The following is a 72,089-nucleotide window of genomic DNA, read 5'->3' on the forward strand; positions in this document are numbered from 1 at the left end:
CAGTAATACACTGTTATAAACTAAAAAAAAGAATTCAAAACAGGCAAATGGATATGAAATCTGGATATACTATTCCAGGAACAACTCAGAGTAGTCTATAACGGGAAATATCCAAAGAAAAGCATAAAGTTCACTCTAACATCACAGTATAACCGAATCACAGCATAAGGAAATTAGAAGGAAATCAAGAAAGAAGCAGCAAAAACCACAAGTGGTCCAGAGGGGAAGAAATGAGAGAGAAGAGAAAATCCACAATTCAGCACACACACTATTCTGCCATAACAAAATATATGCTCAATCATTCTCCCCTCAGCTTCCAAGTGGCACACCTCATCCGTGTGCTCCTGCGTAAGCCTTCATGCCTCGTGGTCCCCTCAGAATCATTTCCTAATATGGCTTCATGGGCTTTGGTTGTGTGGGCCTGCTCAATATGGGTCGTGACATTGCCCCCTGTAAAAGTTGGACATCGTCCCCAACCCCAAGGTCAAGAGTACAGCTGCTGCATATCAAACAAATACTCCCATGTAGGTTCATCTAGCCCCTCCCAGCGAATCAACTTTAGCGATGCTTGGTCTGCTGACATACACTGCAACGTCGAACAAAAGCTTGGACATCTTGTCTCATTCTAGGCCTATGAATCAAAGTAGCAAGGTGCTTAAAAGTTCTCACTTCTCCTACATGACCCCCCACAACCAATGCATGATACTCCAGCAACAATCTATGACTTAGATCAGAACGATCTAACAAAATTATTAATCATCCCTTCCAGAACATTAGGGAATCTTTGACATAAAACCCACTGATACCATTAGGGCCCTCTTCACAATGCACAATCTGCTCCTATATATATGTTGAAGCACGAGCAGCTTGACATATATCATTGATCGGGGCAGATCGAATTTGCATCAAACTCATACAAGATACCCTGGACAGCATAGCAACGACTATACTAGTTTTTCCAGGTTTGTATTCTATAGAGAAATTATACCCTATCGGTTTTGGGAGGTATTGTTCTTGTTCAGCCGTTTGTATAACTTGACCCTGCAAGTACTTCAGACTTTCTTGGACAGTACAAATTATAAAATGGTTACTAAACAAAAATAATGTCAGAATTTAGCTACAGCTTGGGTGATCGCATACAGCTCTCGGACATAAGCTGATTGAGCTTGCATCTGGTTGGAAATCTGCTTTGAAAAGTATGCAATAGGATGACCCTCTTGGCTTAGAGCAACACCAATTCCATACCCTGAGGCATATCAGTCTCCAGGATGAAAGTTTTGGCAAAATTAGGTAGTGCTAGAGTTAGTGCTTTAATCAAGGACAACTTAAGTTGGTTGAATGGCCCTTGAGCCTCTTCAATCCAATGAAAAGAATCTTTTTTGCAATAATTGAGTCAAAGGTCGTGCAATACTAGAATATTGCTTGATAAATCACCCATAATATATGGTCCTTTGGTCTTTTAATATCAAATCTCCTTAATACATATACTCTCTCTGTTTTTATTTGTAAGAAAAACTAATACTTTTTACTTATTTTTTTATATAAGCAAAATCACATATTTCAATAAGTATTTATTACATATTTTTTAAATCGCCCCTCATAATTTACATTAATGAAAAATAATCAATGTATGCTTATGTTGATTAACATAGGACATTTTAGCCTAATTTCTTTATTTTCAAACATAATTATTATAGTTAATCAACTTTCTTAAACTGTATGATATAATTTTTTTTTATATATAGAAACGAAGAGAGTACCTTGGAAGGCACAAATGAGTGGCTAGGCCGCATTTAACCATCTCTACTCCATTTAAACACCTTCCTGTTAACCCTAAGTACTTCCCTTTATATAAATTGCATAACCAAATTAATATAGCAACTAAAATAAATTTTTAACAGATTAACTTATCTGCCATATGTTATCGCAGTTACATTGAGATCAAATTTTGTATGTTATGTCTGTGTTTAGTTAGTAGTATCATATAATTAAACAGGTGATATGCATGCCAATTTTAGGTTTGACATTAATTATAAATTGTGGGTGGATTAAGGGCTATAGTAGGATAAGCAAAATGAAACAATTAACCAAAGGATACAAAAAAAAATATTACCAAAATGACAAGAAAGCTTTGAGAGAAAGTAAGAAGCACCCGCATCTGGAGTCATGGGACCATTACTTTCTCCTCAAAAAGCTAGCTTAATGGGGCATGTAGTGCACCTATTTATATACCGAGGACCCTCTCTAAGTCCTTTTGATATAGGACATAACAACTTCCCTAGCCAATCGGTGATGCCCCTATCATGGGTGGTCTGTCGGAAGGGTCATGATAGGTGTCTGTCGGAAGGGTCCACTGACTGGGTAAACTCAAGTCTAACTCTAATACTTTTTTATCATATGGTTATTACTCTCTCCTTAAAAAGCTAGATTAGTGGGTATGCAACCCACCCACTTATATATTCAAGAATCTCCCTAAGTTTTTTTGATATGGGACATAAAAGGGTCTTATAGATGCCTCCGACATAGCAAACACTAAATTGGAATTGTGCAAAGATTTATAATTATTAATTCGTCACTCCATGACATTTTGAAACAGCCAAAAACAAAGTCTGCTTAATTATGACCATAATCATGGGTTGTAATTATGGAAAGAGAAGAGAGAACGTGAAACATACAGATTTCTTAGTTACAATCCTAAAAGTTGTGTTCATGGACAAGCCTGCCCCACCTCTCGTGACTGCTCCATTAATTAGAGACGCCTTTTGTTGTTATCATTATTATCATTTGGTTACTCGAGGTATCCCCATAATCAACAGTCGTGAAACTAATCCCCTGATAAATCTGAACATCATACACAACTCTAGAAATCAAACCTTGGAATGATGCTTAAGGGGCCAAAACCGTTACCATCGTGCCACATTCACTTGGTGACACGTCTTGTTTTTTAAAAAAATTCCTATTTCACTTTCATATCTTTTTTTTAAAAAAATCATTCATTATTTTTTGAAGGAAAAATTATGGCTGAGGACCAAAATGACAAGTTATTAATAGATAAAAATCTTAAATTTCTAAAATTAGGACTATAGTCTTTCACTGAAAAAGAAAAAGTGTAATAATTATATAATTCGCATGAGAAAAATAATTTACCTTGTTTAGTAATTACATAAAGAAAAATTTAATACTAAAACATAAAGTGAACTTAAAGAGACGAGGAATGCTAAAATTGACATGAAAATTCCCCCTTTGATTAAGAAATTCCATTTATCTTAGTATAAATTTATTTTATTTGACTTCTAAATGAGTAAGCTGTTGAACACACTTAGAATTTAATTGACTATTAAATTTGGAAATTCCACAATTAATTTTTTTTGTTTGATTTTTTTTATTGATTTGAGGGCATTTTTGTGAATTCACTTTTTTTTTAAGCTAAAAAAGACCAAGGTGCTACAGAATAATTTCATACTTTCGAGGTCCTTAGGCATAATTAACTTTCCATAGCGGTCCTTGAACATAATTCTGCCTTCTCTGAACTTGGAAAATAATGTGGGGACTAGCAAACTCACCACTGGTTTTTTGCAGGCAGCTATGAAATGGTCCAGTGTGAACTCTTGTAAGAGCCTGCTGGAAAGGTCCAGTGTCCTGTATCGATCATCATTTAGACATGAATTTATATCAATGAAGATTACAGACAGTCACACACACTTGGATTTTATTATATATACATTTGCTAGTTTATTCTTTTAGATTTTACTCACTTCATTCCAAATTATAATTTGAAATAAAATTATTCATACCAATAAAATACAATAATGACAGTTCATTTATTTTTTCAAAACAAAACTATAAAATTTTAAAAATGCCTCTATACAATTAATCATTATGCTAAAATATTATTTCAATTCTCTCTCTACTTGAAGGATAATACTGAAAAAATATCATTAATAAAATCTTAGTTTTCTCAAATTTTTTTTTATATTTCAAGATAAAAAATTTATCCAGCATTGTTTTATAATTTGACACGGAAAAAGTTAGGTATTTATTTGTATAAACGATAAACCTGCAAGTGAAGAAGTAACTCCTAATATGACATCACCACCAGCGCAAAAAGCAGTTTCATTACCATGTATTAAAAAAAAAAAATTAATAAACACTTTGTATGTGACCGAGGCAGATATTTGACCTCATATTAAGAACTAGTTTAAATCCCGTGCAACCGGTTTGAAGATATAGTGTTATATAATATAGATTGCATCATCTTTTAAATTACGTTTAAATCAATGATATTAAGCATGTCCAAAAATAGAAAAATTTATGATGATCAAATGAATTACAATCAATGTAATTGTATAAATTTGAAAAATTATTTGTTTATACATTTATTGATTGAAAAATAAATTCCAAATAACTTACAATCAAAAGAGAAGATAACTATAAAATATGATTCATAAAATTTACTTCAAAATAATTTCAAAGAAGATATTTTAAATATATTAATAGGTAATAACATTAGGCTAAAGTTTATCAACCAATTGAAGACAATCTTTTTGAACCACAAATTTTACACTTTCTCTTTAAAATAAAGTAGCTTCATTTCTAATCTTTTTTCTGTCTTGCATCAAGAATAAATTTGGCAGATCAAAGAGTTGAAAGGAAAAATAACTTCCACATGGCCTCACATCATTATAGAAATGAGTAAATTGCAAAGATACATCCAAATTCAGATCAGCATATGGATGAGCCTGGTATAGCACTTGTCTAACCATTATTCCTAAAAGTGTTTCCCTGAAAAGCATATAATACACACACGCACATACACACACATACAAAATGGTAGTTAATACAGACCAACATGGAGAAAACCATATCAATTAATGCTTCCGTGAAAGTTGTGATTTACAATTCGAATATAAAAACTGTGTGTGTGTGTGTGTGTGTGGGGACATCTCTCTTAATTGATATTGATATATATTCACATGTGTTAACATCTGTCCCAGTTCTAACAAAAACAAGTAGGATGCTTTCTAGAATATTCCAATAATGTAACGCTACCATACAAATTCCATAATATGGGGGCCTACTCTCAATAGAAGCGTAAAGCACTTGAAGAACTTTTGAAATGTTATTCTGGTTGTAATATCTAAGACAGTTCACTGTTGACAGCGAGTCTACAATAATACATGAGAAAATATCAAAAGGATGATAACTCTGTTACTAAAAGCATTTATATAGTGACAAAGATAGCAAAGAATAGAAGACAAATAACCAAAGCATAGATTTTATTTTAGACTGCCAAGAAAAAGGACTATAAATATCACACATCATAATTGAATAAAAGCATAGATCCAGTGAAACAAATGATAGAGATGAAAAGAAACAGTAAAAAGATGCTAAACATACAACAGTAAGTGGTCGCAAGCAACCATGAAGAGTTGCCCATAAAGATCCATTCCAAATAATTTAGCCCTTCTAAGTGATGTTCCACTTGCAATGCTTAACCCACTCATATTAATTTTTCACTTTGGACAATACCATGGACCGTTCTAGTATAAACATTTTCATCACTCCAACACACCTAGAGTGATATGCAGACGGACATCCATCACTCCACTACACCTACAGTGATACACAGACAGACATCCATCACCCCAATACACCCAATTATTACACCTGCAAGTACATTTCCAAAGTTAAGTGAACCTTGTATATATGGTTAACCATACATGAAGCGCAATACCAAACTTTGAGATGGTGAGTCCATCAAGACATGTATCTTCAAATATTACAATTAGATTATGGAAAGGAATTCTCTTCCCTTCAAAAACGTCAGTCAATACATTAATCTTGAGAAACATGTCATAATTACCCATGATCAGTAAAGGGAAGACTGGCAGCTCCAAAGGCTTCTCCAGCGCACCAAGTAATATAAGTTAACATTTTAGACTTCAACATACCAATCAAAGGCAATAGAGTATGGGCTACAGAGACTAAATCAATGATTCCATCAAAAGATCCTAACACATTCTAAACAGAGATGAACATGTTAGTGACAATAGAAGAGTCTAAAATGTTGTGCTTTTCTCTGTCTACATAATCCCCTAGGAAAACTATAACAATTAATTAAATGAAGAATTGTTGAATTTTCCTGCCCCTATGACAACAAATTGACAGTCAGTTGTCCTGCAGAAATAAATGCAACAGTGGTGGCAGTTGTTCTTACGAGTTTTAAAATTTCATTAAACATATCGTTATGTAAATTTTACAGAAAAGTTTATGCAACATAAAACTTTGTAAGGAGGATTTTTCTACTTGATATGCCACTTCCTTAGTACTCTTACTACTATGCACAATATTTCCTGAGTCATTAATGCTATCCAGTAAATCATACTTCTTGAAAGACATCTCTTGAAGAAATCATTGAAGAGAAAGATGGAACGCAGACAATATCACTTAGTGCAGATAAATGTTTTAGAGTAGGAGCATGAGATGATAGATTAATCCAAACTCTGGACTTTTATAAAGGGATCTAACATAGCATTGATGGTGGGATTACACTTGACTAGGAAAGATGTATTATGAGATGTGGTTGTAAATAATCCGGCTGAAGCATTAATATGATAATTTAATTTGGTGGAAGATTTTTGAAGACCATCTGCTGCCACACACAGTATGAGGTAGAGAAAAGTAGAATTGGGAATATAATATAGGTCTTGAATGCATAGAGGATTTCCACATTCCAAAAACACAACAATGAGAATATTTGGGTTTGCAAATTAAATGGAAGAAGGAGTAGATGGGAAGAATGAAAAATTAATTATGATTACTCCATTAATGGCATATCATGGGAATGTAGCTTAGGATTTATTAGTAAAGTTATTACAAACAAGGGCTTCGAGTCCAGGGATAGATTCATAAATGATAATGATGACTTGTCAATTGAACTGAAAAGGTGATAGCTGCTACAATTAATACTCCATGTTGAATGTGTGGAGAATTTCCAATTCTCAATACCATTATATTAATAAGTATATTGGCGTACTCAAATGAATTGGATGGGGCAGCAGTTGGGCACAATGGAATATTAATGATGGTTTGTCCACTAATTGGAGGTTATTTGTAATGGAATTCAGTTGGAACACATAATTGAGTTGAAGAATTCAAGTGCAGAAGAAAAATATATATATATATATATTCCCCCTACAGACTTAACTACATCTTCATTATAGAATACGATTGGATGGCATTATAAGTAGAGATTAATTATTCATTAATGGGAGATTATTTTTTGAATAAAATCAAGGTATATTACTAATTCAAAACTATCTTCAAGTGGAATCCTCGTGTTGATTATTTATTCATTAATGAGATATTGAGGGGATTGTTTTGAAATTTATGAGTTACTGCACTGATATATTTGTAGAAAACAATGGAAAATGGCTTTGAAACTTGACCCTATGCAATTGAAGAGTCGGTTATATATAAGAATTCAGGGGAGGCAATTAAATCAGAGTATATAAAAAATGAAAGTCATTTTAACTCTAGCTACTAGTTACAGATACTAAATTTTTCCATAATTTTCAACTGAAAACTTTGTACAATCATTGAGAAAGCAAAATCTCTAATGCATCTAAAGCATGAGATTAAAAAGAACCAATTAAAAGCAAGAACAACAAAATAAAAGAGAAAATACGAGAGATAGCGCACCTCAGCCAAGAATGTTCTTTATATCATTGGTTGAAGGGGATGTGTTCCCTCCCAACAGTGCCAACAAATATGCAGCAATCACCTTCATCTCTGGCTATTGGTTATTATCAGTAGGCCTTACCAGACACCAAAACTGAAATGCAGTGAATGAAATTAAATTTGAAACGGCATAGCCCTGCATATCCAAAATAGCAAGGAATATTATAAGAAAGTAAAATAATAATAATAATAATCGAAACCCACGTCGGTTTGCAGTAGAGAAAGAAATCCAATGATACCCGAGTTGTGCAAAGAAGAATTGTGAGAGACAGGGCAAGGGCTGGGCTTGCGGCTGCTTTCTCCAAGTTTCCAAGCCTAGAATGATGGTTGTTTGTCTTCCTCTGTTCCACCTTCCCTCTCCTAACTATATGTTGATCAAATCAAGCCTAGAATGATGGCTCACTTTGTTGCTTGCTAGGGTTCTGCCGCACGAAGAAGAAGAAAGACCTCTCTGCTCCCTTTCACGAATCAATGAGGATGGAATGGGAGAATTGGAATAAGCAATGGGAAGAGCAGGGGGCGTAAATGAAATTGCAGAAACGATTGTATTTAATGCTCTCGTTTGAAATGAAAAACGGCATCATGATTGAAATGGGAAAGCAAAGATGTAACACTTGGGTGCAAGAATAAATACAGTGACCCAATGGTAGAAGAAAATTAAAATTTAACCAAAGTATAATTACTAATGAGATGGCATCGATTCTAACCAATCAGTGGCTTCTTACTAAATTTGTTATAAGATTTGTTAATTGTTAATATATATTGATTTAACAGAGAAAAAATTTAGATACATGACTGAATAAATTGGATTTTTTTTGGGAAAATTACATTAAAATTTTATAAAAAATTAATTATTATAAAGTTTATTAATAACTGAATCAATGTGTGATTTGACAAAACTGTAAAATAACAGAATGAGTTGATGAGATTAAGAATATAAAACAATCTGTTAAGGAAAAAGACGGATATTCTCATTATGCGTGAATTCTAACCATTTCATGATTAAGGATATTTGGCTTGTGGGGCCTATTTAACTCGCTTCACACATTCATTTCCTGCGAAAAGCACCTAGAGGAGAGGACGCAAAGCCATGCTTCATAGATATTAGAAATTGAGAACCACTAATGAATTTGGGATTTAATTATTTGACAAAAACAATCGAAACTTAATGACACGATGGAATTGGGCAAATAGCTTGTGTGTCTTTGTGTGTGTGATCAAAGGTAACAAAATGGAAGCAAAAGATTAAAATCAGAAGAAGGGAATACCTGGTTTGTTTCTTTGACAAAGGTTAAACTCAGCCATGGTAATTGGTAAAGGAAATTACACACTAATTCTGAATTAAGAAAGAGATCGAAACTATAGAAGTCCACCAAAGCGGGGAATGCTTGACGTTAATTTGTGTGCGCCTGTGTGTGTGTAGAAGTCCACCAAGGAAGGAGAACACCTATTCGTCTAGCGTGCATCACGTGACCATGCAACACATAGTTAACTTTATTTATTTATTCTTTTTCAAATAAACATAGCTAACTTGATCACTTTCAGTAGCAGTCAGAGTTTCGTCAGATAGTTGAATTTTAATAGATCATAATATGTAACGAAGCTGTCCATTTGACAAACCAACCAACGTAATTCTTTCACCTGTAAATTTTAAAAAAATGCATGTGATTGTGAATATGTTGGGATACACGCATAGAATAAGCGGAATTAAAAATAATTAAAATTATAAAAAAGTAAGAAAAAATAATAAAAGTTTAATATATAAAATTTAATGTGGGAAAACCTAAATGTGAGGGATAAAAAACTCACAGACAATGAGTAAAACATTTTACTGTAGAAAATTAAAATTACAATATTTGTCTCTACTATGAAAATAGAGAAACAAGATACATATATAGAGTTTTTTATCAATTAAAAATACTATCTCAACTAATAAATATAATATCATAAAATATTTTATTATATCTCATCAGCTAGAGATATGAGATACAATAGATTTTAAATCAAGATAATATATAAAAGTAATCATAAAAGATTATATAGATTTGAGTCATAATTATTTCAACTGAATGTATGTGATGATATAGGAAAAATTACAATCAAGGATCACTGGACAAAATTAATTGCTCTATAAGACCAAATAATTATGATATTACTTTGTAGGATCAAAGGACATAAATGTAATTAAAATTCATTGTAAAAATATAAAACTACCCCTTATATATATATATATATATATATTTGTTGTGATGAGAAAATTGATTATTGTTGAAATAAAAAAAGATTTCTTTTTTTTTTCAAATGTGGAAACTTGTCCATTAAATTGCAAACACTTTCTCTCTACCACCAAGTTCATATTTTGAAGTTGTTAATGAAAGAATTAATTATTGTTAAAATAAAAATATGACTTTTTTTCCCTCAATGAAAATTTGTTCACAAAATCACAACACTTGTTCTTCTTTACTACCAAGTTAATTTTTTATAGTTATTAATAAGATAGTTTATTGGTGTTAAAATAAAAATAGGACTTGTTTTTCTTTAATGGAGACTTATAAAAGAATATATCTATATATATAAGGGGTAATTTTTTCTTTTTATAAAAAAATTAATTACATTTAGATCCTTTGGTTTTGCAAAATAATATCATGATTATTTGGTCTTTTGGAGTAATAAATTTTGTCCAGTGGTTTTTGATTGTAATTTTTCCTCTGATATATTTGTGAATCCAAAATGTGGTTGTACAAATGTGTGGTTTCTAAAATCTCGAAGATGACAATTCGAAATTGGTCTTAAAAATGTGGTTTTGAATATATCTTATTATATAATTGTGAATTCCAAATACTTTAATTAATTATTGATCATTTAACCAATACTTTAATTGGTTTGATTTTCATTACCTTAGCTTTTCACATAAAAACTAGGTTAGGAAGTCCCCATTCAAAAGAAAAGAAAATGAATGAGTCAACTTCAATTAGAGAAACAAGTTGATATTTCGTTTCATATAATTAGATGATTGCTTTAGCCAACAGTTCCAACCTAACAATTCAGCTCTCCACGTGATGAGGTAGTTGACGGCCTAATTTAACCCTATATTTTAGGGACTGTTCGTATATAGTTTCATCTTTCAAGATTTCAGAATCCCTCTCAGCTATCACTATCTGTAATTTCTTGCAAATATGGCTGGACATGGTCTTCCGCGGCTCGCTCTTGAGACACCAAAGTACACGGCACACACATACGATAATTCTCCATCCAAAAGACCTTTGCTTATTATAAGTACGTAGTTCTTGCTGCTAATAGCATTTGAACAGGGACTATACGTAATGCTTCTTTTCTTTTTTTTTTTTTTTGTCACGCTCTTAAAACTGGGTGTGGCCATAAAGGGACATTCAAAGTAACTCAAATCCCTTAAGTCTTGAGAAATTTCTACTTGTAAACCATGAACATACCTGACATAAGATTAAGCACTTTCCAATATACTCCCTCCATTTAAAAATATAAGGTATTTTTAATTGAATCTCACCCCTCAATAAAACAGTTACCTACTTTTCAATTAACCATATCTTTTCATATTTACCCCTATTAAATAACCTATAATAAGTATAAAGTTATTATCAATAAGGGCACTTTTGGAAAAAAGGCAATGATTACACCTTAAAAGACTAAAAATGTCTTACATTTTTAAACATTTAACTCCTCCAAAATTGCCTTATATTTTTTGAATGGAGAGAGTATATCAAACAAACAAACAGTTTAATACTTTTGTAAAAATTTGGGCAAAACTTTCCATGTAAACAAGACATTCCAAAAATTCAACAACAACAATTTCAACACCAAAAATAATAGGGAGCTTTGCTCATATCAACAGACAAACAAACAATATATAATCAAGGCAAGAATCCAAACTAAAGTTTATGTGGAGCATCCACAACAAAATTTACAAAATATAAAGTATAATATATATAAGTTCAAGTTTTACAATAAATAGAAATAAAGCTTAAACTTCAGTTTGGAAATATAACCCTCAATAATGATCATCTGAAGGTCTAGGGCCATCTACACCAACTGAGATAAAAAATAGTTTCAAGTGAATAACATCCCAATTATTTAAGTTAAAAGAATAGTGAGGAATATAATCAAGTAAACATGTACCAAATAATAAAAAAATAGTTTGATATAACAAATACTTTGCTTCGAAGTCAAAGAAATCTTGCATAACATTTTGTCCATATGAACAACAGCATTTTATCTATCATTGTTCATTTTCAAATCATACAATAGTAAGTAATTGACATTCAAACCAAATCATTAGACTAAATAAAAGGAGAATGTGGTAACATTTATAAATTAAAACCATTAGAAAAATAAGCACAAGTCAATTGAAACTCATTTTTTTATTAGGGACTTAACAAAATAGATAACAAATGTGAACATACAGTCCATGAGGGTAAATAACCAAATGTGGCTTATGCTATAAAGATAAACATAAACACACAATCCACAAAAATAATACTAACCAAATGTGGCTTGAAGCCACAAAACAAATATGGACATATAGTCCATAAGGGTAACTAACCAAACATAGCCTAAGCCATTAAAACAAATGCAGATACGAGACTTATGGATAAGAAGTATGAGTGTGATGCTTATAAATATCAAACTAGCTAGTCATTAATGCCAAGGACTAATAGAATTGTCATTAGCAACTAGTATTCTATATATAATCCCTTCAAAATTAGTTTCTAACATGCGAGAAAATAATTGTTATCAAAATAAATTTTTTTTCCTATCATTAAACTCACATAACTCATTTCAAGTATCAGTCTTTATAAATATAAAAATTCATGACCATCGCGTCATAAACTTTACCAATTTTCACTAGTCTTTATCCAATAAAGGTTTACTAAAACTTGTAAAAGCATTTTCTCAATCTTATAAATATATGTTATGACTTCAAGAGCTAAAGTAATTTAATTAACATAAATCATGAATACTAGAGAAATATATATTAATAATTGTGAATTGTTAAAAATAATATTTTAATAAAAAAATTTGCTAATAAATTAATTGAGACATTATCTACTTATCTGGCAAGCTCCCAAAATATATCTTACCCCTCACTTGCCCTCTTGTAATGATATGTGATCTTTAAATTCCTAGGATCAAAATAATATCATAATCACTTTTTTTTATACATTTTATATCCCAAAATCTTTAATCCAACATAATTTAGACAAGCACAACAGATAAATCCTAACTTCAACCTCTCCCAAACATTGCATCAAACATTCCATAGATATTAAAAAAGACTAATATATAAATAACAATTTGGTACTTGAATTACTGTCAAAATACCTTTTCTGAAAATCTCTAATTCCAATCTCAACTTCCATTATAGAAAATAATCGTCTTCAATAATATCTTACTTATCTGACAATGCTGTCATTACATATATTTTGCCAATATAAATCAAATTTCTCCAAGTAGACATTTTAATAAACTATTTGCAAGTTAAATAAAATACTTTCCATCATTAATAGCAAGGTTGTCAAACTTGTAAATTTAAATAAACTCATAATAAAAATGTAAACTTAGACTGTAAACTCATAAGGTTTTATTTTTATGAATAAATAGCTGTTAAAGGTATATAATTGAATAATTAAAATATAAAATATAACAATATAAAATTTGATGTAAATATATTTTAAATATAAATAATTAAAATTAAATTCATTTACATTGATAGATTATAATACTAAATGTAGAAATTTCAAAATAGGGAAATTTATTTGTGGTACTGCTTGTTTTCTTTTTTATTAATATTAGTTTTTTTTTAGTTTTATTTTTCTTTGAACCATGTCATACTGCTTCTATAAACCAAGTTCTACATAATATATACTTAACTCACTTAACTTGGTAAAAATTTAATAAGTTTAATAAGTTTAACTGAGTTTGCATCTGGTATAAGTTTATGAGTGAGTTAACACGGTTTTATAAATTAGAAATATAAAAAGGGTAAATTCAAAGAGTCAACTTTTAAGTTCATGATTTTATAGGCTAGAAATGTTAAAATAATAAACTCAAAGAATCAACTTGAGAATTTAACAATAATGATTAATAGAACCATAATTAACTTAAATAATTTAGAGTGTTCCCAAGCACCATCATCACTTATATCTAAAATTTCCCATTTGATTTGAGCCACTCATAATTACCCTACTGGAAAATGATTTCTTCTTATAAGTCTTTTAACAAACAACGCCTTGTGTGCATTAATTTCAAAACCAATCTATTGAGGTCCTTAATCTCTAAGTCTTTTGCCTAGGAATTTCCAAACATGAATATTTAAATTTGTCATGATTTCCAAACAGAATTCCCTATCAAGATTCAATTTAAGTTCAAAGAAAACCAATTCTAAACTTATCTTCATCACCCTACAGTGACAAAAATTCTTAAGCGTAATTGCCTGTCAAACATGGTCTCTTAAAACTTCAATTCTAGCTTGCTTGGACCCCATCCATACACCTAAACAATACAATGGTACCGAAAAAATAATAACCCAATAAGATTTTCTTTTCTAACTATCCAAACAGCACACACACACACGGAACAGTAAACCCACAGCAGATCGCACTTGGGAAAAAGAACGAGAAACAAGCTCCAACACCAACACGCAAATAACATGATCACAAAAGGAAGACGACGACTTTGGCCACGCAATGTAGCAGGAAAAGAAGAATCTGGCATTGAGGAGGTGTTGCGCTATTCGCAAGTGCACAAGTCATGATAAGTAATAAAATGTGAGTAAAGTATTATTTTTACGAAGATTTATTTAAAACAAGTGAGTAAGTAAAAGGCTTAGCAAATTCAGTTATATAATGACATTAAATTTTAGATTGAATAAAAAATTTTTCAATGAATATTTTATTTAAATAAACTTTATAATAAGTAGAAATTGATAGTTTAGAGGAACTCATACTAGAAATTTTCTTGAGATCCAAAGTTCAAATTTTTCTGAACAAAAGTTTTGTTTTAAATTATAGGAAAATCTTGTGCCTCTTCTTGTAATTTTTTGTGCCTTTTCTTGTAATTTCCTTGTGCTCCTTTTTGTAAGTTTTCCCAATCCTTCTTGTGATCAGAAACCATTTCTTCTGTGCGAAGAAAACAGAGCATCTCACTTCCTTTTCTTCACCGCCAACATACACTCTTCTAGACATTCATAGTCGGTCCATCTCTAGCTCTTCTCAATGTCTGTAGCTCGCTGTCATGGGTTGTTGATTTTGGCTGCTGTTGCTTCGTCCACTGCCATCGTTCTCATCTGCGTTCGCCAGCCACTGTGAGTTGGATTGCTGACATTTTTCACTGTCATCGTGCTGTTCTGTGTCAACGAGAGTCTGTCACTCGGGTTGCTGTCTTCGCTGTCACCTTCTTCCTCTCCTCTATCTTCGTTCGTCTATCATAGTGGAGAGAGGAGGATACAGTTCTGTCGTTCTTCTCTGTTACAGGGACGTTGGTGGTGAGTGCAAGTTCAGACTTCATCCTTCCTTTATCTTTTTCTGCTGAACGTCCGCGTGTGATGAAGCTTTAATTTTTATTTTCTCTTCCTGTCAATAATTTCTGGCTCCGTCTCCTCCTCTTTGGACAGCTGAGTTGAAGCACTAACACTTCTTCGCATGGTCTGTGATTTCTGTGCATGGCAGCTATTATTGCACTTTGATAGAGGTAAAACACTGATTCTTCCTTCTACTCCTTCAATTCCAATAGTAATGTGAATCCTTCTTTTTCCCTTCACTGGCCGAGGTTGATGCTCTGTTCTTCAATGTTTCTATTATGAGACTTCTAGGAAGACTTAGGTGTTGTTTTAGTTAATATTGGACACTGTCTTTTCTTGTTTTGCGAAGCTGGAACTTTAGTGAAGAAACTAAATGTAAAAATTTTTGACTTTTGCATGGATGCTGACCATATAATTTAGTTAATTGTAAATGTTCTTATAATGCTTGTAGAAATAATTGAAAGAAGAAATTGGTGGAACTAGGATTGTTAAATGTAATAGCAGAGCTTGGAGGAATTATTTAGGTAAATTGAAGAAATATATGTCTTTATATAAAGAGTAACTTGATTTACCTATTGGGATTGCACAAAACTTTGAGGGAAATTATTAAACTAAAGAGTAATTAAGCTTTTGTTAAATATGGGATAAGGATTCTGTCAATGGCTGAAACGGAGTGCTGCCAATTGTTCTTGAACTACTTGCTAGAAATTGTTTGTCGCTTCAATAAGAGTTTAGAGGATTAATGAGAAATTTAAAGAATTATTGAAGAGCTTAAATATTAATTTAGATTAATTATTATAGGAAAAGAAAAAAAATCCTAATGACATGAGGATTGTTCAGTTATGTGTTAGATTGATTTGAGACATCATTGATGTAAGCAAGGAAATTAAGAGAGCGTGAATATAAGGTTTTTCAAAACTTTTAGATGAGTGGGTAGCATTTCAAATCCATTTTTGATAAATGTCTATAAAATCTCTTTATTTAAATTTTACTATTATTTCCTGATAAATTGGACAAATATTCATGTTAATCTTATTTTTATAATTATTTTTAGACAAGAGTGGAACATATATTCAACACTAATATTATTTCTCATGAGTAGATTAATTATTTAATTCTACATTAATATAAGATTTTATTGTAATGATTCATGGATGGTGGAAATGATAAATTATTTGGATAATGGAAAAATGATGGTTGGATAGTACTTAATGGTGAAGATTCTTAAATTAATTTTCTTACTCCACACATGTTGGATTTTAATGAGAGGGACTAAGTTCAGAATGCTGGACGCTAACAAGAGTTCCATTAGCCCTTAGCACGCTAAGGTACGCTTAGCTAGCAAGGTGTTATAGAAGGTGCTAGCTTTGTGTGAAAGCCAACACACATGGATCAAAGGAATGCTATTCATGAGCACTGTATTCATACTTGTTTTCGTGGGTTTCATACATGTGCTTGATTCATTGCTTTTGTCACGCTTGTTTCATGACTCCTAGCCATGTTTAACTGGTTACTTATTCTTGTAAATTGTGTGTCCACACTTGTTATTCGTTCTGATTAAGTCCTCCAAAATCTAAACTAAAATTTACATTTCTTTAGTAATTCTCTAAAAGTACTTTATCAAACTACATTATTATTGTAAATTTTTATATTTTATGAGTAGTAAAAAATTTTAATACATATATGTGATTCTACCAGTATTATTTAATTTCACGATCACACTATTAGAAAAAAATTAATATTTATTACTAATTAAGGATAACTCATTATTTCATTAAGTCATTTGAAGTTAAATTTATTATTTATTATCCTTATATTTTCTTCATTATAATTTTGATTGGAAAGCTACTCACTGGTAATTTCTTTGGTCTCAGATATTGTAGCTGACCTTGCATCTCTAGTTGACCATTGAGGAACTTCTTGTTTTTTGAAAAAGGAAGCACATGGTGAATATTCTTTTTAGTGAAACCTTATACTATATTTTGTAAATTATAAGTTAGTGCTCCATGTATACCATGGTTAGGCCCTAGTCTTATTTTATTATTATGTAAATTGTTGGAATGGAGCTAGTCTACTTACTGGTTGGGCTAATAGGTTTTGTAGTTTGTGAAAATTTCAGGAGGTATAAATTATAGGAGAGACTCTACCAAAATTTTTACAAAATATTTAAACTTTACGAACTTTATTATCAATATATAACTTACATATATCGGTATTTTCGCTTAAACTCTAGTCAATCAAGGCTTGTGAAATATGAATTTACCTCATATTCTATGACGACCATACCCTTAGTATCGAGGTGTGACAAGTGCTAACCTAGAGTTTTAAAAATATTAAAATTAATTATTTATCTTTCTTGCATTTCATAACACTAAAATTTCCTTCTTTTATAAATGTTTTTAATAAAAATAAGTGTTAATCTAGAGTTTCAAAAATACTTGAATAAGTTCTCTTAAACCATAAACAAGTATTTGGTTAAATTAATTGCTCAATCTCTTTTTATACGATCAATAAAACTTAATTTTAAGTACCAACTGTAATGTGGCTATACAAGGTTATAAGTATATCTTTATTTTACTAACAAAACCATCTATTTAACATGGTTCTTGCACTATTTTACCCAACTTCTATACTCAACTTAGCCTTTTCAAACATCAATCAAGTGAACTCAACATTTAAATGGTGGTCAAATACTTAGAAGCATTAAGAGAAGAGTAAAATAAATACATACAAATCATTAATCACAAAAAGAGAGGAAAAGATTGGTGTACACACAAATTATTTGGACCTATATTAATATAAGAGAAGAAAGGGAAGATGAATAGAAAAGCAAAAAAAAAAAAAAGAATTTCAAATGTCTTCAAAACTCCAGTTCCTTGCACCAAGCTCATCCAATGCCCAAATTCTAACATGCAAAGCTCCAAATGGTGGATTAAAGTCTAAAGAATGTGTTATGGGTCAAGTAAGCAGCATATATACATCATACCCACTTATTTCTAGCTAAGCAAAATGCAATGTTTTACTAACAACAGCGAAAGTTGCAAACAAAGTTACGACTTTGGTCAATTTTTCACACTTCTCTCACTTGGCAAAAATAATCATCTTCGGACTTGATTTTTCTCATCCAAAAGTATCACCATGGGTCTTGAAATATTTTCACCAAACCTTAAATTAAAATAATATAAATTAAGGCCAAAAATATTAAATTAAAGCCAAGTGTGCAAATCTAAAATAACATATACATTTTTCTAATTCAAACAATCAAAATATAAATAATTATGCTAAAATATATTATAATTTGAGAAAAATATCATGAAATGACATGAAATTCAAGCGGTTAACAAGAGGAAAAGGAACTAAAGCTTAGAACTTCCACACACTTGGAGCAATGTCACAAACGACGAAGAAGCAAACGAACCTCAATGCCCAGCACAAAAATCCAGTGTCATTGAGCTAAGCTGCTCCACACACACTCTCTGGCAATGAACGGGAAGACAGAGAATGACAAAAGAAGAGGACGAAGGGAGGGAAGAAGACGGATGAGAATTTGACTCTCTCTCTCTCTCTCTCTCTCTGAACTCATAATCGCAAGTGGAAAAAATGGAGATAGGAGCTAGGGAGGAGGAAAGATCTAGTAAGCTGTTTTTTTTTTTTTAAGTGCATAAATGTAATTTCACAAGTCTAAGAAAATAAAATACACCTCCTTCCATCCAAAGGGTTCAACTCAACCTATGGGTCAACACCAAAGGTAATTTCCACTTAGCCAAATTACATCTTATTTAATCCATTTCAAAATTGAAAGCAAATTATAATTCAAATATGATATCATTAATTTTAATATTGTTATCAATTTCAGGGTCATTAAACTCCTTAACCTTAACATAAATCCCAAATATATATGCTATTTCTCATAAACATAGCTCTAATGCAATAGATTTTAATGTGCCGCTATCTGTACATTTAAAGTAAAGATCTGAGTTGCTGGTGTGTTTCAGATAGGGGAAAAAGAATCGTTTGTATTACTATTGCACAATCTCTAGTCTAAGAATACTTTTGAGTCCAACTAATTAACACATTTGAGTTAACCTCTCATTTGTGAACATAAAACTCTATTTGATATGTGAGACCTTTTTGCTTCTTCCTACATGGAAGTCATGTCGATGTGACAATCCCTACTTGACATCTTATAATTATAAGAATACGAAATCTTAATATGTTAATGACTACATAGATATGCACACATTATATTCATGAATACATATGTATACATACACATTAACAATAAACTATAAGGCTGTACTTCTCATTCCTTTAACTATAGAAATTGTGCTTGTAAGTGTGTACATGTCCTTCGAGGACATGCATATTTGCAGATTATAAGGAAAAGAAGCACTGATCACAGGTGGGACTAGAAGAATAGGAGCATGCATGGCATGGCTCTTCAGCAGACAGGGGGCTAAGGTGGTAATTGCAGACATTCGAGACCAACAAGAGCAAGCTGTATGCAGTGATATTGGATCCAAATATGCTTCCTACGTTCACTGTGATGTTACAAAAGAATCCGACGTTGAAACGGCCGTAAACACTGCTACTTCTAAGCATGAAAAGCTTGACTTAATGGTGAACAATGTTGCCACAATAGGTGAACCTAAACCAAGCATTCTCGACGATGAAACCAACGAATTCGAACGTGTTCTTAGGGTGAACCTAACAGGTTACTTCTTGGGCACCAAGGATGCTGGTAAAATTATGATTCCTGAGAGAAAGGGAAGCATAATAATGGCTGGTAGCGTTTCTTCCCATGTAGGAGGGGATGCAACACATGCGTTATATGTGGCTTGGTGGGTCTCACCAAGAATGTGGCCGCTGAACTTGGCAAATTTCGAATCCGAGTGAACTGTGTCTCCCCATATTTCGTTGCAAATGCTGCTGCAAAAGATATTTCTTCAAATTAAATGATGAAGGATGCTCGACTGTTTATTCTAATCTTGAAGGGGTTTATCTGCAGGGGGAAGATGTGGCTCAAGCTGCGCTATATGTGGCTAGTGATGAATCCAAGTACATCAGTGGACATGATCTTGCATTGGATGGAGGCTTTACTTCTATTAATCCAAGTTTTGGTTTGTTTTCTTTTCTAGATCAAAGTAGGATTGCTTGTTTAAACCCACAAAAAAAAAAAAGTAGGATTGCTTGAGTTCGTCGATGTGTTAGTATGTGAGTGTGAAACTGTGTTTCAATTTGGATATAATATATTTTACTGATGAAATGTGAGGGTGGACGGAAATTGGAAACGTGTCGGAATTATCCTCACTCGTGTGTTCTTCTGATGTAAGTTGGATCAGTGTTTGAAAATTCTCAATGCAACGTCACCTCAGACCTTATATGTGGCTATTGCTTGTTAATTAGCATCTTGTCCTTTTGTCGGTCCAAATCATAATGCCTGTGTCTATTACTCTTTTGGTTATATATATATAGATATATATTTTTATAAATATATACTCTTTTTTTTTAAATATAAAAATTTTTAATTAAATTTCACTCTTTAATAAAATAGTTATTTATCTTTAAATTAATTCTATCTTTTCTATTTACCCTCATTTACATTCTAAAATAAATATAAAGTTATTTATTCAATAGGGACACTTAAAAAAAAAAGATAATAATTATATCTTAAAAAATTAAAATTTTTTTATATTTTTTAACATTCAATTTCTAAAAAATGACTGAGATATTTGAACGAATGGAGTATAACTTTTTACTCATTTTATATTGTGTTTAATAAATTTAATTTTATTTAAAAAGAAAATAATATAAGAAATACAGTAAACAAAGAGTTGGCAATAACTTTATCCATTCTTGTTTTAAATTAGAATACCTGCCCCTGCTTCCCCCCATACCCCCCCCCCTCTTTCCCCCTCTATTAGCGTTTCTGAGACCATGTCAAATACAAGCCCGATGAGCTCCAAAAATTCGACTGTGTTTAAAAGATTTCTGCTACTACCAAAAACAAAAAGATTCCTGCTCACTGCCCTGCCCTGCTGCCGGCGGCCACTCACGTTTAAACTTTAAACCTTACTTTTTGTGAGGTGTAATGTTTCATCATCTAAATCCAATTCTTCAACAGTAAAAAACCAATGAGTTTGATCTCATGGAAAGGACTAATTCTTTACAATATAATGAATTAAGATTTGTATTTTCATTAAAAACGGTATTCACATTTAATGTTCGACTATCTAAAACAAGATTAATTGCCTCCAATAAAAAAATGTATATTAAGTCTTGGGATACATACATACATATCCATGCTCGTCATCTTTGCATAAACTTGAAGAATGCAACTTATAATTTTTATGTGACTGAGCTCAGATCAATTATTGCTGTTGCCAAAACCAAAAGGTTTTATTATGGAAATTGCATCTTGATTGATTTATTATTATATTATACTACAAATACAATTAAATAAGCATGTTGTTCGCGTTGATACAAAGTTCTTTGGAAGCCACAAGCATTGCAATGGGGTTCAATCTAGAGTTTGCTGGGGATGTTTGATCTATCAGGAAATTGCAGACACTCCCAATTCTCATCCTCAACTTTTTCGAAGTATTGATTTACCATTTCCTCGCTAACCTGCTCCAGCTTCGGAGGATCCCACTGATCACAAGACAAAGACACAAACGAACGCAACAAACATTTCTAATTATGCCGACGTGCAGGTCAATGCCACTTTCATTTTTTTTTTTAAAAAAGTTAAGCTTAGTTGTGTCATGTCTTATTATTACTATGATCATCATCGGTCATCATCATAGTAGAGATCAGTAAATAAAAAAATTTAGCTGAGTGGCGCTTTAGAGATTCAGAGCCGTACGTACGCCAATCTTTTAATCGAGTCTCAATAAATGTATGTGTATGATTTCAATTTCTCTTTTGCATAAGTTTGAAATAATTCAGCGTTAGAGAGGGGAGTACTATCTCTTACCACAGGCTTGTTGTCTTTATCGAATAGCTTTGCTCTTGAACCCTGTCAAGTGTATGCACGAAGGGTCATGGACAATGACACATCAAGTTCGAGCTTGCTAAGGATTTCTCAAATAAAACTAGCCTCAATATAAATAAAATACATATAATTAAGATAATGATAGTTTTTACTATGACGAATGAAGAGGAAAGTTTTGCTTCATGATTGGACTTTGTTATAAACTAATTTGTTTAACCGATCAACAATAGAAAATATTCATCATATTAATAACATATTCATCAGTTAATTTATGTATAATATAAAAACTCCAATAAATTATACTATTCATGAGCAATAATCTAGGCAAGTCATTTTTCAAATTCTATACAATACAAGGGACTTAAATTAGTTGAGTTGTACTTGTTATAGTACCAATTACCTCGTAGAAATCATTGCTGACAGTTCTTCGCAAGATATGGCACATAATATTGTAATCTCGTAGAAGACATTGTTCAATGGTTTGTGATCGGCCTTCTCTCACCTAAATCACATTCGAATTGGTTATGATTCCGTAGTCTCAATCATTTGAGATTCCAAATTACTGACAATTTGGCATATTATTTTTCATACTCACAGATCTAAGCCATATCTTGAGGCTTGTCGGACAGGATGTACGCATGTAAGTCATAGCATCGGTGATCCACTTCTCTGCTCCGTTGATTTCTATTTCTTTTCCCTATCAAATTTCAATGCGTAAGATGTCATCCAAATAAGCTATTGTCAGGTTTAAATCCTTTGAAGTTGAGATTTGTGAAGTTTGCCTTTTTTTTTTAAATAAAGAGAATATTTTATTTTTTATAAAAAATAAAATAGAAAGAATTGCTAAAAAAGAAAAACTTCACATATCTGAACTTCAGATGATTTAAATCCATTCTTGTCTAAGTAATAACCAGGACAAACGAAAAATTTTTGTCACATCAAATTAAAAAGATGGCACCTACCAAGGACAAAATAATTTCCTCAACAGTGCCTTTCGAGAAGAATTTGTTGATTTTGTCTAGTCTGTTTAGTTTGTCAAAATTTGACTTAGTCATGAAATACAATTAAAGAAAAATACTTAAATACAGCTTCTACATGTAGCTGTATGTATAATGATCTACTAAGAAAAGAATGCGTGCATATGAATTCACAGGATTATTACCTCTTCAAGGGGCTGTCTTCCATAAGATAAGCTGTTTCAGTAAATTTATCGATTAATGCGGTAACTGTTGATATATCTGATGTTGTCACATTTTGCAGGGCATTTTCCAGAAAATTCAGTTTCTGTGTTGCACAGAGAGCAAAAGTGAGGTGAATTTTTCTAACTAATATGTCATAGTTCCCGGCCAGTATATTTAATTAACATGAAGCTGTGGAGGAGAATAATTAATTAATATAGAGGGTGGGGATGGATTAATACATGTACCTTGGAAGGGACAAAATGAGTAGCAAGGCCACATTTAACCATTTCTGCTCCATTCAAGCGCCTTCCTGTTAACCCTAAGTACTCCCCTTTATATAAATTGCATAAGTAAACCAAAGTAGTAACAGCTAGCTAAAATAAACTGTTAACAGATAAACTTATTTTCATCTGGTTGTTTTTCCAGTTCAGAAACAATCTGCCATGACCAATTTTGTTCAGTTAACAGTATATAGACAAGTGATATGCAAGCTAATCTTAAGTTTGACATTAATTTATCAATTAGAGTAAAATGTATGTGGAACAAAATGCAACAGTTAACCAAAGGATAGAGTAAAATATTACCAAAATGATTAGGAAGCCTGGAGAGAAAGTAAGAAGCGCCAACGTCTGGAAAGAGTCCTATAGATATCTCTGGCATAGCAAAGAACTATATAACAAAGGATGACACTATAAGTACTTAACCTTATATAATTAATATATACATTTATCTGATAAAATCAAAATAAATAAATTTTAATATGTTAATAATATTAATAACAAAAATTTATTATTACTAAACAGACAAATAAAGTTGTGAGGATAAGTATGAGTTGTAATGATGAAAAGAGGAGAGAAGATGAAACATACAGATTTTTCAGTGACAATCCGAAAAGTTGTGTTCATGGATAAGCCTGCCCCACCTCCCATGACCACTCCGTTGATGATAGACACCTTTAGATATATTCAAACATTTCCTATTTCACTTTCATATCTTAAAAAAAAAAGTCATTCATTCTTTGAAAGGAGAATCATGCATAAAGGCCCAAATAACAAGTTTTTTTTATAGATAAGGACCTTAAATTTTTTAATTCAATGTCTTTAAAAAAATGTTTAATATCTAAAATGCCCATACAAGATAAATTATATATATATATATATATATATATAAAGAAGCCTGTGAAACAAATAGTTTACCCCGATTAGTAATCACGCATTGAAAATTTGGTAGTCGTATGTAAGACACAGAAAATTTAATAGTCATACATCAGAAATAAAATGCTCTAAAAATTCCTATATGTGACTATGCAATTTTGTTTGTCTTAATACTGAATTCCTTGGAGATGACTACTTTAGATAACCTTTGGATTATGAATTTAGATTTGAATTTTAGATTTGAAGTCTTGTGTTTAACTCTCATATTTGAAATTCATGTATTTAAAATCTTTTTTTTTTGTGTAATTTAAAAATGATGAGTTTATTTGAGTCCTAAATGCATTAATAGTGAAAACACAAAAAAAAATATTTGAAATGATTAAAATTTTAAATAACTAAGATGTAAAGAGAATTTGAAATTATAAAAGAATTATAATTTAAAAATTCATAATTTTTTATGTATTCAAGAGAGAGATTTGATTCAAATCAAAATCCTCATTAATCTAAACACACCACAAATTCTTTTCTGTTGTCTTAATTTCATTATCTCAAGGTCTTTAAACATTAGATTAACTTCCCATATTGGTTCTTAAATATAATTCTTCCTTCTTTGAAATTGGAAAATAATGTGGGGACTAGATAGCTTACCACAGGTTTTTTGCAGGTAGCCATTAAATGGTCCAGTGTAAGTTGTTTCTTGTAAAAGCTCGCTGGGTAGGTCCAGTGTCCTATTACCAATCAGCATTTGCACATGAATATCATTGAAGATTATAAACACACACACACACTTGGGCGTATGTACATTATTTGTTTATTTATTTCAACACAAAACCTGAGAGTGAAGAAGTAACTGCTGATATGACATCACCGCCGGCACAGAAAACTGTTCCGTTACCCTGTGTTGAAATAGAAACGCTTTACATGTAACAATTTCTATAGGGAGATAGATATTTGGCTCAATATTAATAATTTCATTGGAAAAAACCATATGACTGGAAAAGTTGGATTAACAATTTCTATAGGGAGATAGATATTTGGCTCAATATTAATAATTTCATTGGAAAAAACCATATGACTGGAAAAGTTGGATTTTTTGATGCAGCAGAATAGAGTTGAATAGAGGCTGAGAGTTACGAACCCTACTTCTACCTTTAAAATCACCAATTTCACTGATGGATCAGTCTCATACAACGTTAAATTCTGTGTGATTTGACAAACCTTCGAAATAATAGAATGAGTTAAGATTAAGACTATAAAATAATCAGTTAAGAAAAAATATGGATATTCTCATTACGGGTGAATTATATTCTAACCATTTTTGTGATTAAGGGTATTAAGCTTGCGAGGCCTATTTAGTATCACTTCCTTCACACACTCATTTCCTGCGAAAAGCACCTGGAGGACGCAAAACCATGCAACATATGTATTAGAAATTTAGAACCACTAATGAATTTGAGATTTAATTGTTTGACAAAAACAATCGAAACTTGACAACACAAATCAGCAAATTAAATAGGCTGTTTTTGTCAGTTAATAATGATAGCATATGTGGGTTCGCGTGATCAATGGTAAAATGGAAGCAAAAGGCTTAGATTAGAAGCAGAAGAAGGAAATAATACCTGGTTGGTTTCTCTGGCGAAGGTTAAACTCACAGCCATAGTGCCTGAAATTACTGACAAATTCTGAATTAAGAAAGAGATCTTAGAAGTCTACACAAAAGAAGGAAATGCTTGACGTGTGTGAGTGTTTATTATTGCATGTGTCTATATATAAACACACACATCATGTAGAAGAATGCAGCTTAGTAAAGGAAGGAGCATCACGTGCCCATGCAACAACATTTCAAATTACCACGACTTGTGGTTGGAGAGTTGACTGCTCTGCATGATTAGCTCATTGCAATTTGAATATTGAACCAAATACGCGACGCCTTATAATTGTAATTGTCTAAATTATATTAAACTTATCTCTCTTAGTCGTGCACAAATAAAACAAGAGAACGAGTCCTTTAAATTTTAAATTTTTGTTAGCTAATCTGTGAGATACATGTGCATCTTTAATTTTAAATAAGCTTGCATAAATTCAAGGTTAAAACATACGAAACTCTTCTCAACTTTGATACAGTTATACAAAACCTCCTTGTCTTTAAAAGTTTTAAAATTGACCTCTAATCTCTTTTTTTTTTTACCACCAACTCTCCTATTATTATTTTTTAGTTATCTTACTAATAAAAATTGTTATGTCATATTGAAAAAAAGACACATAGCAGCTTATTTGGTATCCAATGTAAGCGAATATATAGTAGCTTTATAAAAATTGTATTCATATTTTTTTTCATTGTTAGCTTACATCAAATGCCGCATAATCTATTACATAACTTTTTTTAATATGACATAATAACTTCTATTAGTAAGATAACAAAAAATAATAGTAGAAGAGTTTGTGGTAAAAAACAAAGGTTAAAAGGTTAATTTTAAACTTTTAAAGATGAAATAATTCTAAACAACTGCCTCAAAATTTAAAAAATTTTTGCATATTTTAGTCTAAATTAAAGAAAAGAGAAACCAGAAAAATCGTGAATTTTATCGTGTTTATTTATTAATTACCATACAAGGATATATAATAAAATAAAATATTCTAATAAATATTAAATTAATATATAATAATTACAATAAATTTATTAGATTAACCTAAACAGGATAAGAAATTACAAGTGTTTTAAAATATTAAACCAATCATAGTGTTATCCCATATGGTCCCTTCAACAAATAGTACTAAGTCATTGATCATTTGCCCAAGGTAACGCTAATTCAGTCTATTTCTTCTTACCTATGGTTTATAACAATGATCAAAGTATCCTTATATTAGGTCAATTCATCTTTTTAACTATATATATATATATATATATGTCATTGTGAAGCTACCTTTTGAACTTTTATATAATAAAATTTATTGATGAATCTCGCTGTTATGAAAAAAAAATTGATGAATTTCGTATAGTCTGAGAAGAACTTTAGTTTCAATCAATTGACAGGGTATAATTTTTCAGTAAATTAATATTATAAAAATATAAATTAATAAATTAATTTTTAAATTATAGGTCTAGAAAAATATGAGATCCTACATTCATTTTTGTATAATATTACTTATCCTGTTTCATTTTGCATTGAACTACTATATCCGTACATCATGAAATTAAACTACAAATTTCGTTTTGCATTTGCTAGGTCTTGATCTTTGGCGAAAAAAAAAAGAAAGAAAAAAAACATTTTTTTGCCAAGTCTTGATTTCATTTCATTCCATCATGACATGTCTTTTCATGCATGAATAAAAACAAGGGCCGCGACAAGTCTGCACCGCAATGACTGGGCACAGATTTGATTTGACGTAGAAAAGCAAGCAATGCAATTACACTCCCACATACGTACACACATACTGCTTGAGTAACTCATTCAAATGAAAAGTAGTTAAATACTTAAATTGTTAGTAATATTAATTTTTTACAATATTTTTTCATATCTAACATTTTAATCTACTCATAAAACTTGGAAAAAAATAAATTAAATTAAACTATAAATAATCTATTTTTTATACCAAATTACTTATGAAAATAACAATCCTTATTTATATATAAAATTAAAAGTAGTATTTCATATAAAGACCACAACAAGTATTTATTTACAAATCAAATTTTAAAAACTTTGAAATTACACTACAAGATTAGATGACTTAATTGAAATAAATTTTTAGTACAAGTTACACTACCAGAGAAATAAAATTTAGTGAGGGATTGTTCCGCATTAAATGTCATTTTCCCAAGCTAAATTGCATTTCAGCGAGAAAAATTATCCCTCGCTAAATTCATAGTTAAAAAAGGATTCACTAAATTTAGCGAGAATTAGCGAGGGATTCAGTATCTCGCTAAAATTAGTTAGGGACTGAATCCCTCGCTATTCTCTTGCAAATTCGATAACTTTAGCAAGGGATTGATTCCTCGCTAAATATACCTATATTTAAAGATAATGATGTCATATCATCCGTCATGTGTATGTCAACTTGTAACATATTACCAACAATCTCGTGCCTTATCAATTGTCATGTCACCTACCATTTCGTGCCCCATCACCCACCACATGTGCGACAACTCATGACATGTCAATGTCCACCTTGCACCATATCACTTGCTCCTTATCATGTCATATGTTCATCATGTTTATGCCAAAGTCAACACTTGAACCTTTGACCTCATACCTTTCAAGTCTTATACTCTCCTTTTTTGCCAGTTGAACTGAAAGACACGTGTAGTCATTATATGAAAAATTAAATATATATTATTTAACTATATAAATATATCCAATAATATATTATAAAAATACACACATATATACGTATTAACTTTTATTTTCAATTATTAATATGTTAAAAATATTTATATTTTATTTAAATTATTCTTTATATTATATTTTTAATAAAATATTATTTTATTAATGAAAATAAACTTAAAATAAAGAAAATATTAAATAATTTTATTATGAATATTTTAGTTAATTTTTAAATTTAATTTTATTTTTAAATAAAAATAATTAAATATATAATTAAAAGTCATTGTCAAGAGTTAAATTTTTTTATAGTAATTAGCTAGGGACAGAATCTCTCGCTAATTATCTTATTTTAGAGAGGAATTGGCATCCCTCGCTATTTTCCTCACTAATTCTCTTATGTTAGAGAGAGATTGACAGTCCCTCGCTATTTTCCTTGATAATTTTAAGTTAAGCTATAAAATTAATATTTCTCACTAATTTCCTAGCTAATTTGATATTTTAGAGAAGAATAGATGATCCCTTGCTAAATTCTCTTACTATTTTATATTTTTCTAGTAGTGTTACTGAATTGCTTTAATGTTTAAAAACAAATAATGTTATGGATTTAATGTAACATCCAAAATTTAAGCTTCTAAGCCCAATTAATCAAGAGTCCCAAAGGTTCCTTGAAAAAGATGTATAGTACAATTCTTAGGGACCAAATCATAATTAAAAGTTTTTCTGGGGCAAAAGTATAATATTTGCATAAACTTCAAGAAAGTATCTAGAATTAAACAATGAGCAAGTTAAAGTTCAGAATAGTCTAGGACAGGCAAAAAGAAATAAATAAGGCATGGGAGGGTAACAAATGTATTTAAAATTAGTCTTAAAGAATAATCAATACAATTGTCAAATTAAACAGAAATAAAGTTATTCGATAACTTTACCATTATGCCCTAAGTCTCATAGAGAATGATTATAGCTAGATCCTAGGGATTGTAATATATCCAAAGAATGCTCAATAAGATCACACTTAGATCTCAAGAGTACAATTAGATCTCATGATCAAAGTAGATCTAGTAAAAAAATTAATATGTCATAAAATATACATTGCAATTCTTTAGGAAGACAATGGCTTGAGATGAGTTTAGAACTACATCTTAAGTTTGATTAACTATTACAAATAGCATATTATTGGAATTTTCTTATATAGCTTTAAGAACAAAGGAACCTTTGTGATATATAATTGCCTATCCAAAAAGAAGAAGAAAAATGAATAAGAATAATTGCCTAACCGAAACCAAATGATAATTATCAATATTTAAAGGTGATTTTGTGTAAACAAAGATAATAAGATTATGAGAAAGTACTCAAAGTTAGAAATGAGAAGTAACCTAATGATTAATTCAAAGAATTTTAATTTATGGGCTTCAATTTTCATTTTACCCAAGGACGGAACTAAAACTTAGAGGTGCGTGCCAAATTTAAAAAATAATATATATATATATATATACATGTGTGCAGGGGCATTCATTGTTTGTTTATTTTATAAAATTAAAATAAAATATATTATTAAATGTTTGGGCTAAAATTGAAACGTAGCCTGCCAAAGGCCATAACCTCATATGGGCTAAGTAACTGAAGAGTCAGGCTCAATTAGTAACCTAAACAAAAGGTTTAGCCTAAATCCCAAGAGAAAGACTGGTTTCGATAAACACATCAAGATCCTATCAGTTGTGAACTCACTTCTTAGACTGTTAGTACATAAAATCACAATTTCAAATGGTCCCGAATCTCGCGGAGACATGATCGCTATTCCCGAATATCTTGGAGGCAGGGCTGGTTCTTCAATAATGGAACACATTGATAATAGACTGTGCCATGCATTTTGCAGACCATGTGAAAGACGTTATGATTAACTTTATTTACATTTCCAGCCTTGTAATCTTTTACACTTTGTAATCCTTTAGCATTAATTAAACATTTATTTTATCAATTCTTGCGTATCTTTTACATCTAGGTAAGGGAGCCCGGGAACCCTTTGTCATTAATTTAAACTTAGCGTTTTTGGCACGCCTGGTAATTTATTGTTCCCAACGAACATTAAAATAATTTTATAATATAAAAAATTATAAAATAATAATTGTTTAGATGGATTTAACCTTTTTAAGAATGTAAATTATATTCAATCGAAATCATAAGTTTGATACATTAATTTTTTTTAACAAAATAAATAACATATAAAAATTTATATTTATATTTTTAACATATTCTTATATCTATGTTAATAATTTGACTAAGAGATTAAGATAAGTCTTTATGTTTTATAAAAATAATAGTTAATATATACAAGATATCAACTCTAAATAATTATATATTTGATGTACTTGAGCTAATATGAAATTTAAATAACGAAAAATAATTTAGTCAAAAATTTCTCAATTTTTAAAATAATATGTATTCTTTATAAGAATTTATGGAAAATAGAGTAGCATGTTTGATTTAAGCATTCAGTATCACTTTTATTTTATAAATATGAATTTGATTAATTATTTATCAATAACAGAATTTTTCAATTAACAAACAATATTGATTGCTCTCACAAGTGCACAAAATTGATGTAGTAATAAATTTGAAGTATTTCGGATCAAACCCAGAGGAAGATAGTAAGAAAACAAATGAGGATTTTTAAAAAATATTTAATAATTAAATATAACAAATAAATGAGAAAAGCGAATAAACAACAAACCAACCAATCAAACAAGTATCAGGGATTAGGATTTACCTACTAAGATGGATAGATTATCCTATTGAGACCTTAGATAAAGGGAGAATAATAGATATGTCCCAAGAGAACCAATTAATTTAACTTAAGTCCCAAATGCCAAACTTTAGAAATTTACAAGTTCATGTCTCAATTTTAAAACTTTATTGTAATGAATTGTAACTTGTGTTCCAAATTTTAATAGAGAAAATAACTTTATTTATTCTTCAATCATGTTATAACATTTAAAAAATAAGTTACAAATTTATTACAACGAAATTGCAAAATTGAGAGCCAAATTTGCAAATTCTTAGAGTTTGGCATTTGGGATCTAAATTGAATTAATTGGTCCTTTTGGGACCTTTCTGTCATTCTTCCTTAAATAAATCATAAAGTTATAATCTAAGCCATCACATATTCCTAAATTATTCCTAAATAAATTATCTGCATTTATCTCTATAGGTCTAGCCAAGTTCTTCACCTTCTACTTTATCAAACTACACAAACAATCTATACTATAGCCCTCTATTTAAAAAAAAAAAAAGAGGCAATTTGATAGAGATAAGCATAAAAGAAAATGAATAAATTTCGTAGATAAAATTTATTGTTCAATAAGAAAATAAATCAACTAAATAAAAGAGCAAAACAATTCTAGTCAGGCTATCTTCTACCTTGACTAGGAGTTTGGAAAGAACTCATAAGGTTATTGTAAAACATCACAATAAAAGACATAAAGAGAATTTAGAGAAGACAAGAGAAGAGATAAAATACCCAATTCGGAAGAATTCTTCCAAACTCCGTAACATGCCTCCTAGCTTTTTGATTCAATATTGGATGTGTTGAGAGGCTTTTGGGATGCTCATTTATACTAATTTTGAACTTGTAGGCTCAGAATCCATCTAGATTATGTCTTATCTCATTAGATATATATGCTGATATCTAGTTCAAATAATTTGAAATATTAATTTTTGCCAATTTTTCTTGCGTCTGCAAGCGGTCGGGCCCAGTTCTTCCATGTCCGCACGCAATTGGAAATTTCTTCTGCTAGCAAATGAACAAAATACATGTAGAATCATCGTGTTGAGCTTCGCCCATGAGCAGATGGAGCCTTCTCACGCTTGTCCATGACTGGATGAACTTTTTTGGCCTGATTCCTTGGTCATTGACTTTGGACTTCGTATTTTAAGGTCTTTTTCATGTTATTTTGTCTTCCTTTCCTGAAAATAGACTAAAATCTCCATGTCAAGTGTCAAGTATTGTATTTAATCTTATCTTAAACTTACACATTAAATAGTCAATATAAGGGCAAAAATAATTTATAAATACGCGTAAAATATCCTCCTATCAAATATCTATTATTTTATTTAGTGTGAGATACTAGTAGCCTGATATTAAATTGTATACTTCCTCAATTAAAAAATGTAAGGCATTTTTAATCGAATCTCACCCCCAATAAAGTAATTACTTGTTTTTAATGTCTTTTCATATTTACCTCTATTTAATATGATATTTTGCCCTAAAAAATATAAAGTAATATATTCAATAGAGGCATTTTTTTAAAAAGGTAATAATTACATCTTAAAAGATTAAAAATACCTTATATTTTTTGGCATCCAACTTCTCAAAAAATACTTTATATTTTTAAATGAAGGGAGTATGAAAAATGTAATGGTGGGTAATTAAAACTTCTCGTATTTGTCCAAAAAAACCTTCTCATATTAATATACACCTCATTTGTCATTGAGCATATATTAAAAGGACCCAAGTGCGCCCCTCCGCTGTACACTTAGGGTCTGCCCTTTCGTTCACCTGAGCTATGTATATTGTTTCCAATTGCAGAAAGCGTTCTTTTAGAAAAGAGAAGGAACAAACTAAAAAGGCAAGGGACCCCACTAAAGACATAATTGACTCATACCAAGAGTTCGAACCAAACAATTTAGCTCTGAGACCATCCATGTGAGGAGGTAGTTGACGACCTACACCTAATTATTTAACCCTAGAGTTTATGGAGTTGTCGTATATAGTTTGGATCATCTTTCAACATTATATGCAATTTGAAAGTTAATTAAGACTTCGGGATTTAAAACTTTCCACAATCTATAACTTATTTGAACTAATATTTGATATTTATAACTGATCTTGAACTTCCCCAAATTCACAAAGGTTGTGCCCTCTACGGAACATAGCCCATTGGCCACAATTATAAACTTCAACTATCGGACATTTAGCCTTACATGAGCTAAGCCTTACCTTCCTAAATATTGAATATTGATACGTGGGATTTGATCCCATAAGTTTAATTTTTATCTATTTAGCCCTTGAGTGTTCTTAAATTATTATATTAGTCCTTTATGTTTTAAAATATAAATTAACTCTTAAGTTAATCTAATCTATAAAATACTGGTAAAAAAAATTGATATGCAAAGCATATTGATAATTTGGCATGATATAGGAAAATGAGAACAAATTAGTCATCAAATTAGTTTAATTTTTATTAATTTAGTTCCTTAAGTTGCATTAATTTGTTCTTTAAGTTTTTTTGAAATTTTTGAGCCTTTTTTTTTCCTATCTAAATAATGATTTCTTTTCATTAATCTATATTGTCAATAATATTTCGTTATTCATATCAGCAAATTTTCAGTGTTACATCCTCTTTAAATAACAAGGATCAATTTGATAATTGAGGCACACTCAAGAGACCAAATTAATAAAAATTAAACTTAAGAGATCCAGATGATAATTAAGGCAAACTTGAGGAACTAACAATTTTACTATCCCTTGATATATTGACAGTTGGAAGAGGAGAGAGAGCTGATAATCTGGATGCAATGGGAATTTCAAAATGTTGAAGCAACATGGATTTAGACTGCATATACAATCGTCAAAAAAAAAATTGAAGCAGGGCAATTAGGCCTCCTAGGTTCCAATTGTTGGTGCAAAGATTGAAAACGGAAGCTAGGAAAGTAACATGCTGATTCTAAGCACAACTCCATTGATATTTTTGTAAATTATGTAGCTATAAATAATTGTACCAAGTAATTCATTTGTGCAAGTAACATAGTACTCCTTTCACTTTTTTAAGTCATTTTGTATAAAAAATGTATTATTAATTATTTTATTTTAATATTTAATATTTAATTATAAATATTAATTAAGTTATCATTTTGACAAGCTTTTTAAATTAAATTAATATTATAAAATGATATATATTAGGATAAGTTGGTCTATTGGGTGAAAAAAAATCTTGTCCCTAAAAAATGTAGACCAAATTTTTGAAAATTTGTGAGTGTGACTAGTTTATATTGAAATATAAGGAGTTTATTATTGAAAATTTAAAATTTATAAAAAATTTATCATTGATATATATTGGTATATCATTGATAAATATAATAAATTAGTCATAATATAAAATATAATAAATGTTGGATTATTTGCTTGATTTATTCTTATTATATTTGCAAAAGTTGCTCGCGCGCACACACAAATATATAATTCGTCGTTCCTTCTGTTTTTGCAATAAACTAGTGTATCATTTGATTAGGTGTGGATTTCATTATATTTCATGATGACATATGTTGTCTTTTCACCTTCAATAAAAAGAGGGTGAGTGATTCCGCTGCACCCCAACGACTTAGCAAAGATTGGACATGGGAATGGAAACAAGTTCTGGTACGAATACGATATCCTCACTGCCAACTCTCTCTCTCTCTCTCTCTCTCTCTCTCTCACACACACACAAAATTCTGTCGTTTATTTCAGCCCATTGTAAGAAGGGGATTATAGTGTTGGATACATATCCGCCCTTGATGAGAATCCGGTAATTATATTGAATTAAATGAGTATTAATTAAGTAAATTCTGGTTTAATAAGGTATGGCCAGAATTAGGAAACATCAATTCGTAATTATTTTCTCCATTATGAGATGGTAATACAATTTGTGGAAATAGTGACATGTCTTCTTAATTCCAACATGAGATATATTTATACAAGAGAAAAAGATCTATCAGATAATAAAATAAAATCTATTAAAGAATAAAATAATAAAAAAATAGCTATAATCACCCTAACCATACAAAATAGTATATATAATAAAAAATCTAATACAAAATAGGATTTGTAGATATATTTTTCCTAAACTAAGGCTTTAACAATATAAATTGTTTTTGTCCGTGTGTACATGTTGTCCTATGACGACATGTATATTTGCAGACTACAAGGAAAGGTAGCATTGATCACAGGTGGAGCTAGGGGAACAGGAGCATGCATCGCTAGGCTCTTCACTAAACAGGGGCAAAGGTGGCAATCGCCGACATTAGAGATGAACAAGGCAGAGCCGTATGCAATGATATTGGACTGGAATATGCTTCGTACGTACACTCTGATGTTACAAAAGAATCTGATGTTGAAACTACCGTAAACAGTGCTATTTCTAAGCATAAAAGCTTGACATATTGGTCAACAATGCTGTTCTAATAGATGAAGCTAAACCAAGCATTGTTGACAATCAAGTGAGTGAATTTGAGCGTGTTCTTAGCGTGAACCTCACAGGTCCTTTCTTGGGCACAAAGCATGCTGCTAAAGTTATGATTCCAGAAAGAAAGGGAAGCATAATAAATGTGGGTAGTGTTAGTTCAAGTGTAGGAGGGGTTGCCACACATGCTTACACAAGTTCTAAGCATGGCTTGGTGGGCCTCACCAAGAATGTGGCTGCTGAACTTGGAAAATTTGGGATACGAGTGAACTGTGTTTCTCCCTATTCATTGCAAATGTTGCTGCAAAAGATTTCTTCGAGTTAGAAGATGGTGGATGCTCGAGTATTCATTCTAATCTTGAAGGGATATATCTGCAGGAGGAAGATGTGGCTCATTGGCTGCGCTATATTTGGCTAGTGATGAATCCAAGTACATCAGTACATAATCTTGCGTTGGATGGAGGCTTTACTTCTATTAATCCAAGTTTTGGTTTGTTTTCTAAATCAAAGTAGGTTTGCTTGAGTTCACTGATCTGCTAGTTCTATATAGGAGGGCAAGTTTGTTTCAATTTAGATACTCCCTCCGTTCAAAAATGTAAGGCATTTTTTGAGGAGTTGGATGTTCAAAAATATAAGACATTTTTAGTCTTTCGAGATGTAATCATTGTCTTTTTTCTAAAAGTGTCCCTATTGATAGTGACTTTATATTTATTATAGGGTATTTAATGGGGATAAATATAAAAAGATAGGGTTAGTTTGAAAGTAGGTAACTATTTTATTGGGGAGTGAGATTCGGTTAAAAATGCCTTATACTTTTAAACGGAGGGAGTATCATATATTTAATTTTCTGAAAAATTTTAGCCGTGTGTGTGTGGATGGAAATTGGAAACATGACCTCAAATGATCCTTACAATGTGTGTTAAGCTGTAAGTTGGATCATTATGTTGCTTGGAAATTCTATTATGTTCCGCTTGAATGAATGAGGATTTGAATTTAAATCAAATATCTCATTTGAATACATAAAAGTCTATAAATTTATACTTAATCCAAATCCATATCTAACTTTTATTATAATTTGTTTGAAATTTTAGCTACTTCAACAAATTTTTTTTTTTTCACGTTTTCATTATTGGTTCTTTTGTTACTCTTTTGTTTCTCCTTAGATTTCTTTTCCTTGTCTCTCTTGCCAATCGATAAATAGAGATAAATTTGTTACTCCCAATCTTCTGTGGTTTCTTCCAATTTCAACTAGACATGGATTACAAAGAAGTTCATAAATTTTTGTATATCTAAAAATGAGGTATTTCGTTACAATTCAAATTCAAATTCTCATACTTCCAACCATTAACATACATTTAAATGCCACGTCACCTCCATCCTTTTATATGCCGCCATTATTTGTCAAGCATAGTGTCATTTTGTGGGTCCTAATTATACCTAATTATAACACATGCATCTATGATTATTCTTTATATATATATATATATATATTCTTATAAATAAAGGAAAACATAATCATTAGTCCCTATAATTTTATCAGCTTTTGCTTTTAGTTTTTGTAATTTTTTTCTAGTGTTTTTAGTCCTTATAGGAACTAAAACCACTGAAAATACTAAAACTATAGGGATCTAAATAGCAAGTGTTACCAAATCTCGCTAAAACTATATGGATTGAAAATACTGAAAAAACTAAAATTATAAGGATTGATAATTGTGCTTTCCCTATAAATAAATATATAACTTTTTATAATATAAGAAATATATTATTTTCAATAAAATAATACCATCAACGCTAATTAAGGGTGTTTGATCAAATCAAACTGGCATACACTAATAAAAAATTGTTAATATTTTTGACCAAAAAAATTGATTGCTGTTTAGGTTTGGTTTGCCATTTAGAATGGCCAGACCAAATAGTTCAATTCACCAATATATTTATAAATCATCCACCAATGTATAAAATTCTTACATCACTTGTGGAATTTGACCCCATGACTTTGTAATCTTTACTAACCAAAACCAACCTTTATTGCTATAACACAAAGGTTTTATTATACAAACTTTTGCGCATAATTGTTAAAAATTAATTACGTGCTAACCTAGACATGTAAATTGGTCCATTATTAACATGTGGAATTGTCAATTCTACAAAACCCAATTGAATATCTATCCTAATTTCCCTATTTCTAACATTTCAATTAGAATACCCACCATTAACCTCTAGAATTTCATGTTATTTTTCCAAATTTTCCTTAGTTTTTATGATATTTTAGCAAAATTGTATATATTTTGAATACTTAAGTTAGGAAATTGTGTATTTTGTTTTGGAAATTCACATCATAGCCTTATTTTGGTATTTTTGGACTAAGTTTGTGCTATTTTAGTTGAATGTTGTGTTGGAGGCATTTCTGGTTGTTAGGTAAAGCTTTTGGAAGGTGTTATGATGAAGAAGTCAAATGCAAAGGTGAACACAATCATGCAAAAAGGAGAAGCGTACAGCAAAGATTCAAGTTGCACTGCAAAAAAAAAAACAGTGGATTAATCAATACAAATTTCATCGCTAAACGAGTTAGCGATAGAATTAGCAACAGAATAAGTCCGTCACTAAAATTACCAACACTAATTTGTTAGCGATGCTAATTAGCAACAGAATTAGAGACGGAATTCACTACTAGAAAAATAGAATTTAGCGAGGGACAAATCCCTTATTAAATGCCATTTTTCCTAGTTAAATTGCATTTTAGAGAGAGATTTTTTCCCTCGCTAAATTCGTAGCTAAAAACGGCTTGCTAAATTTAGCGAGAAATCGTATTTCCACTATTACAAAAAAGAGAATATAAAATAGTTATTTTTCTTACTATTTAACGGTTATGAACCATTGAGTAATATGGCGCTGAATATTCTAGGATCCTTTATTCAACGGTTTTTAACCGTTAAATATTATCCATTTATTCAATGGTTTTTAGTCCAAAACCGTTGAATAAATTTTTGCAATTTAGAAATGAGAAATTGTGAGAGATAATATTCAACGATTCTGGACTAAAAACTGCTGAATATTTTGCTATTATTCAACGGTTATTCACTTATAACCGTTGAATATATGTACTTATTCAGTAGTTCTGTGACACAACAGCTAAATAGTTTATACTGTCTTATTGGTCATCATATTCAATAATTTTTTCTCATAACTGTTGAATATTATGACCCAATTTTTTGCATTGGGTAGACTGCATTTCTAGCAACCTCCCTGCATTGAAAATTACAAAATGATATTCCAGCACCCAAACACAAATTCCATCCAATAATATTCACGTATATACATATAAGTGTACAATAAATTTCTATAAAAAATTTATATACAACTTGAAGTTCTTAAATTAAACCAATTAGAGGCTAAAACATAAAGCTCTAAATCCTAAAATTTGCTTAAGTTTTCTAACTATCACTGTTGCTGGTTGTTAAAACTAAAGCATGCTTTAAAAATACCGTGTGCTAACTCCTCAAGGAGTTCTTCCATTTGAGCATGAGTATATGTGTCATAGTTTGCATCCTCGTAGTACTATATGCAACAATAACAACAAATTAAAATCATGTTGATTGATAAAAACTAATATAATATTAATGAATAGGAAGTCAATATATATTACATCATTCGAAAGAATTTCGGTTGGAGCATGTTGGATTATGTCCTTCATGAATTTCATGACAGCGTGTACCCACAATCCCTAACTTTGTCTACTTGCTCTGGGTGCTACAATCATACAATAGATAAAAAAACTAAATAGTCAATTAATAATATGACATGACCTATACAGTGACGCTGCTAACATAATTAATGATAAATACATATACCTTGACAACTGTCCATGATGCTGCTGTATCAAACCGACCGTTGCCCTTTACTAGTTATCAAAATTGTTTATCAACATCAGTGCGATACATGACAATAGCCCTAACATGAAATAGAAAACTTGACATGAGAAATATTCATACAAAAAGAACAAATTACATATATATACACAAAAAAATTAATCAACTTACTGATTAATCATTTTCACAATATGTGGTTTGTTAGAGAGATGGCCACCATGAAGAGGGTTAAGGTACCACACCCTCCCTAAAGTTGGATTGATCACAAGTAACATCCAGTGTCCCCTATGACAAAAATTACAATTAGGAAGTGTCATATAAATTATCAAATTTTGAATAAATTAAAGTGAAGCATTGTAAAGTAACTTACCCTTCACAATAAGGTGTTATGAATATTGTGTTCTTGTTGGCACCACGTTGGTGGAAGTACTTTGAAAGCTTCTGATATATTTTCAGTCTTTGCTTAGGACTCATTATGTTATGGCTATAAGGAGAGACCATATGAGGACTGACAAATATAATCCTCTGTGCTATATCTCTTCCAGCAAGCATGGTAGTGTAGAGGTTTCTTAAATTTTAAAATAAATAGAATAATAAATGATTAAAGTATGTATGTGTGTGTGTATAGCTAAATGTTTAATGAAAGGTTTCAGAAACATACATCATATATAAGTTACATAGGGTAGTAGTAGCCTCTGCATGGTTGAATAAATCATCCAACACCTCATTGTTAACTTGGTTAAAAGACTGTGGATTAGCATACATGTCTACAGGAAAGGGAGCAGCACTCCTTCTTGCATCTTGGCATAGGTATTAAGCAATTGCTGATTTTTGTTAGGTGCGGCTTGACACTTAGAGGCTTGAGGCTGAGGGGCTTTAGGCATGAGCTTGGGGGAGAACCAGTGTCTTTTGGGAAAATGTGATGGACTCCTTAGATTTGTCAGAGCTCTTCTTATCATTTCCCCTCTTCCACTTAGTAGTAAATGCTTTTATAGCCTCCGATGCTTTCTTTCCCACCGGTTTATCAATAGGCTAATTTTTTCAACATATAAGATAGTTGGATATCAACTACAAAAAAAATGCAAAAGAAGTTAATTTTCAATTATGAGTTTAACAAATATACCTTTGGAGATGGCTCTAAAAAGCAAAGATGATGAACCGGCCATGCAACAAAGCTGAGCAATGCATTTACTACTATCCTTGCATTTGGAATGAGATAAGGTAGATCATAATTAGGATCCTCAGCTATCTTTAAAGAGACTTTCACTGTCCTTTCAGGGATGTGTTCATTGTGAAGCATTACTTGCCCAGTAATGTTGTACATGCACCCTAGTACAACCACATGTCCATCTTCTGCCAAACAATCAACGTTGGCCTTACCTTACACAAATTAAAAAAAGAAAAAAATTATGTAATATGAACAATAAAAGTAGTATTATCTATAAGACTATAGTAAAATGAATAATAATATCTCAGGTAAGAGCTGAGATGGGATAATGCAACTATCATTCACACTAGGGCTATTATCACCCAATAGAAGCCCCAACTTATGTCAGCTCAATAGCATGTTTACGAGTCTAGATTGTTCTTGTATCTGTTGCGATTGTGCTAGTATCCGCTACTTCTGTTCCTCTGGCTCTTGCCTTAACTCTTAAACCTCAACAAAAGAAGTAGCCTTTTTACTGCGCTTGAACCCATCTCCAAAGTAATCTTTTCTTGTGGCTCCAAAGCCGACGCCCTGAACACGACCAGGATGGTCAGTATTCCCCAACACCTTTTCCAATATATCCTCATCAATAGTTTGAGTGCTTGCTAATGCGTCCTAAGTCAAAGTCTCCTGTGAAGCAAAAAAAGAAAAGTAAAAAAGTAAAAATTAATAACATTATACCAATATATCATTAATATTTACTATTGTTTTGACAACCGCTTTTGTTTTTGGGTTGTTAATATTGCCTTCTTTATTTTTTCGAGCTTCAACCTAAATCCTTCAATAGGATATAGAACCCTCCGACACTTGCTCTTTCTCAATCAAGCCCTTTTCAACACTCGCATATCCCTTGTGTCCAACCTTAAATGTATATTCATTTTTCTTCCCCAACAATTCATGCATGTCATTGTCCACCTTACGTGATATCATTTGCTCCTTATTGTGTTATATATTTATTATGTTTATGCCAAAGCCAAGACTTGAACACTTAATCTCATACCTTTCAAGCTTTATACTCTCCTTCTTTGCCAATTGAACTGAAAGGCACCTGCAGTCATTATATAAGAAATTGAATATATATTATTTAACTATATAAATATATCAAACAATATATTATAAAAATACACACATATATACATATTAAATTTTATTTTCAATTATTAATATGTTAAAAATATTTATATTTTATTTAAATTATTCTTTATATTATATTTTTAATAAAATATTATTTTATTAATGAAAATCAACTTAAAATAAAGAAAATATTAAATAATTTTATTATGAATATTTTAGTTAATTTTTAAATTTGATTTTTATTTTTAAATGAAAATAATTAAATATATAATTAAAAGTCATTGTCAAAAGTTAAAACTTTTTTTTTGCAGTAATTAGCTAGGGACAGAATCTATTGCTAATTATCTTATTTTAGAGAGGGATTGGTAGTCCTTCGTTATTTTCCTCACAAATTCTCTTATTTTAGAGAGGGATTGATAATCCTTCTTTATTTTCTTTGCTAATTGTCTTATTTTAGAGAGGAATATATTGGTAGTCCTTTACTATTTTTCCTGCTAATTTTAAGTCAAGTTATGAAATCAACATCCCTTGCTAATTTCCTCATTAATTTGGTATTTTAGAGAGGAGTAGATGACCCCTTACTAAATTCCTTGCTAATTTGCATTTTTCTAATAGTGATTTTAATTCTGTCACTAATTAGCGACAGAATTAGTGATAGAAAATTTTCGTCTCTAAACAAGGATAAGCTATTCCAATTCTGTGATGAAATGCATTCTGTTGCAAATGAAAATTCTACAAAAAATCACTATTGCCATGTCACCTAGGGGCTAGTGCCACCTCATCGCCATGCCACAGCCACCTCATCACCCCTCCCTGCCACGTCACCTCCATGTCACTATTTCCCTGCCACATCATCTCCACGTCATATATTAACTTTAAATAACTTCACATATGCCTTAGCCAAGTTCAAACCCATAATCTCACACCTTTATAAGTCTTTGCATCCAACTTTATTACCAGTTGAGTTGAAGGAGATCTTTAGTCTTTAATTGATAAATTAAATATATAATATTTAATAGCCCCCCCACACACACACATCAATAAACATATAATTTAAATATATTTATTTTATTTAACATTATTTTTATTTATCAATAAAATAAATTATTTTTTATATAATACTTATTTTATAGTATATTATAATTTTAAAAAAATTATTTTTTGATAAAAAATTAATATTAAATTGAAAAAATACTTTATTATCACTATATATTTTATTATCATTTTTATAATATATAACATTTTATATTTTTAAATTATTTTTTTAAAATATTTTCATTTTTAAATAATAGTAATTAGGTCTGTTACTATGTCATCAAAAAAATAATTAAATATATAATTTAAATTATTGTAATTATTATTAATATCTAAATAATTTAAAATAATAAATTATAATTATTAAATTATTATTTATAGCATAATAAATTATTAAATAAATTATATATAAATATATATTAAAATCATATAATAAAATTTAAAACAATTTGCCATGAAATTATGATGGAAAGGTTTGCGATAGAATTTTTCATCTCAAATGCTGTCACAAAATGAGAATAATGTATTCTGAAAATTAGCGACAAGCATTTTCATTAAAAAATTCAGTCGCTAAATTATTTCTGATAGTTTAGTGACAGAATAGTGACAGAATTTTTAGTGATGGAATGTTTCATCGCTAAGTGCCATCAGTAAACTTATTTCTAACGATTTAGCAACGGTATACCTGCTAATTTTTTAACAACAAAATGTTTTGTCACTAAATTCCATCAATAAATTAGCGACATATTTTGACGGATTAGCAACAGAATAAATTTTTGTCGCTAATTTGCTATTTTTTTGTAGTGTTGCGACTTTAGTCGTGCCTTTTGCCTCCAAAAACAAACCATTTTAATTAGCTGAAAAAATTAGAGACAAATAGAATTTGCTTTGGGCATTGGAAGAGTTGAGATTAAGAGCTTGAGGCTTTTAAGACATTTGGCACTTCTTTTCATTGGTTTTTGTATTTCTCTTCCCTTTATTCTCTTGTAATATAATATGACTGTCATTATTTTGTATATTTGTTTCTTTTAGATGATTATAAGTAGTTAAACAATTTTTGTCTTTGAATCCTTTCATTGATTAACACTAATTTTCCCCTTTCTTTTTATGATTAATAATATATAAATGTTTGTTTTACTCTTCTGTAAATGCTTTTAAATAATTGACCATCAGTCAGATGTCTTGTTCTTTTTGGTAAATGCTTTTAAATAATTGACCATCAGTTAGATGTTTTGTTCATTTTGGTGCACTACAAAAAAATAACTTTTATTGACTCTAAAGGTTTTTAGAGGCGCCTTTTCACCATCAAAGGGTCGCCACCAAAAGTTTTATCACTAATGGTTTTTGACAATGACAAACATAGTCGCTGCCAAAAGTATACTATTAGTGACAACAATTGTCATTGCCAAAAGTATTGTGTTACTAAAAGTTTACCTTTTAGCAACCCTTTGTCGGTGAAAAGTCACTTCTAAAAATATTTAGCAGTGACTTTTGGCGGCAATTAGTCATTTTTTTTAAAAAAATAAAAGAGCCATTTCATACCGCGTCAACTGACACCTTGTGCCACATCACCTGCCATGTGTGCACTTCCTCATGCACGGCACGTACCACGTCACCTCACCATGTGTGTGCCACATCATGCCATATCACCTGACAACTTATGCCATGTCACTCCATGTTGCCACCACGTGCCACGTCACATATTCATTGTGAAAAAGCTAGAATTTGAGCTTATAACTTCCACCTCCCAAGTCTTAAGTCCTCCTTTTTTGCTAGTTCAACTGAAATGCATATGCAATTATTATATGCAAAATTAAATGTCACGCCCCAGTATTAAGGATGTGACCGGCACGAAATATGAGATACACTCACATTCTATAAACCTTAATTAACCAGATGTAATTGATAAATAATTCCTACTTGTCAAAGAGCCTTATATATATATATATAATTAGAAAATTGATAAAATCTTAAACATTCTATTGAAATTTTTGTAAAACCTCTCCTGTAATTAGGAACTCCTAAAATTTCTATAGAAGTAAAACCTGTCACCCAAATTAGAGAGGAGCTTAGCTCCACACTAGTATATTTCACAATGATAAAATAAGACTAGGACCTGACTATGGTATACGTGAAGCACTAAATTTATAATTTTAAATAAATGCATAATTACATCAAAGTGGATGGCCAAAGAGTGCTCCTACTATCCAAAAAAGCAATACTGCCCCTCAATAATCAGCAGGAGGCACAGGGTCAATTACAATATCTAAGACCAAAGAAAGTTTTTGGTGAGTACTATTCCAATTGAGTTTATAAATTATAAGTAAATATAAATAAAAATAAAACTACGAAGATAGTAACTAATAACTTAGTTTAAACAAGTCAAGGGAATGATGAAACACTTACTTTAACTAATAATACATGATGAGTTTACTTATCGATATAATCGTGAAACCAACAATAATATTAGAGCCAAATAAGTTTATCAAATTTTTTCTGTTCATGATATATGTAAAATTTCAAGTAATGCTGCAATTTAAAAAAATGCCTTTAAAGAAACTTATATAAAAATGATAATTTTTAAATTCAATTTAGGAGGGCTTTATCAAAACAAAAAACAAGTGTAGACACACAGTCCACAAGGGTAAATAACCAATTAAGTGTAAACACACAATCCACGAGGATAAATAACTAGTCAAACATAGCTAAAAGCCACGAAACAAGTGTAGCAGGAGCCACGAAACAAGTGTAGGCATGAGGCCACAAAAACAAGCGTGGGTACAATGCTCACGAATAACCAACCCTCCAATTCACATGCGTTGGCCTTTGCATGGGGCCAGCACCTCCTACAAGCACCCTATTAGTTAGGTGTACCATGGCGCACCAAAGGTTAACGGAACTGCTGTTAACAACCAGTGTTTTGAACGAAACTTTAAAGTTTTCATCTTCAATCTCACCATTCAACTATTATTTCCCACCACCCAACTTCATTTTCATAACAAACATGAAATTAAATAATCAAATTGCATTACCATAAATTATTGATAAAATCAACACATAATCATAAATAAAAAATTATTGTAAAAATTTTAATTGAAAAAAGATATTAACACAATTTATAAGAAAATAATATTAAAATTTAAATAAAGAAATTTTTATAAATACATTACTAGAAATTTATTTGAAATACTACCCACTCACTTGAGAATTTTCCAAGAATATTAAAACTTGCTTCTCTTAACTTTTTTTTTACTTTAATTTTAGTGATGCCCTTAATTTCCTAACAAATAAATCATAATTCTAAAATCATTTATCAAATAATTTTTCAAGTACTTAGTGGGCATTCAAACTCAATCCAAACAATATTAAAGATAATATTTTAATCAATTATGTTTCAAATATACTTGAGTTAGTTAAACTTTTACCGACTCTCAATTCATTGTCATATCTCCTTGTAACCTATTCTTAATCATAAGTCATAATAACTCATATCTACCATTCTCATGCTTCCTTTAGATTTAACAACATACCATACATGAATCTTGTGTATTCCTTTCTCCTATTTTGATATTTTAAAACTCTAAAACTTACATACACTCCTTTGAATAATATTTATAATTCCTCTAGGCTCTACTATAAAAATTTAACAATTTCATTTCCATCAATAAACTTTCAAGCATAGTTACAAGCATTATGAGAACATTCACCATTAAATAAATCATGACAGAATCATCCAAGCCAATTCTACAATTTTCAACATTTAATTTCTTCATCAATCTTTAGTTCAGCATTCATAAAATAGCATCCAATATTATTCAAAACAGCACCTAATTTTTTAATTCAAGCATTTTCACAAGCATCTTGAGGGCATCCAAATTCAACTCCCAACAATCATCTAACCATTTAATCAACTTCCAACATTAACTTAATCATTTAACATTCAGTCCATTGCCAACTTAAAATATTGCACAACATCAATTAAAGTATAATTCAATTTCCTCAAAATTATGACATCAACTATGAGGGGTAAGGGCCGAATTTTCACCCGTAAAAGAGAAGAATTTCAGCCTACAATTATAATTACAAGGCCCCTTCAGGTGCGGAGGAAGGAAAAATGAAGGTTAAATACATACATGATACCCACAGTTGAGGAGAAAGAATAGATGGCAACCAAACACACACATATAACTGTCGGCTACTAAGCAGAAAAACGGACAAAGAATAGCGAATAAAGAAAGAGAATTTAACGACTTCAACTCTCTCAGCTGTGAATTTTTTTTTTTTTAACAGTGAAGCAAGAAGACTGAACACACACACCCACGCAAACCTGGAAGGAGCAGAGCAATGACACGAACCTAGAAAGAGTAGAGAACAGTGACAGAAAAACCAGCATCTTCACCACTTCCAGAAGCCCATCACGACAGCAAGGAAGAATAGCCGGTGATGGATAGACAAGCTCAACAGCCACTCAGAAAAGTGAGTGATTGGCAATGCGAAACTGGGGATAGGCAGAACTCACGAGCTGGACCTTTAACAATGGTGGAAGGTGTTCTAACACACACTCACACCAACGAGGGCAAGAAGTATGATGCCGGAATAACGAAGGGGGAGGGAGAGATCTCTCTCGACTCTGGAACTTTCAAAAATGCCGAAGGAGGATAAGGAAAAAATTGAGGCAGTGCGTGCGTTTGACGAGAGAAGGAAAGAATAAAAATATGAGAACTAGACATTAGGAAATCGCAAAAATTACAACAGAGGACACAAAATTTTCATTTAATAACATACAAGGCACATGTACTTTAGTAATTTTTTCACAATTTTAAACTAAATAAAATTAATATATTATTCAAAAGAATTCAAACTCTGAACCTTCAGATAAACTATTGGTATAAGTTTTACTAATTTACTACTCTCCATTTTTCATAAAACTAATTTAAATAAACTATAAAATGGGAGAAATTTTTTATTTTATTTTATTTTTTTTAAAATTTAGGGTCATTACATTAAATATATATTATTTAACAACATACACGTATATCAAACAATGTATTATTAGAAATATATACATACATATATATATATATATATATTATTTTAATTTATTAATATGATAAATATATATATATATATTATAATTTTTAATAAAATATTATTTTAATTGTAGCAAATATTTTTTTTGAAAAATAAAATTAAAATGAAATAATTTTTAAATATTAACTAATTTTCTTATAAATATTTTAACCCATTTTTAAATTTTATTTTCATTTTTTAAATGAAAATAATTAAATATGTATTATATTAGTTAATGTTAAATATATATATCTTTTACTTTTTCCATATTTTTCTCAAAAACTAATAAATAAATGATTAAAATTTTATCTTTTTCCAAGTTAAATGGTTCCCCTTCTTTTATTAAAAATAAATTTTATCTATAATTTTTCAATTAATTTAAAGAATATTTTTAAAAAAATTTATTTTAATTATATAAATTTTATTAAAAGTCATTTTGAACAATTATTTTTTATTATCTTTGAGATAGAAAAGGAGTGAACACGTGATAAATTAAAAGTAGATGCTAAATTAATTTTAATTTTTTAATTATTTTTTTATGAAAATACTTTTAATGGCAACAGTTTGTCACCATTAAAAGTAATTTTATAAATTATTTTTAATTTTTAATTAATTTTTATGAAAATATTTTTGGCAGCAACAGTTTGTCGCTACTAAAAATAATTGTATAAATTATTTTTTATTTTTAATTATTTTTTATGAAAATACTTTTGGCAGTAATTACATAAATTATTTTGAATTTCTTAATTATTTTTTTAAATACTTTTGGCAGCCACAAACATTAATTGCATAAATTATTTTTAATTTTTGATTATTTTTTATGAAAATACTTTTGGTGTTGCCGCTAAAGGTAATTACATATATTATTTTTAATTTTTTTATGAAAATACTTTTGACGGCAACAAAATATCACCTTTGAAAGTAATTATGTAAATTATTTTTATTTTTTAATTTTTTATAAAAATATTTTTGGTGGTGACTTTTAGCAGCAACACAATGTCACCGCTAAAGGTCGACTTTTAGCAATGACTTCTAATAGTTGCAGTCAAAAGTAGACCTTTGACGGGGATTTTTTTCATTGTCGTTAAAAGTCGTCGTCAAAAGTCTTTTTTTTTTTCCCCTTTTGTAGTGGTGATATTCACAGACAAGCCTTTTCATCGTATATGTCGGCTCCATTAATAATGGAAGAAACCTTTCATTGTCAAATTAAAGAATCAATTTATATTTCATATAGAAGCCTACCTTGGAAATCCACGGTTCAGAAGAAAAGAAAATGAATGACCAAGCAGAAGGACATAATTGACTCATACCAAGAGTTCCAACCAAAAAAATTAGCTTTGACCAGCCTTGTGATGAGTTAGTTGACGACCTAACTATATTTAACCCTACATTTTATGGAGTTTTCGTATACAGTTTCATCTTTCAAGATTTCAGAATCCTGCTGAAGCTATCAGTACTATCTATAATTTCTTGCAAATATGGCTGGTCTTCCGCAGCTCGCTCTAGAGACACCAAGGTACACCCCCACAGACACAAGAGAATTCTCCATCGAAATCATCTTTGCTTATTATAAGTAGTTGCAGTTCTTGCTGGTAATATATAGCATTTGAACAGGGAACATACGTAATACTTTTTGAAAGTTAAAGCCCAAATATGCTATTTGCTTATACAATTATAGTGCAATAGATTATTTTAATATGCCGCTGTATATATTTAATGAGAAGGGTCTGAATTGCTTGGGTATATCAGATAGGGGAAGAAGAAGAATTGTTTGTATTGCACAAATAGTCTAAGAATACTTTTGAGTCCAATTACTTAACAAGTTTGAGTATATTTTAACCTCTCATTTATATATATATATATATATCTCTCTCTCTAAAACTCTATTTGATATGAAACTTTTTTGCTTCTCTTATCACTATAAGTCATGTCCACCAATAGTCGACATCCTAATACCATAATAAGAAATCTTGATATGTTGATGACTACATATACATACCTGCATGCATGTGCTTAAATATGTATTTATAAATATTAACTTAATAAACTAATGCTGTACTTAGATCTCATTTTCACTACTAAGGCTGTGGTTCTCATTCCTTTAGCTATGTAAGTTGTATTTGTGCGTGTGTACGTGTTGTCCTCACGACTAGTATATTTGCAGATTACAAGGAAAGGTGGCATTGATCACAGGCGGGGCCAGGGGAATAGGAGCATGCATGGCAAAGCTCTTCACTAAGCATGGGGCAAAGGTGGTGATAGCAGACATTAGAGATGAACAAGGCAGAGCAGTATGCAATGATATCGGATTGGAATATGCTTCATATGTGCAGTGCAATGTTACAAAAGAACTCGACGTTCAAAATGCTGTGAAAGCTACTATTTCTAAGCATCAAAAGCTTGACATAATGGTAAACAATGCTGCCATAATAGATGAAGCTAAATCAAGCATTGTTGACAATGAAACCAGCGAATTCGAACAGGTTCTTAGTGTGAACCTGACAGGTCCTTTTTTGGGCACCAAGCACGCTGCTAAAGTTATGATTCGCGAAAGAAAGGGAAGCATAATTAATGTGGGTAGTGTTTCTTCAAGTGTGGGAGGGGTTGCAACACATGCTTACACAAGTTCTAAGCATGGCTTGGTGGGCCTCACCAAGAATGTGGCTGCTGAACTTGGAAAATTTGGGATACGAGTGAACTGTGTTTCTCCCTATTTCATTGCAAATGTTGCTGCAAAAGATTTCTTCAAGTTAGAAGATGGTGGATGCCCGAGTGTTTATTCTAATCTTGAAGGGATGTATCTGCAGGAGGAAGATGTGGCTCAAGCTGCGCTATATTTGGCTAGTGATGAATCCAAGTACATCAGTGGACATAATCTTGCATTAGATGGTGGCTTTACTTCTATTAATCCAAGTTTTGGTTTGTTTTCTAAATCGAAGTAGGTTTGCTTGAGTTCATCGATCTGTTAGTTCTCTGTGAGAGCGGAACTGTGCTTCAATTTGGCTAATAATATATTCTCTGATGTTTCAGTTATTCATTCATGCATATATCTATATATGGATGCAACTGTGTGTTCCTATGTATATAAGTTGGATCAATGTTTGGAAATTTTTTTAATTTAAATGCAACATCACCTTAGGCTTTTTATATTAGGAAAAATGACAATAAAATTTCTTTGAATTATATAAATAACATTTAATTTTTCAAAATGCCATAATTTCTTTGAAATCTCTTGGAACTTTTTGTCATTAAAGAATTAATATAAATGATGAAATTGTCCTCAATTCAAATATCAATTGCCATTCACAAGTTTTATTCTAAGATTTACAACTTTTCTTCTTAAAATTGCAACAATTTAACAGCAACTCATAAGTTTGAACTAATGGTAATTTGGTCATTTATATTAATTTCTTAATGACAGGAAAGCTCCTAGGAATTTTAGGAGAATTATAGCATTTTAAAGGATCAAAATATCATTTACATAATTCAAAGGGATTTTATTATCATTTTCCCTTTATATTATTTGTTAAGCATCCTGCCATGTTGGGTCCTAGAAATAACACGTATATATCTATGACTGTACTGTATATGATTATTTTTTAGATATATATATATATATATATATTCTTGAAAATAAATGTATTCTTTTCAATTAAATAATACAGTAAACAATTAATAAGCAGTTGGCAATAACTTAATACACACACCAACTTAATGCACACAGTACACGGTACTGTACGTGTATTTATATTAGGATAAATTCAACAAACTTAATTATGTATGTCACGCTACTAAGACCGACTTAATGAAATTGATTTAGTTTCTTTATGGTCTCATTAATTGCAAAGAGTCTCAGAAATAAGTGCAACTGTTTATAAATTATGAATAGTATATATTTACCACATAAAAATTTTTTGAATAGTATATATACTTTAATCCGTGGTATATATCTACATAATATTTACAAACCAAAACAATCCCGTCACAAACTCAGGCGCACACGATTACACATGTAGCCTTCATCCACCCACCCACCCACCCACACACACACACACACACACACACACACATTCATATAGCATCAATGTTTGATTTATTACACTGCAATACAATTCAGTACATCTCCACAGTAATAAGATACTTCTTCAGCCTTCTCTCTTTTCAATCTAGAGTTTGCTGGGCATGTTTGATCTTTCAGGAAGCTAAGTTGCAGGCACTAGTCCCAATTCTCATCCTCAACCTTTTCCAAGTATTGATTTACGATTTCCTTTCTAACCTGCTCCAGCTTCAAAGATTAACACCACAATTGTACAGGTTGAGCAAATGTAGTTAATGGTAAATTAAGGTCAATCCCACAGAGAATTAAGTGAAATGGCAAATAGGCATTTTTTTTAACCAAACAACACATAAGCATTGAATTTCAAATCTCATTCCTGTCAAGCAACTAAAATTTAGAGTGGTTTTAGAACAATTCAAAGTAAAATATCAAAGTTCACAATTAAAATAAATTTCAATCTACAAACAAGCTAAAGGCAACCAAAAGAAGAGTATTCTAGAGTCTTAATCCTCTATTTGCTTTCTAACTCTCATTACCATTTAATTGACTTGAAACTTAGCTTTGATAATCTAAGAGTTTAAATTAATCTAGAGCATGTTCCGATTATTAAGAATCCTAATTAATCCAATTAAAGAAAATGATTTCCTTAATTAATTAATTGCATTAGAGACCCAAACTCATGAGAGGATTACCTAGGTCTATTAGATACATTACTACTCTAATAGCAAAATTAGCTAAACTAATCCTAGGCTATTAGTTCCCAAGGTATAATTTGAGTTTCCTCTTTCAAGGTTCAACCTAAATGTCCAAATCTCTCTTAATGGTGGCTGAACACTAAACAAGAACACAATAGCCTAAGAACAATTAATCAAAACTTCATTTCTCAACAACTAAACAGTAAATCAAAGGTTATTTACACAAATAGCTTCATAATCCTCTAGAACAAAAAGTATGTAGCTACATATAGCTAACATTGAAACAATGACAATAACTAAAGCTCTAAAATTCATAAGCATAAGAAAAAAGAAGAAAAATTGATTAGTCATTATATTGTTTTATATATGTTTTCTTGACTTTCTCTTCAACCCAAAGCTTCAAGACTACAAGGCTTGCTCTCCTAAGGTTGCCTTTAGCTCCAAGGGTAGAAAGTGTGTGTTTCAACTAAGAAAATTGGGTCATGTAGGGTTTTTCTGCACAAAAAATGAATTTGTGTTTTAAAATTTTTGACAGGTGTAGTGGCACTCCTTCTATGTTGTGGTGCCGTGGCACTAGAGAGGTATCAAGTATAATTCCAGCAATGCCATAACAACGTAGCTACTATGCCACAGCATCAGAGACACAATCCATCTAACTTTATTTTTTCAACATTAGTGCTTTAGCACCTAAAAATTAGCCAAAGTTTGATGATTTTGAAGCATATTAAAGGAGTGGTCAGTGGTCACTACCATTTTCAAAACACCAACTTGGAGGCATTCACTACTAAAAAAATGCAAATTAGTGAGGAAATTTAGCAAGAGATCATATATTCCTCTTTAAAATACCATATTAGCGAGGGATGTTAATTTTGTAGCTCAACTTAAAATTATCGAAAAAAATAACGAGGAATTGTCAATCCTTCTCTAAAATAAGAGAATTAGCAAGAAAAATAGTTATTAGTTAATGTTGCACGGGTAGTAAAAGCTAGTTTCATTAGAACAAGGGTGGTGCATTTCATTTCAAATGTCAATCAAAGTTACAACACTTTTTTTAGTAAAAATTATTTGTATTATTGATAAGTTTTGATCCATTTATGAGTTTTAAATACTAACAGTTCCTTCACTCTCTCTATCACACAAAATATATAGGTTATACTAAGAACAACTAGTCAGATTAAATTAGCAATAAAGAACATACAACAATTCCTACAAAAAAGAAAAAGAAAATACTTCTTCCGTTTAAAAATATAAAGCATTTTTTATGAGTTAGATGTTAAAAAATGTAAGACATTTTTAGTCTTTTGAGGTGTACTCATTATTTTTTTTACAAAAGTGTCCTTATTGATAATGACTTTCTATTTATTATAAAATATTTAATATGGATAAATATAAAAAATAGAGTTAATTTAAAAGTAAGTAACTACTTTATTAGAGGTGAGGTTTGATTAAAAATGCTTTGTATTTTTTAACAGAGGGAGTATAATAATAGTAATATGTTTGTATAATATATGCATGTGTGTATTAAAAGTTATTTTAATCATTAATAAAAAGGTTATTTTCACTTATGTTATCAAAAAAAATTATTTTATCTTAACAACATTTTTAATTTTTTATTAATTATTATTGTTATTTATTTAAATTATTTTTTATTTTTTTTAACATCCTCGGCAAGGTGGGAGCCTCATGCCAGTTAATATTAATATTATAAAATGGTGCGCACGCGTTTTATTAGTGCGTCATTTGGTTATGTGAGGATTTCATTTCACTTCATGGTGACATGTCTTTTCATCTTTAACAAAGAAGAGGGTGAGTGATTCCGCTGTGCCCCAACAACTTGGCAAAGATTTGACATGGGAAAAGAAACAACTTGTGATACGAACGCGATATCCTCACTGCCAAGTGTCCCCCCTCTCTCACTGCCAAGTGTCTCTCTCTCACGAAACTTCTGCCGTTTATTTCGGCCTATTATATGAAGGGGAATAGTGTTGGATTTATATATCCGACCTTCATGGGAATCCAGTAATTATATTGAATTAAATGAGTATTATTAATTAAGTATATTATGGTTTCATGAGGTATGACCAAAATTAGGAAACATCAATTCGTAATTATTTTTTTATTATGAGATGGATTAATGACAATTGAATTTCTCATTATGTGACAGTCTTCCACCCTATAAATAGATGTGATTGATTGAAGAAAAAACTCTCCTCAAAACAAATTTTTCTTGTAATGGCTTTTCTATCTCCCTCTCTTTCTCTCTTAATGAGGTGGCTGTGCTTCAATAATGGAGGAGTGAACTTCAATCAACCATTCATCATAAGTCACTTTCACAAGTAGACATTTATGTTTGGCCAAGAAGGACACACAATTAACTCAAACCAAGAAGAGTTCGAACCAAAAAAATTGGTGCTGACCATCCATGTGATGAGTTAGTTGACGACCAAATTATTTAACCCTAAATTTTACGGAGTTTTTGTAGATATAGTTTCAACTTTCAAGATTGCGGGATCCCACTGAAACTATTACTATCTGTAATCTCTTTCAAATATGGCTGGTCATTCGCGCCTCGCTCTAGTGAAACCCAGGTCCGTATACCACGGGAATAATTCTCCACAAACTTTCACTATCTGCTATAAATGATCTCTGCTTATTACCAGTAGTATTTCACTATAAAAAAATGGCTAATTAATAACGGAATTTTCCATCACTAATCAGTAAAAATTTCATAGCTAAATAGATTAGTGATGAGATTTGCAATTTCGTCGCTAATTAGTGATGAAATTAGCAATAGAATTGCATACGGAAATTTTCTGTCATTGAATAAGGATAAGCTATTCTAATTTTGTGACGGAATGCATTCCATCATTAATCCGTCGCTAATTTTCCAATGGGCTTATTCTGTCTTCCCACATCACCCGGTGGACTAATGCCACTTCACCACCATCTAGTCACCCAATGGACTGATGTCACCTCACTGTCACGTCCTAGTCACCCAGTGGACCAATGCCACCTCACTGCCATGTCACCACCAAGTCATTTGGCATTGTCATGTTAAATATTATTATCTTTAATTATGCCTTGGCTAGATTCTAACTTGCAACCTCATACTCCCTAGTGCCTTTATGTCCACCTTATTGTCAATTGAGCTGAAAGGAATCTTCAATCTTAATTGATAAATTAAATATATAATACTTAACCGCACACACATATATTAACAAATAGATTATTTAAATTATTATTAAATATAGTACGTAAATTTACTTATTTTTTTAACATTACATTTATTTATTAATATGGCAAAATTAATTTATATATAATAATTATTTCTATTATATTTTGTTTAAAAAAATTATTTTTGATAATAAATTTAATATTAAATTGAAAAATATTTTATTATCATTATATATTATATTATAATTTGTATCTATATAATGTATAATATTTTAAATTTTTATTTTAAATTATTTTATTTTATTTTTATTTTTAAATAAGAATAATTAAGTATACAATTTAAATTATTATTAATAATGTACAAATAATTTAAATTATTTTAAATTATTTATTTATAACATAATAATAAATTATTAAATTAAAAATACTTTGTGACAGAATTAGAGACAGAATTATGACAAAAAGCTTTGTGACGGAATTTTTCATCACAAATTTCATCACTAAATCAGAATAAGATATCCTAACCATTAGTGACGGAATTTTTTGCAGAAAAATTCCATTGATAAATTATTTTTGACAGATTAGCGATAGAATAATGATAAAATTTTAGCAACAAAATATTCTGTCGCTAAATTCCATCGTTAATTAGCAATGGATTAGCGACGAAAATTTATTCCGTCACTAATTCACTGTTTTTTGTAGTGTTTGAACATGGAATATCAAGGTAATATTTTTCTTTTACTTTAACAAAAAGCCTAAACATTGAAATGTGTTGCATATGAACAGTTCTGAAACAATAGATTTTAATATGCATCCATAGATATTTAATGTAAAGCATCTGAATAGTGCTTGTGCATTTCAGATAGGGAGAAAAAGAGTTGCTTGTATTACTATTGCATGCACAACCTATAGTCTAAGAATACTTTTTGAGACCAACTAATTTAGCAAGTTTATGAATTAATCTTATAATTATATACCTAAAACTTCTAGAAAGGAGAGTTTCTCCTCCTCACATTAAGTCATGTCCAGGCATACTTGACATGCATCCTTATACCTTAAGAATAGGAAATCTTGATATGTTGATGACAACATATACATGCATGCAAAAACATGTATATATAAACATTAGCGTAACAAACTAAGGCTTTAACAATATAAATTGTGTTTGTGCGTGTGTAGATATTGTCCTATAACGACATGTTTATTTGCAGATTACAAGGAAAGGTAGCATTGATCACAGGTGGGGCTAGGGGAATAGGAGCGTGCATGGCAAGGCTCTTCGGCAGACATGGGGCTAAGGTGGTAATTGCAAACATTCGAGACCAACAAGGGCAAGCTATATGCAATGATATTGGATCCAGATACGCTTCCTACGTTTACTGTGATGCTACAAAAGAATCTGACATTGAAACTGCCGTAAACACTGCTACTTCTAAGCATGAAAAGCTTGACATAATGGTGAACAATGCTCTCATAATAGATGAACCTAAACCAAGTATTCTCAATAATGAAACTAGCGAATTCGAAAGTGTTCTTAGGGTGAACCTAATAGGTTCTTTCTTGGGCACCAAGCATGCTGCGAAAGTTATGATTCCTGAGAGAAAGGGAAGCATAATAATGGTGGGTAGCGTTTCTTCCCATGTAGGAGGGGTCGCAACACATGCGTACACAAGTTCTAAGCATGGGTTGGTGGGTCTCACCAAGAATGTGGCCGTTGAACTTGGCAAATTTCTGATCCGAGTGAACTGTGTCTCCCCATATTTCGTTACAAATGTTGCTGCAGTAGATCACTTCAAATTAGATGATGAAGGATGCTCGAGTGTTTATTCTAATCTTGAAGGGGTTTATCTGCAGGAGGAAGATGTGGCTCAAGCTGCGCTATATTTGGCTAATGATGAATCCAAGTACATCAGTGGACATAATCTTGCATTGGATGAAGGATTTACTTCTATTAATCCAAGTTTTGGTTTGTTCTCTAAATCAAAGTAGGTTTGCTTGAGTTCACCGATCTGTTAGTTCTATATAGGAGGGCAACTTTGTTTCAATTTGGATATAATATATTTGATTTTTTGATAAATTCCAGCTCTGTGTGTGTGTGTGTGTGTGTGTGTGTGTGTGTGTGTGTGGATGGAAATTGGAAACATTACCACGAATGATCCTTAAAGTGTGTGTTCGGATGTAAGCTGGATCATTATATTGCTTGGAAATTCTTTTATGTTACGTTTGAATGTTCGGATTTAAATCAAATTTTACATTTAGATACATAAAAATCTGTGAATTCATATTTGATCCAAATTTAATACGATTGTAATTATTTGTTATGTTTGTTTCTTTTGGGTAATTATGAATAGTTAAACACTTCTTTTCTAGAATTATTTTGAACCTTTATATTGATTGACATTAATTTTCTTCTCTTTTGTAATTAATGATATGTAAGTATTTATTTTACTCTTTTGTAAATGCATTGGCTATCATTTAAATGTTTTGTTCATTTTTGTAATATTGTATTCACATACAAGCCTCCCATCTTATATGATGGGTCCATTAATAATGGAAGAAACCTTTCATTGTCAAATTAAAGAACTAATTTATATTTCATGTCGAAGTCTAACTAGGAAATCCACGATTCAGAAGAAAAGAAAATGAATGACCAAGCAGAAGGACATAATTGACTCAAACCAAGAGTTCCAACCAAAAAAAATTAGCTTTGACCAGCAGCCTTGTGATGAGGTAGCTGACAACCTTAATATATTTAACCCTAGATTTTATGGAGTTTTTGTATACAGTTTCATCTTTCAAGATTTCAGAATCCTACTGAAGCTATCAGTACTATCTGTAATTTCTTGCAAATGTGGCTGGTACTCTGTAGCTCACTCCAGAGACACCAAGGTACACCCCCACAGACACCAAGAAATAGGGAACATACAACCTTCCATCCCAAATTATAAAATATTTTTAGGGAAGATTCAACATCCCAAAATATAACACACTTTGATGAAAATAAAGTCTCACTAAGAATATTTTTTTAATATTACCCTTCCCTTATATTCTCTCTCTTCAAAATTCTTTTATTAATCGAGTATTAAATGAAAGGCATTTTTGAAAGTTTACATTTTTTATCTTGAAAAAGTAAGGTTATAAAATAAATTTAATGAGCTTTCTTGGTATTTAAGATTTTATCTAAAAGTATTTTATAATTTGAGATAGAAGGAGTACTTTTTTTAAACTTAATATAAAGCCCAAATATGATATTTGCTTATGCAATTCTAATGCAATATATTATTTTAATATGCCGTTGTATATATTTAATGAGAAAGGTCTGAATTGCTTGTGTATTTCAAATAGGAGAAGAAGAAGAATTGTTTGTATTGCTCAATGTATAATCTAAGAATACTTTTGAGCCCATTTACCAAACACGTTTGAGTTTGAGTATGTTTTAACCTCTCATTTATATATATATATATATATATATAAATTGACTTTCAGCGACGACTTTCAATGGCAACAAAGGGTCACCACAATATTGTCGTAAGAGCTCTTGTCACTGATTCTATCTACGGTGACAATAAAAGTCACCGTTAAAAATATTCAATTTGTTGCTACAAAAAAGGAAAATTTGTTGTTGTAGAAACATAACCGCTATTAAAAGTTGAGAATTAGCAACGACAAATGTTGCCGCAAAAACCACACATCAACAGTGACTATTTAGTTGTCATTAAATGTTGAGCATCAACGGCAACCTTTGTCATCACAAAAACTACCAATCAGTTGCTGCTGAAAAGTAATGCTAGTTTACCTAACCATATAGTGCCATGTCACCATCCCACTCCCATATGTGACGCCACATCAAGTGCCACGGGTCACCCTCCATGTGGTGCTATGTCACCTACTACGTCTTAGTCACGTTGTCCTCTACATGTTGCTCCCACCTCACGTCACGTGTCATCATGTCACCAATTTATTTTTTCATTTCACAAATTGTCTTCTCCAAGGTTTGAACCCATAAACTCCTTCTTTTGTGTCCCACCATTTTTTTGCTGAGCTGGAATGAACTTAAAATATATTATTGCATAATTAAATATATTATTAAACTAAACAAACACACATATGTCTTAAATATTAAATATTATAAAATATCATTACTATCATTAAATTAATACTTTAATTTAATTTTTTTAATTTATTAAAATTGCAAATCATATAGGTAGCGAGTGATGTGGCTTTGTGGATGGTAGAACCAGGAGGGAGGGAGGAAGAGTAGGTGGTTGAGGAACTAAATGAAGAACTCATGGTTGCTGTAGGGCTTGCGACGACAAGGCTCTGGTACCAAGATAAAGTTAAAGAGAATGATTGCATATATTGAAGATGCATGATTCGATCTCAAATCATGCAGTGGAAGTGGTCTTTACTTGTGGGCTCTATGGATGATTTGGGCCGTATGACTTGATCTACTAACACAAGATAGAGCCGTATGCAATGATATCGGATTGGAATATGCTTTATATCGATGTTACAAAAGAACTCGACGTTCAAAATGCTGCAAAAACTACTATTTCTAAGCATCAAAAGCTTGACATAATGGTAAACAATGCTGCCATAATAGATGAAGCAAAACCAAGCATTGTTGACAAGGAAACCAACGAATTCGAACGGTTTCTTAGTGCGAACCTGACAGGTCCTTTTTTGGGCACCAAGCACGTTGCTAAAGTTATGATTTCAGAAAGAAGGGAAGCATAATAAATGTGGGTAGTGTTTCTTTTAGTGTGGGAGGGATTGCAACACATGCTTACATAAGTTTTAAGCATGGCTTGGTGGGTCTCGCCAAGAATGTGGCAGTTGAACTCAGAAAATTTGGGATCCAGGTGAACTGCGTGTCTCCATATTTAATTGCAAATGTTACTGCAAAAGATTACTTCAAATTAGATGATGAAGGATGCTCTCATGTTTATTCTAATCTTGAAGGGATATATTTGCAGGAGGAAGATGTAGCTCAAGCCACATTGGATAGAGGCTTTACTTTTATTAATCCAAGTTTTAGTTTGTTTTCTAAATTGAGTAGGTTTGTTTGAGTTCATCGATCTGCTAGTTCTATGTAAGAGCGAAACCGCATTTCAATTTGGCTATAATATATTTTCTGATATTTCAGTCATATATATGATGCAACTGTGTGTTCTATATGAGTTAGATCAATGTTTGGAAATTTGTTTAGTTTAAATGCAACGTCACGTCGGACCTTTTATATTATTTGTCAAGCATCTTGTCATGTTGGGGTCCTAGAAATAACATGTATATATCTATGACTGTATATGATTATTTTTAAGATATATACATATATATTCTTGTAAATAAATATATTATTTTAAAGTAAATAATACAGTAAAAAATTAATAAGTAGTTGGAAATAACTTAATACACACAATACACAATACTGTACATGTATTTATATTAGGATAAATACCATAAAATTGCTGATGATTTATTATTGTTTTGTGAGGCGGAGGTGGAGCAATTGGAGGTCATGATACAGTGTTTGACAAAGTTTGGTGAGATCTCCGGTCAAAAAATAAATCTATAAAAGACAGTTGTGGCATTTTCAAAAAATGTTTCACAAGAAAAATGTGAGGAATTGGTAAGCTGTTGTGGTTTTCAACTAGTTCTAGAGTTGGACCATTACTTAGGCTCTTATACAACTCATGATCGAAGAACTAGAGGTTAAAATTAATTTTTGTTGGATAAGGTACAAAAGAAACTAAGTAGGTAAAAGGCACAAAGTTTGTCTTTTATCGGGTGGCTAACATTAGTTCAATCAATTATACAAGTTCCTATTTTTACTATGCAACATGATATTTTACCTAAAGAAGTCTGTTAGGAATTGGAACAAATGCAACGGGACTTTATTTAGGGTTCCACTTGTGATAGGCAGAGGGTTCATCTAATAGGGTGGGAAACTATATGTCGACCAAAAGCATTAGGAGGCTTTGGTTTACGAAATTTAAGAGTAATGAATGAGGCCCTATTAAGTAAGATTAGACGGACAATGCTTGTATCCCCACAGAAATTAAGTTCTCAAGTTCTAATAAGTAAATATGGGCAAAGAGAGATGTTGGATCACCAATGCATTATTAAACATATCGATTCTATTTTATAGAAGAAATTGGGTGGGCTTTAGCCGTGTATACTATGGCACGTTGGATGGAAGGTAAATAATGGGAGCAAAGTAAACTTCTGGGTTGATAGGTGGGTGGTTAATGGTACACCTTTAGTTGACCAATACTTGGTGGTTCCTGCACGTTCTGAATTATGGAAGCGTGCAAGGGATTATGTAGCTGAGAAGGGTGGTTGGAGATTAGAGGAGTTAAAGGCTTGGTTACTTAAGGATATAGTGGGCCAGATTCAAGCTACGCTGCCTCCTTGTATGTCTGCGGGGGAAGACAAAATTTGTTGGTTAGATGGTGGTTCTGATGATTTTAGTATTACTATAATGTACAAGCATCTAAGTGGTTTTGATCAACAAGAGGGAAACAGTTTTTGGATAAAAATTTAGTCTTGAAAGGGTCCGAGACGTATCTAAATGTTCATATGGTTGGCTGCTTCAGATAGATTACTAACGTTTGTTTAAAGGTTTGACAGTATTATTGGGTCATCTGTTTGTTGTAGGCATGGATTGGTTGAGGAGTCATGTTTGCATGCGTTGAGAGATTGTTCTTATGCATGCAGTGTGTAGGAGTAGTTGATATGAGGTATGCATTTTTCTAATTTTTTTATTTAAATTTGTATGAACAGTTTCAAAAGAATTTAGGTGGTAGTTTAAAGGGAGATGCATGTAATTGGCATTTGATATTTAGGGTGGCTGTGTGGTTTATATGGTCTTAGAGGAATAAAATGATGTTTGATCTTAACTTTGATTCCTCCAAGATTTCTGCTGTGAGTATTTTGCAATAGGTTGAGGGGATTAAGAAAGCTTATGATGTGGATGACAATATTTATCTCAAGCGTTAGGATGATATTCGATGGTGGCCACCTGAAGAGGGCTGGTTAAAGCTCAATATTGATGGTACTACAAAGGGATGGCTTAAGGACACTGGTTGTGGAGGAGTCATATGGGATTCTACTGGTGACTAAAAAAGGGGTTTTGCTAATAGAGTGGGTAGGCGTACAGCTTTAGAGGGAGAGTTATGGGGATTATGGTCTGGGTATCTCTTGTTAAAAAGCTTAGGTCTAAGGAAGGTTATCATTAAATCTGACTCTACTGTACTTGTACATATGCTGAAACAGATGTTGTCATGTTCCTATGTGAAGAATCGATTCCTTCATCAAATCCAGACTATGCTTGATGCTAGCTGGCATATTCGCATTACACATACTTATCGGGAAGGCAATTTTAGTGTGGATTGGTTGGCTAATTGGAGCCTCTCACAGGAATGTAGACTACAGGTTTTGAGTGAGCCTTCTAAAGGCTTATTTGATATATTGTATAGGGATAGATTGGGCTTGACTTGCCCACGATTAGTTTCAGTCTGATTTTGTTTGGGCTTTGCCCCTTTATGTACCCCAAAAAAAAAATACCACAAAATTATATATATGTCACACACTACTAAGACTGACTTAATAAAATTGATTTAGTTTTTTTATAGTCTTCATTAATTGCAAAGAGTCTCAGCAATGAGAACAACCTTTTTTAAACTATGAATAGTATATATTTACCACAAAAAAAGTATGAATAGTACATATACATTTACCCTTGGTATATATCTACATGTACATTTACAAACCAAAACAATGCTGTCACAAACTGAGACACACACACACATATAGCCTTCCTCCATATATATATATATATATATATTATAGCATCAATGTTTGATTCATTATACTGCAATACAATTCAGTAGTGCTCCATAGTAATAAGATACTTCTTTAGCCAAAGCCTCTTTTCAATCTAGAGTTTGCTGGGCATGTATTTGATCTATCAAGAAGCTAAGTTGCAGACAGAGTCCCAATTCTTATCCTTAACATTTTCCAAGTATTAATTTACAATTTCCTTTCTAACCTACTCCAACTTCAAAGATTGATACCGCAAGTATACGGGTTACAAATATAGCTAATGGTAAATTAAGGTTAATCTCATAGATAATTAATTAGAATGGCAAATAGACATTTTTTTGGGTTACCAAATGACAAATAAGCATTAAATTTTTAATTTCATTCATGTTAAGCAACTGAAATTTAGAGTGATTTTAGAACAATTCAAAGTAAAATATCAAAATTCACAATTAAAATAAATTTCAATCTACAAACAAGGAAAAGCCAACAAAAAAAAAGTGTTCTAAAGTCTTAATACTCTATTTGCTTCCTAACTCTCATTACTGTTTAATTGACTTGCAACTTAGCTTTGATGGTCTAGGAGTTTAAATTAATCTAGAATATATTTCAATTATTAAGGATCCTAATTAATCCAATTAAAGCAAATGAATACCTTAATTAATTAATTGCATTAGAGACCCAAACCCATAAGGATTACTTAGGTCTATTAGATGCATTGTTGCTCTAATGGCAAAATTAGCTAAACTAATCCTAAGCTACTAGTTCTCAAGGTTCAATTTGAGTTTCCTCTTCCAAGGTTCAAACCTAAATGTTCAAATCTCACTTAGTGGTGGCTAAACACTAAACAAGAACAAGATAGCTCAAGAACAAGTAATCAAAACTTCATTTTTGAACAAATAAAAAGTAAATCAAAGGTTATTTACACAAATAGCTTCATAGTCCTCTAGAACAAAAAGTATTGAGCTACACATAGCTGATATGAAAATAATGAAAGTAACTAAAGCTCTGAAATTCATAAGCATAAGGAAAAAGAAGAAAAATTGATTAGTCATTGTCGTAGATGTGTTTTCTTGACTTCCTCTTCAACCCAAAGCTTTAAGACTCCAAGGCTTGCTCTTCTAACGTTGCTCCAACTCTAAGTGTAGAAAAGTGTGTGTTTCAACTAAGAAAATTGGGTCTTGTAAGGTTTTTCTACACAGAAAATGAAATTGTGTGTTTTAGAATTTTTGACAGGTGCCGTGGCACTCTTCTGTAGTGCTATGGTACCAGAGAGGTATCTAGTGTAATTCCAGCAATGCCATGGCAACGTAGCTACTATGACATGGCATCAAAGACACAATCCATATAACTTAATTATTCTTTCAACATTAGTGATTTGGCATATAAATTCTTGTGCTACAACATCATTAGGCCTTTCTCTCCATTATCTCTTCCTCAATATAATTTTTTCTCTTCCTTGCTTGAGCTTTTAATGTTCATCTATTCAAATCAATTTTTACAAGTGAACCTAAAATAGAAAAATTTCATGGAATTTTAAAAAATTAATTCAATGCAACCCCATAACCTCTCCGTGAGTTTTAACTCCTCTTTCATTAATTACATAACTCCTTATGAATTTCCATAACCTTCATAAATTATGCCCTATTAAGTTTTAATGTTATTGTTTGAAATTTGACCATATGAATTAGTATAAATAAGGCCTCACTTCTATTTCATCATCCAAGAATTCAATTTGAGTATTTTCTTAAAGTGACAGATCTCTCTCTTGAGTTCTATACCAATTTTAGTATCATAATAGTTTCCTAAAGATAGGGAACACTTGAAAATTAGCTGAAGTTTGACGATTTCAAAGAATACTAAAGAAGTAGTCACAACCATTTTCGAAACACCAACTTCTAGGCTTTTTTCAGTCAAACTGACATCACCAATGAGCTCAAGAAAGCAAAAAAACCTAGAACTAGGTTCGACTGTCGCTAGAATACACCTCCATGAGCTATCACTAGAATACTACATGCCTACTAAAGGTTGGAAACAATCACACCATCTAATACGTGTTGTCCTCTGCCATGTCATTCATTCAAAAGCTGCCACGTATCTCTATGTGTCATGTCAGCATCCAGTACTCTCCATCAACCATGTCAACCAACCATATTTTGCCACGTTAAGTCCAATCAACAAATATTTTTTTAGAAATTTCAATTTAACCCCATAACTTTTTAAAATGACACCTTGACCCCTACACTTCCTAGAAAATGCATGTTAGGCCCTGAATTTTCCAAAATTACATTTATACCCCTGATCTTTCACATAATTGTAGTTTTGCCCTTAAATTTTTCAAAAATGCACTCCTACCACAGAATTTTCTAAAATTACCATTCTGCCCTTACTTTATTACAATATTTATTTTTCTACTCCAAGATTCCTAGCGTTGCTTATTAGTCCAAAATGCCTCCAAGATGTAGAAGTATGCATAAAGTTGAGATTGAAGATCTGAGATGTCAAATTCTAGAATTAGAGAATACTGTTGAACTTCAACAAGCCCTATTGAATGACCAAAGAGAAGACAGAGAAAGGGGCTCTAACAATAGCAATTCTTCTTCTAGTAGCAACTACAGACATTAAAAGCAACAATTCTGTTTTAACGACATCAAGGTGGAAATTCCTAAATTTATAGGAAAACTTTAACTAAATGAGTTCATAGATTGGCTTCACACTGTCAAAAAGTATTCAAGTTTAAGGAGATTCTCGATGAGCAAAAGTTAAAATTGTTGCAATCAAGCTTGAGAATCATGCTTCCACATTGTGCTTGTGTATGGGGGAAAGCATAGGATTGAGATATGGACATTTTTATCCAATTACAAAACCTTCAACAGAGATCTTTGTCTGTAAAAGAGTATACTAGAGAAGTTGAGAAGCTGGTAATGAAATGTGATATTCAAGAAAAGTATCGCCTGCTACATTACAAGCTTAAATACTGACATCATTTATCTTGTTCAGCTTCAACAATATTAGACTTTAAATGATGTAATTCATCTAGCTATCCATATTGAGAAGTAAATTCCTAAAAGGTCCTCTTTTCAACCTTCTTCCTTTAAGAATTTCCTTAATGCTCATAAGGCAAAGAGTTTCAACAACCTAGCTCATTAAGTAAGCCTCAACCAAGTTTTATGAGCAATCTTCCACCAAAAGTCACCAAGGAATCTAGGTCTAAAGCACCCAAATGCTTTAAATGCTAAAGTTTTGGCCATATCTCAATCAAAGGTTGTCATCATTATTAAAGAACAAGCCTATAAAGAGCTTGAAGAAGAGGAGTGATGACTCCCTATTTTGTGTTATAATTGACATGTTTTTTGTTATATAGAAAAGAGAAGCATTTTCTTGCTTTTATAAAGAGAAATTAACTAAGTGCCTCATATGGATTTATTATAATATTTTTAAGGAAATTGTTTAAAATGATGGAAATTGAAGTAAGCAAATATTCCATTCATATTTATTAATTATTGATAAGTGGGGCATGAAAAATTAAAGCAAGAAAGAGAAAGGAGACAAGGAAAAGGTGTTTTTGATTCCAAGATACAAAAGCAAAAGTACCTATATATTATCAGAATTTTTATTAGAATTGCTCATTAGTGCCATAGCACCAGAAGAAAATGCAAAAAATGCACAGTTTCATTTTCTGTGCAAAAATACCCTACAAAACTCATTTTTCTGGATAAGAGGAGTAATCTTTTAGCAGCTGCAACCAGAGAAAATCCTAGAAGAACAAGAAGAGAAGTTTTAAAGCTTGAGATGAAGAAAAAATAGAGCAAATCTTCATTCTACCCCATTTCATTAGTATTTTCTCTTCTTCTTTTTCCTATGTTGATGGATTTAAACCTTTTCTTTACTATTACAATGTTTATATCAGCTATGTGTAGCTAAATCTTTTTGTTCTAGAGGACTATAAACTTGTTTGTATAAATAACTTTTGATTTACCATTTAGTTGTTGAGAAATGAAGTTTTGATTACTTATTCTTGAGCTATCTTGTTCTTGTTTAGTGTTTAGCCACCATTAGGTAAGATTTTAACATTTGTGTTAAACCTTGAAAGAGGAAACTCAAATTAGAACTTGAGAACTAGTAACCTAGGATTAGTTTAACTAATTTTGTCATTAGAACAGGAATGTATCTAACAGACGTAGATAATCCTTATAAGTTAGGGTCTTTAATACAATTAATTAAATAAGGTAATATTTTACTTTAATTGAATTAATTAGGGTCCTTAATAATCAAAAGATACTTTGCATTAATTTAGATTTCTAGATTCATCAAAATTGAGTTTCAAGACAATTAATGTGGTAATAAGAGGGTTAGGAAGCAAATAGGGAATTAAGACTTTAGTGTGCTCTTTTCTTAGTTGACTTTAATTTGTCTCTAGATTGAAAGTTATTTTAATTGATCACTTTTAATATTTTTATTTTAATTGTTCTAAAATCAATCTCCAATCTTATTAGCTTAATGTGAATGAATTTAGAAATTTAATGCCTAGTCACCATTTTAATTAATTCCCTAAGAAATCAACCTTGATTTACCACTAGCTTCAATTACGACCCATATACTTGTGGTGTCTTTTAATTTTTGTGGGCATTAAGGAGGATAAGGAGGATCTAGTGTTTGAAGGAAAAGAGCCAATTTATGATGAAAAGTTTATTCTTGTAGATTAAAGAGAGACATTGGTAATTAGAAGAAGCCTGCATACAACACTAGTAAAAGATAAGCCTTGGCTACATCACAACATCTCCCATACCTATTGCACTGCTCAAGAAAAAATTTTGTGATGTCATTATAAACAATGAAAGTTATGAAAATGTAGTTTCTAACTATATGGTGGAGAAGTTGAAGATACCAACACACAAGAATCCACATCCGTACAAGTTTCAATAGCTTAATAAAGGAAGTGAGGTAAAAGTTTCTAAACAATGCCTAGCTGCTTTCTCCATTAGGAAAAAGTATCATGATAAAGTTATGTGTGATGTTCCCATGAATGCATGATCTTCTTTTAGGGAGGCCATGGCAATATGATTGATGCGCCTTATATGATTGACATGCCATCACTTACTCTTTTGTGAAAGATGGTGTTAAGGTCAAACTAGCATCATTGACACCTAATGAATATAGCCAACTTCAAAAGAACCTAAGCTATTGGTGACTTTAATGAATAAGGAGAAATTTAAGGTGAAAAAGTCATAAGCTTAAACAATGGGCTTTATCTTGATGATCGAAATAAATGATGGATCTACCATTTTGCCAGGAGTTATACCACTGTTAATTGAGTTTCCAGATGTGATACTTAATGAAATTCCACCTGAATTGACACATGTGCATGACATTCAGCATGCAATTGATTTTATTCTAGTAGCAATCATTACTAACAAGCCTGCCTATAGAATAAGTCCTTAGGAACATGCTGAAATCTAATGGCAAGTTAAAGAACTGTTGAAGAAAGATTTGGTTCGAGAAAGTTTCAATCATCATGATGTGCCTTTTCTTCTAATGCCCAAGAAGGATGGGAGTTAGAGAATGTGTATCGATTATCGAGCTATAAATAAGATTACCATCAAATATCAATTTCTAATACCTTAACTCAATGATATGCTAGACTAGTTGCATGGTGCCACTACTTTTTCCAAGATTGACCTATGAAGTAGATATCGTCACATTAGAATCTAACTAAGAGATGAATGGAAGATTGCCTTTAAGACAAGAATTGGTCTATATGAATAGAATGTGATGCCTTTTGGATTTACAAATTCCCCCAGCACATTCATACACTTGATAAATTAGGTACTGGCCTTTTATCAAAAAATTTATTATTATGTAGTTTGATTATATTTTAATCTACAATAAGGATCAAAACAAGCATTTAGAGTACCTTCAACAAGTCTTGCAAGCTTTATGAGAATAAAAAATTTATGCCAATCTAAATAAGTACACTTTCTTAAATAAGATTATTTTCCTAGGTTATATCATTACTTTAAAGGGAGTTTGAGTTGACCCCAATAAAGTTGAAGCTATCAATAGTTGGACAACTCTGAAATCTGTCTAAAAAGTTTAAAGTTTTCATGGATTAGCTTTTTTTTACAAGAGGTTCATTCAAAATTTTATCTTCGTTACTGTACCACTCACAAATTGCATCAAAGGAGATAAATTTCAATGGACAAAGAAAGCCCAGCAGAGTTTTAAAGAACTAAAAAAGTGTATGATGAAAGAACCTATATTAGCCCTTCCTAATTTTGACTAAGTGTTTAAGGTCAATTGTGATGCCTCCAACATAGGAGTTCTAAGCCAAATGGATTATCTAATTACCTTTTTCAGTGAGAAACTTAATGATGCCAAGCTCAAATACTCTGGTTTCAACAAGGAATTTTATGCCATTATCCGAGCTTTACAACATTAGAGTCACCATTTTCTTAATAAGGAATTCATCCTTTATTCTGACTATGAGGCCCTTAAGCATTTGAATTCTCAATAGAAGATCAAACACAGGCATGCTACTTAGAGTGAAACCGTACAGGCTTATCCATTACTACTTAAGTGTAAAGCTGGGACTTTGAATTTAATTGTAGATGCACTTAGTAGCCATCATGCTTTACCATTTACTATTCTTGCCAAAGTTGTTGGCTTTGAAACCATTAAGGAATTATACCAAGAAGATCTTGATTCCTATGAAGCATGGAGAGTTACAAAAGATCAACCTTTCTAATCGTACTACAGGCATGAAAGATTTTTATTTCAAGGAAAGACTCTATACATTCCACAATGTTTATTAAGAGAGGTAATTATTTAAGAAGCATATGATGGGGGATTAGCAAGCCATTTTGTCTGAGACAAAACAGTGGCCTTAGCTAAAGAAAATTTCTATCAGCCAAAGCTTGAAAGGGATGTCAACAAACATATACAAAGATGCAACTGTCATTTGGCTAAATCTAAGAACCAATGGCACCTTAGGTGGATTTTATGATCATATTACCCTAGAAATAAAGGCAATAAGACTCTATTATGGTTTTTGTAGACTGATTTTCAAAAATGACATTTCATTCCATGCCAAAAGACTAATGGTACAGTTCAAGTTGTAGATTTGTACTTTAAAGAAATTGTTTGTCTCCATGGTATTCCCAAGACCATTACTTATAGTCATGAGGTTATGTTTCTTAGCGCTTTTGGAGATACTGTGGAAGAAAATGAAAACTAAGCTTCAGTTAGCAATACTAGTCATCCCCAGACAGATGACCATACTAAAGCTATAAATAAGGTTCTTGGCAATCTTCTTTGAAGTTTTATTGGGAAAATTTTGAAGCAATGAAATCTTATCCTTGCTCAAGTTGAATTTTCCTATAAAAACTCTATCAACCAAGCAACTGGGAAGTGTTTATTTGAAGTTGTATATGGCACCTATCCTCTTAGTCCACTTGATTTGACTCCTTCACTTGATAAACAACAATATGGTTTTGATGCAGATTAAAGAGCTAAAGAAATCAAAAGGTTGCATGAACAAGTTCATGACCAAATCTAGAACCAGAATTTGAAATACAAGAGTCAGCAAGACAAGCATTGTAGACTACAAACTTAACTCTATACCAAAATCACTTACCTAAATTTCAACAAACTTAAATCATTTTCCTTAAAATAGTATATTAAATCCATCTGATGATAATTAACTACTCTTCAATTTAGATGGAAATACTCCCCATTTTTACTGATGACTCCCAAAAATGTAACCAAAAATAGGAGCCAACACCCACTAATCATATGATAAAGACACAAATCAAGCAACAAAAATTTCTATGCGCTATATTGGATAACCAAATGAAGGATATGTTGTCACACCCTAATATTAAGGGTATGACCGGCATGAAATATGAGAAGAATTCATATTTCATAAGCCTTA

At 31.2% G+C, this 72,089-nt stretch overlaps 3 protein-coding genes, 1 long non-coding RNA gene and 2 pseudogenes across 8 annotated transcripts; 4 read left to right on the forward strand and 2 right to left on the reverse strand.

Annotated features, from left to right (window-relative positions):
* Positions 1-19,672: 19,672 nt before the first annotated feature.
* On the forward strand, positions 19,673-20,486 carry LOC129292407 (borneol dehydrogenase, mitochondrial-like; annotated as a pseudogene).
* A 1,064-nt stretch (positions 20,487-21,550) lies between these two features.
* Positions 21,551-26,349, reverse strand: LOC129293814 (probable 3-hydroxyisobutyryl-CoA hydrolase 2). Of its 5 annotated transcripts, none has more exons than XM_054931928.1 (14): positions 26,241-26,349; positions 25,935-26,016; positions 25,771-25,839; positions 25,454-25,517; positions 25,270-25,349; positions 24,337-24,420; positions 24,052-24,136; positions 23,713-23,777; positions 23,449-23,570; positions 23,249-23,309; positions 22,882-22,983; positions 22,687-22,788; positions 22,269-22,310; positions 21,551-21,943 (listed from the first exon to the last, which is right to left on the reverse strand). In XM_054931928.1, the coding sequence occupies exons 2-14, from the start codon at positions 25,935-25,937 to the stop codon at positions 21,818-21,820; spliced, it is 1,005 nt and encodes a 334-aa protein (XP_054787903.1). In that variant the 5' UTR covers positions 25,938-26,016; positions 26,241-26,349; the 3' UTR covers positions 21,551-21,817. The 5 variants fall into 5 exon arrangements, with proteins under 5 accessions (XP_054787903.1, XP_054787902.1, XP_054787901.1 ...); XM_054931927.1 differs by having other exon boundaries at positions 23,713-23,786; XM_054931926.1 differs by having other exon boundaries at positions 23,713-23,798.
* A 9,532-nt stretch (positions 26,350-35,881) lies between these two features.
* On the forward strand, positions 35,882-36,670 carry LOC129292408 (secoisolariciresinol dehydrogenase-like; annotated as a pseudogene).
* A 2,874-nt stretch (positions 36,671-39,544) lies between these two features.
* Positions 39,545-47,866, reverse strand: LOC129292217 (uncharacterized). The gene is made up of 10 exons (XR_008588881.1): positions 47,698-47,866; positions 44,885-45,123; positions 42,234-42,281; positions 41,150-41,863; positions 40,688-41,058; positions 40,397-40,594; positions 40,198-40,311; positions 40,009-40,108; positions 39,804-39,907; positions 39,545-39,715 (listed from the first exon to the last, which is right to left on the reverse strand). It is a non-coding gene; the product is annotated as an uncharacterized LOC129292217 (long non-coding RNA).
* Positions 47,867-49,832: 1,966 nt separating this feature from the next.
* On the forward strand, positions 49,833-51,445 carry LOC129291994 (borneol dehydrogenase, mitochondrial-like). Its single transcript, XM_054929487.1, has 2 exons — positions 49,833-49,928; positions 50,577-51,445. The coding sequence occupies exons 1-2, from the start codon at positions 49,891-49,893 to the stop codon at positions 51,352-51,354; spliced, it is 816 nt and encodes a 271-aa protein (XP_054785462.1). The 5' UTR covers positions 49,833-49,890; the 3' UTR covers positions 51,355-51,445.
* A 4,269-nt stretch (positions 51,446-55,714) lies between these two features.
* LOC129292409 (borneol dehydrogenase, mitochondrial-like) lies at positions 55,715-58,327 on the forward strand. Its single transcript, XM_054929965.1, has 2 exons — positions 55,715-55,752; positions 57,550-58,327. The coding sequence occupies exons 1-2, from the start codon at positions 55,715-55,717 to the stop codon at positions 58,325-58,327; spliced, it is 816 nt and encodes a 271-aa protein (XP_054785940.1).
* The last annotated feature ends 13,762 nt before the right edge of the window (positions 58,328-72,089 follow it).

Source organism: Prosopis cineraria, unplaced genomic scaffold (genome assembly GCF_029017545.1).
Source record: "Prosopis cineraria cultivar Desert tree isolate PC_DT_omini unplaced genomic scaffold, ASM2901754v1 PC14, whole genome shotgun sequence".
Lineage (NCBI taxonomy): Eukaryota > Viridiplantae > Streptophyta > Magnoliopsida > Fabales > Fabaceae > Prosopis > Prosopis cineraria.

Bases quoted from the DNA above. Each gene is read 5' to 3' on its own strand.
- LOC129293814 (XM_054931926.1), bottom strand. The intron at 25,518-25,770 runs GTAGAAGTAGGG...ATTTCAACACAG, and splicing joins TGAAATTGGTGATTTTAAAG to GGTAACGGAACAGTTTTCTG. The intron at 24,421-25,269 runs GTAAGCTATCTA...ATATATCTAAAG, and splicing joins CTACCTGCAAAAAACCTGTG to GTGTCTATCATCAACGGAGT.
- LOC129291994 (XM_054929487.1), top strand. From the start codon at position 49,891: ATGGCTGGTCTTCCGCAGCTCGCTCTAGAGACACCAAG. The intron at 49,929-50,576 runs GTACACCCCCAC...GTATATTTGCAG, and splicing joins CTCGCTCTAGAGACACCAAG to ATTACAAGGAAAGGTGGCAT.
- LOC129292409 (XM_054929965.1), top strand. From the start codon at position 55,715: ATGGCTGGTCATTCGCGCCTCGCTCTAGTGAAACCCAG. The intron at 55,753-57,549 runs GTCCGTATACCA...GTTTATTTGCAG, and splicing joins CTCGCTCTAGTGAAACCCAG to ATTACAAGGAAAGGTAGCAT.